Source organism: Tympanuchus pallidicinctus, unplaced genomic scaffold (assembly GCF_026119805.1).
Source record: "Tympanuchus pallidicinctus isolate F22 unplaced genomic scaffold, pur_lepc_1.0 scaffold16, whole genome shotgun sequence".
Classification (NCBI taxonomy): domain Eukaryota; kingdom Metazoa; phylum Chordata; class Aves; order Galliformes; family Phasianidae; genus Tympanuchus; species Tympanuchus pallidicinctus.
Window position 1 is genome coordinate 25575539 of NW_026294679.1, and position 72089 is coordinate 25647627.

The 72089-nt window shown below is 37.2% G+C and overlaps 1 long non-coding RNA gene across 1 annotated transcript; it reads right to left on the reverse strand.

The window, feature by feature from the left end:
- Positions 1 to 32957: 32957 nt before the first annotated feature.
- On the reverse strand, positions 32958 to 54736 carry LOC128078130 (uncharacterized). The gene is made up of 3 exons (XR_008205306.1): positions 54594 to 54736; positions 38785 to 38845; positions 32958 to 34974 (listed from the first exon to the last, which is right to left on the reverse strand). It is a non-coding gene; the product is annotated as an uncharacterized LOC128078130 (long non-coding RNA).
- Positions 54737 to 72089: the final 17353 nt, after the last annotated feature.

Consider the following 72089-nt stretch of genomic DNA (forward strand, 5'->3'; position numbering starts at 1 on the left):
TATATATACATATTGTTATCACTACATTTATGTTTCCATTTCATTTCCTGTCTTAGCAAACAGTTTTTATCTCAATCCACAATTTCTTCATTTCCAGTTCATTTCCACTCTCCCTCATCCCACCTCGGGGGAGTGAGTGAATGTCTGTGTGGTGCTGAGCTACTTGCTGGGTTAAACTACAACCTTGTTCTAAGATTTATTTTTTCAAATTAAAAAATAAATAAATCCGTAAGGAGCCTATGTTGACTTAAAATGTAGCTTCACCATCTGTGGAGTCTTAAATCCTTTCTTCATTATAACATACCTGTGGATAAAAAACTTCCAAACCAAACATCTGCTTTCTTCCAAGCACATCTATCAAGAAAACCAGACTTGTATTTTCAGGGATTATATCTTTATATCTAATTGCCTAGTTAATGCACCCACAACATTTGCATTTGAGTAGGCTTTCATAGAGCAATGTAACACTAGAAACATTAGCCTCTGCAAAATGTAAATCAGTTCTTGAGTATGTCGGAAAATCTTGTACATATTATGGTGCATGGTTTACTGCCAAGAATTTCATCTGCTTCTAAAGAATACATGAGCAGGGGGAAGGATGGGGAATATTGTTGAAAACTTGGTAGAAGGTTCTTGGTTGTTGCAGATCATTTCTGTGTTCTTCTCTTTGAATACATTTCACTGAATATTAAAATTCCAATGCCCAGAATTATTATAGCCTGGAAGTTTCAAAAAAGCTCCAACCATCCTGGAGCTCTACCAAAAAGCAGCACAGGGTCTCTCCTCTAACATGATGTGATGACAAATCACATGCTAGGACAGAGAAATCTGACATTGGCTCTGTCTTTACACAGGACAACTAAGAAAAATCAAATATTAACCGCAGTTTGGGTAATCTGTTTTCAACCAGCAAAGCCTTTCTGTCCTCATCAGTTCAGGGTTGCAGCAGACATAAAGTAATGAGGTCTCTTCCTCTTTAAAGCACTCCATAATTTCTTCATGAACACAAGAATACCCTCTTATCCTCTCTTCCCTCGTCTCTATCATTTAATATAATTAAAACAAGGAACGTTGCCTTTTCATTTTACATCTTATTTGCTCCTTTTTGTAACTTGCTGTGCACTCTGTTTCTATTTGTTCGAGCAAAATTGCTTTCCTTTGTTGCTTGCTTCTAAAGCAACCATAGCCCCTTCAGAATCACTTCAGAATTTCTCCGCATCTTTTTGGAAAGGGAAAAGGGATAAGTAAATTTACCCAAGGGTTCCTCTATTAATGTCCAGTAAAAACCGACCAAAAAAATAAGTCATCAGGAACATGGGGGAATACTATTTGGAGAGCTACTCTGAGAGACAATAGTCTTTTTAAAGATTTCCCTTTCTTCCTCTTGACTTTCCTCTTTATTTTTAAAATATTAGGTTAAACACAGCAACCTCATCAGAGCAACGTGTAGTGAGCAGCTGCCCTTCCTACTGTTAGGTTTTTGATGAATTTCCCTGTTGTTGAGAGATGTTTTTCAAGTGGAAACCAGTCACCTGGCTAAGATATTCACCTGTGAGTTCCTCAAAAATCACAGCCTGATTGATCTCCTCTGTGATGTACTCAAAGGCATTGGCATACAAGTCTGAAATGCTTTGAAGGCATTAGGATCTGTGAAAAGAGAATGCTGACTAAAGGTATAGTTCTACTTCACAACTAGCTGGAAATTGTTGTCTTCTCCCTGACAATACCTTGGAAAGAAAGAAAAGCTACTAAACATAGTGTTCCATCTAACCTTTAAATAGTGAATTCAATCTCTGGTTACATATCCAAATCAACAAAGATTACAAATATAATAAGCAACTATGACCAGGCTCCTTTTCACTGTTAATTTCTGTCACATTGTAACAGTACGAAAGTAGTAACACCTCTATACATCTTTTTACTAAGAGGCAGTACAGCTTCTCTGCAAATCATGACTTTCTATGCAGGAAGGCCCTACAGAAAAATCTGGATAGGCTGGGCTGCTGGGCTGAAGCTAGCAGGATGAAGTCCAACAAGACCAAGTGCTGGGTCCTGAACTTTGGTCAAAACAACTCCAGGCAATGCTACAGGCCTGGGGCTGAGTAGCTAGAAGACTGTGGAAGAAATGAACCTGGCATTACAGGTCAATGCTCACCTGAACATGAGCCAGCAGTGTGCCCACGTGGCCAAGAAGGCCAATGGCATCAAGGCTTGCATCAGGAATACTGTTGCCAGCAGAAGCAGGGAGGTGATCATCCCTCTATACTCAGCTGTGGTGAGGCTGTGCCTCAAGTACTGTGCTCTGTTTTGGGCCCCTCACTACAAGAAAGAGCCCAGAAAGCATCCAGACAAGGGCAACAAAGCTGGGGAGGGATCTGCAGCACAAGTCTTAAGAGAAGCAGCTGAGGGAACTGGGATTGTTCAGCCTGGAGAAGAGGAGGCTTAAGGAGACCTTACTGTTCTCTACAAGAACCTGATAGAAAGTTGTGGTGGGGTGGCAGCTGCTCTCTTCTCCCAGGAAGCAGTAACAGAACAAGAGGGAATGGCCTCAGGTTGTACCTGGCTGGTTCAGATTGGACACAAGGAAAAGCTTCTGCTCTGAAAGTATGGTCAGGCCCTGGAAAGGGCCCTTCTAGTCAGGAGTAGTACTGCACCCCTCCTACTTCCTTTCCATCTATCTCTAAACTCATTCAGCTGCAGTACTCTGATAACAACTGTGAACTTCTGTCTATTAAGGAACTCCAATCTTTCTGTCCAAATTGAAGTTCCACTGCATGTCTGAGATCTACCTGAGAAATCTGGATGTCCAGATTTTGTTCAAAGTGGGGAAAATACAGCTCTGCCTCTCCCCAAGCAAGGCTGTTCTGCTATTTCTTTAACATGTCTGAAATCATGATCAGCTTTCCTGTCCTTCCACTGGCAAAAGCTCTGGTAGGTTATGTAACCACAAATACAAACACTGTTGTAGAGGTGTCACTGTTATTTCCCGACAAATAAAGCTTTTCAACATCAACAAGGATGTTTCTGTATTACATGTAGATATAACCATTTTTCTTGAAGACAGTCATCTAATTTTATCTTTTGTTTTCTATGATAGCAATTTTAGACTATCTGGCATTTCAGCAACCGTATCAGTTCACAGCAGTGCCTGATTCATTAATGGGTTCATCTCAATCTTAAAATTCTAGGGCAATTAAATAAGAATTGGTGTGTCTCCAGAGAAGCTTCTCCATCTAAAAATAAAATAGAAGTTAGACAGTGACTGGCATTATTTATTACAACAGTTCTACTGGAATAATAATACTGCAGCTTTCACATGCAAATATACATACATTTAAATGATTAAAATAAGGCGCTTTATACATTTCGTTGCTTGTGCTCAATCTTTTCATTCACTTAAGAATCTTATAAAAAATGCCTCTCAAAGCAATTCTTTAGGAGTGTGAAGAAATGTCAGCATACCACATGGAGAATATTTTTGTCTCTGAAAGAAGAGATGCCACGTAGGAAAGAAATAGCAAGCCAAGAATATTTAAATAGCTCCCTATAAGTCAGGATTCAATAATACACAGTCTAAAGAGGTAACAAATACATATGTTTAGAAATATACATATCACTGAAATACTAAAACTTTCAACAGGAAACAGGGTCATAGGTGTAAGATTTATCATGTTAAGGTTCCCTTCAAAATAGTTTTAATAACTGTGCCTTTTAGCACCCTTAAAACAAAGTTCCAGTATAATACTCTGGATCCAACTCCTGCTTACCTCTCCAGATGCAATAATAATACATAATATCTATATAAATAATAATAAATAAATAATAAAGTTCCTTTCCAGGGTCAAGCAATAATAAGATCACGTATGGAAACTTACATTTGTGTTTTCAACGCAGTATTTTCTCATGTCAGGACTGTTTACAAGCTTACAGTCTACACTGTTTAGTAACTGCAGCACAAAGTGGCAGGGTAAATCTGAACTGCAGATGTTGTTCCACTCTCTTCCAACATAGAAAGGAAGAAACATTCCAAGGAAGACCAACCTACAGGAAACTGTTAGCCAAGGAGTGGTTCCTCAAAATCTGACTGTGCTGTTTTATAGTCACAGCTGCTTCTCTGCTACAATAGCACATTTACGTTCAAAACCACGAGGCTGATATGATGCACTATTACAAACAGAGAGTATGCAAGGTAGTAGGAAAAAAGAGGTCTTCCTAATCCCTGAAAATGCTATGAAGAACAATGGATGGAGCAGCTACATAATTACCAAATATATCCTACTTTAACTATTATGTACCAGGGCACAACAACCAGCAAACGTTACTAAACTAAACACTCCATTTCTCTAGCTCTCTGGAAAAAAAAAAGTATTATCTCTTGACCCTCAAACAGACTAATTTTAAAATGTGGAGGCAAGAGTCATAATCCACATCTATTCCTTGAAAGGCAACATAAGTAGGAGAGAATTCAGTGTGTGTCATTTCTGCATGAAAAATATAATGCTATACATTAGATATATTAGCATCACTCTTTCCCTTTTTCTCTCTTCACTCCTACAAAAAAATTTTATAGGTTAGAATTCCCCTTTCTTGCTGTGAATATTTTCTGCAAATTCTGAAACTTGTTACAATTAAGCATTAGGTTCTTGAGGGAACACTGTTCAGTATCCTAACTACATAGGATACTCCAAAAGTAATGCCTCCTATTTACTTCCATGGAAAATACAACAGATACAAAGAGCATAGTAACACTATTTGATAGAGGAAATTCTCTATAAAACACTATTTCTCAATTCCTATTCATTCAATGCAATCCAGGCAAACCAAAAGGTCAGAAACTTGTGGGCTAGGTGATCCAAATGCACCTGATCCTTGAAACCCCTGAACAAAGAGTTTAAACACTTATCAAACAAAGGCCTCAACTACAAGTGAATTTGCTTTCTGAAAGCTCTCTGGCAATATCCTGACTATACTATTACCAGCAGATTACACAGATTTTATTTATGGTTTATTAATATATTTATTAAAAATATTAAATTAAAAACTTAATATATTTATTAAAACAGAGCATCATGATTTTTCTGCTCTGCTGACAATCAAGACACGAGATCTGTCTTGATTCCAAGTGTTTATCAATACTGAGTCAAGTAGAACAGCATGTCGGAGTGCCTCCAAACCAAAAGTCATAAGCTATTGTTCTTTCTGATTATTCAGAGTATTCCATTTCATATCCTTATTAAAAAATTTGCAGAGCCCATCAAAATCAAAACCTCATGCAGAGATACAGGCACATGAAATATGGCTGAAAGGCTGCCCAGCAGCAAAGGATCTGCAGAAGTGATTGTCTGTCTGTACTCTGCACTGGTGAGTCTGCACCTCAAACACTGTGTTTATTTTGAGCCCCTAAGTACAAGAACAATGTCGAGTTGCCGGACTGTAACCAAAGAAGAGTAATGAAACTAGTGAAAGGATGAGAAAACAACTGAGGAAACAGAGGTTGTTTAGTCTGGAGAAAAAGCTGAATGAAGACCTCATCAATCCCTACAGCTACCTGTAGGAAGGTTGCAGCTAGGAAGTGTTGCTCTCTTTTCTCGGGTGACAATTGATAAGACGCAAAGGAACAGTCTCAAGATGTGCTGGGGAGGTTTAGATTGAGTATCAGGAAGAATCTCTTCATGAAGAAGATGGTTTAGGCATTAGAATTTGCTTCCCAGGGAAGTTGTGGAGCTATTTATGAGACGTATGGATGTGGCATTAAGGGAAACAATTTAGTAATAGGACTGGCAAATCAGATGGGCAGTTGGGCTTGGTGACTCAGAGGTCTTCCCCAGCCTAGATAATTCTATGATTCTGCTATTTGTCCAAAAATGAAAACACAGTGTATAAGAAGTAAAAAAAAAAAAAAGTCAGATTTTTGCAAGTCAATATTTAAATAAAGGTTTATTTCAACTAGCCAATTTATTTTAAGAGCACCTTATTCCAGGTGCTATAAAATTTAAATAATCTCAAAAGGTTTTTAAGAGTGCAAGTGAAGATTTCATGTACCTTAGATAACATTTTTGAGTGGGTATAACTGAATCATAGACACTGTCCTCTATATCTAGGAAAACTCTAATTTTACAGCAATGTTCAGCATTATTTTGACTTTCCTTCAGAGAAACTTCCTAGCACAAAAAGCTGATGAAGTCCAATTAATTTTGAAAAATAGATGTAGCATATTACAATTATACATGATGACAGTCTGTCAGAACATAAGGACACAAAGATACTATATGATGATGCAATAATTGACGCAAAAACAAATGCTTTCATGCATCACAATTTGCCTGCTTTATCCTGAAGGACAAAAAGATGAATTCCACTATTCCTTGCTTTACCAAGATTTCTGCCTAATGTCTGAAGGTTCTTGCAGTTTCATAAATTCTTTTTGGAAGGTCACATGACATCCTAAATTTTACAAAGAAAAATTGTTCAAGGAGGCAAACTCCCAATACTTCTACCACAATAACTTCTAAAGCATTGAGTACGTTAAGCCATATAGAGACATGAGTCCTAACATAAATAGTTGATATAACTGTGATAAGATCCCTATGTCATGTTGCTGAGGGAAAAAGATAGAAGTAAAAAGTCAGCAATTTCTGTAGCAGTCCACTTAATAGAGGGGCTTCACTTCCCCACACATAATAGAAAGCCATGCAACCAAGGGATGCAGAAGCCACGAGATTGAAGGCTGAGTGTTGCACTGCCTATATAAAAGATGCATGTAAGGGACGTCAAATGCATGAAATAGGAAGAATAGGTGAGCAACAAAATCCACTTCTTAATGTGCATTAAATTCAAAACTTATTTTCTGATATATACTTAATGTCATCCTGTTGATTCAAAATTAACAATTAAAGATACAATACTGCTTTGTCTGAGGACCCAGTAAGCACAATACTGATGAGTCCATGCAAAGTCATACATGCTGTGTATAATCAATAGATATTAAGATGTACAATCAGTGGATATTAAGATGTTATAATCACAAAAGAACAAGAGAGTGAGGCAAAGTAGACTAAGATAATAAGGAGAATAAATGGAAGGCTTACCCGTAGGCTAGGCTCACCTACAGAAAGCAACAGAAGAAGGAATCTCCACATGAGATCCTTCCCCGCTGGTAGCCAGCTCTTAAATAGATCTAGGAGGGGTGGAGCCTGGCTCCACCAGTCAATATTCACTCTAAGTTGTTAGGGTTTGGGTTTTTTTGTTTTTTTGTTTTGTTTTGTTTTTTTGTTTTTACTTTTGCTTGATCATAAAACCTAAAAAGCAATTATTTAGACACAAGGTCCCAGTTCTGACATGACAGAGAAAGTTATTCTACACACCAGGTGCTAATATACCCATGGAGCTCAGGAGTAAGCCAGCAGCAGAGCTTGCAGCAGCACAGCCAGGCTGGCACCTTGGTTTGCAAATACAGACAGTTTTCACACTATGTCTCAATGGTCTTAGCAACTTGTGTCAGCTCTAGTCAAAGAAATCCTGCGTGCCAGCTCTCTGCTCAGCCTAGATATAGCCAGTTCATCACTTCATGTTCACATTTCATTATGTTTACCCAGATCAACACTTCACACTAAATGACTCTCCCAATTACAAAACCTAAAGCTACTTCTGCCAGCAGCGTCCTCTGCTTGGGATTTCTGTACATTCATTTTTTTCCTGCAATATTTTCTGAATTACTCTTCAAGTGCAACTATTTGTAGAATGCATCTGAAATGTGCTCACGGTGAATCTCTGAATCTTCCCCTAACAAAACTGAGCTTTTAAGAGGATTCCCTTTCCTTACTGAGGTAATGATAAAACATTCCTATCCTCTTTACACAGAACAGACTTCCCTAGCTCACTTTATTTTCCAGAATGGCAATGGAAAAGGCACGAATTTCTAATACAAATTTTTGAATCCGTATCCTATTATTTACATTTTAAAGAAAAAAAAAATCAGTAAACAGCAATGAAAAAAAACAAAAGCACATTCCAGATTAAGGGACATCAGGTTTGTGTACCATTTGACCCTTGAACAGGCAAAGTTAACACTTAACTGGAAAGTTGCAGAGCACGCCAGCATTTCTCTTTCTTTAGCTACAGTCTATCCTCAACCTAATAAACTTTTATTTACCAGTTGCGTCAAAAATAGCTAATCCTTGACAAAATGCATCTTTTCCAAGACTATTTTTAAAATAAAAATTGCCAGAAAATAGGCCAGCAGCTCTACATAATTAAATAGACCTTTTTACTACAAAAGATGAAAGTGTTGCAAGTTCTTAAATATTTCACATTTTGTATTTGAATTAACAGAAATTTGATTTCCTATTTCCATTTGGCTGTAAATATGAATATATAAGGAAGTAATCAAATATTTTTGTTGAATAAAACAAGTTTTGCCTGTTTTCTTTTCCAGACAAAGCAATAAAAAAGCATAATTTTGTACAACTGCTTATGTTAGAAAAACTCAGGAAACTTAAGTAAAGAGATAAAACAGGTGACATTCATAGGTCCTTTTCAGACTGAATCATTATATTCAACATGAAAACACTTTTGAACAATTTATTCCACAACCAATCTTGACCACACTTTCTATCATTTAGACTAAATCCATGTATTGACTTAGAAACTGAAATATGTCCTGGTTTTAAATTCTAGTATATACACACATAAAGATCTCATATAACTGAGTTGGAAGGGACCTCTAGAGATTACCTTGTCCAATCCTCCTGCTAAAGCAAGGTCCCTACAGCAGGTTGCACAAACAGATGTCTAGGCTGATCTTGAATATCTGCAGAGGAGACTCCACAGCCTCCTTAGGCCGGCTGCTTCTGTGCTCCATCATCTGACTGTGAAGAAGTTATCCCTTGTATGGAACTTTCTGTGTTCTAGTTTCTGCCTGTTGTCTCCTGTTCTATTGTTGCTCACTACTGAAAATAGTCCTCTCTCACCAATTTGACTCCTCCACTTTAGACGTTTAAAAACTTTCAAAATCCCTCTCAGCCTTCTCCAGGCTAAACAATCCCAGGTCTCTCAGCCTTTCCTCATAGAGCAGATGCTCTGTGCCTTTAATCATTTTGGCACTCAGCTGGACTTTTTCTAGTGGATCCCTGCCTTTTTTGTACTGGGGAGCCCAGAACTGGATGTATTGCTCCAGATGTGGCCTCATCAGGGCAGAGCAGAGCGGGAGGATCACCTCCCTCGACCTGCTGGCCACCCTCTTTTTAATGCACCCCGGGATATCATTGGCCTTGTTGGCCACAAGTGCATAGTGCTGGCTCATAGCCAACCTGTTGTACACCAGACTTCAAAGCTTTTAACTAGCACCTTGAGTTTCCCAATGAAATTTCATCTTAAAGATACATTTTATGTAGTAATAGGATGACCTCAGCTTAACAAAATAGCAAATGAAATAATCTTTATGTACAACCTTACAGATTCATTGCATGGTTTGCTACCTAACAAATCACATGATTTGCACAGCTTAAACAACATATTGGACAGAAACACAAATTATGAGTTGTAAACTGCACAGTACTAGAAACTATCCAGTCCACCATCATTTTCAGGTATTTTTCTTAATTTTTAACTTACAAAAATACATGGGAAAATTGTTACTCTAATTACCATTCAGAAAAAATAGCAACAACCTGATGTATTTTGAACACTTTATGTTATATGCTGAAGGCCAAGACAATCAATAAACCAAACACAAATATGAGGTTGAAGTAGTCCTACACCAGAAAACACACACACACACACAAAACCCTCCAGAAGTCTCCTGAAATCACCTTTTGGTACAACACAAACAATACACAAGAAAAGCAAAATGACTCAAAGCAATACGCTCAGGGAAGGGCCAAACTTAACGGAAGACTGCATTTAATATAATGTGTGATTCCAGTACAGTGCTTCTTCCAGAGGAGTTATTCTTTATAATCATCAACTTGTTAAGCTTTCCTGAGTTGAGGCAAATCTTTCTATCTTTGCTTGTGCCAACAGTTCTGGCTCTTGGAAAGTACGCTTCCCATCCCTCAAAATGTAGATTTGGATCCAAATCTCAGTTACACATAGTTTCTTTGTTTTTTTCAGGCATCTGCCAGTCATGATGCATGCTTCATTTCAGCCTGTACACACCACCTTCCTTAATACACACATGCACAGAGGCTTCAAAACCCAGAATCCAAGATAAAGGTGCTCATCCGGTTAATCTTTCCTAGATGCTATAAAACACAGTACTCACATATTGTTCAGTGAGCCTACCACCTACTGCATGCATACCTCAGGTTTGATGCTAAGGATTGAAGTCAAGAACCTAAGGACACATTTTCCCATGATCACCTCAGCCAGGTACCTCTGTCTAGTGCCCTACATAGCCATGGCCTGCAGGCACTTGTCCAAATCCTTGCCTTGCATCCAATCTAAAAATCAGAGTGAATTGAACTGATGTTGTCAATAAAGCTGGGCAATGATGTTATCTAATTCAAACGCTTGAGTCACTAGGAACTGGCAGGAAGACCAAGCATAGGGTTACCACACATATTTGAGTAAGAGCTCTACATCAGTCTAGATGCAATGTGAAAACATATGTAGGGTCCCTATGTGATGCAAATAAATAAGCACTTCCAAATACTCCCTAAGTGCATTTCAGAAGGAAGTTTACAATGCCTAAAGATCTTTTTAGCTATTCAAAGCAACAGTGACAGGAGGAAACCCCCCCCAAGGGTGCAATTCATCTCATTTTTGTCAAATACACAGCCCTCAGAAAATGCCTTCATTGATGACAATTAGTTCAAAACTGATAATTAGCTCACATCTGAAGATAGGTCTGAGACTACTAGAAAGCACAAGAAATTCATGTAGGCACTCTAAAAATTTGTACAGAAGTCTCAAAATTCAAATGTTTAAAAGCAACATGAAAATCAGAGTTAGTCTTTAATATTCTGCTGTACTGCAAAAGCATTTATAAGGAATTGATTATATTAGCTTTGTAACACTTCCCGAAGTAAGGTTATAAATACAATATTGTTAAAACTACTAATATACCTGTCACAGCACTAGCTCTGAAATTTATTACTGATAATATAATTTTTTTATAGCCTGCCTAAACTACTTAAACTTTCAGTATATATGACATTCTCTGCAAGAGGGAGCTGATTCATTAAGACAAGATTCAACACTGATGTGTAAGCAGTTAGGAACTTTTCCAACCAAAGAACTGAGTTAACCATATGGGATTTTCTAATTGGAAACAGACAGCAGTATCTTTTCTGTTGGGGTAGGGGTTCTTTTCTCTTGCTTATTTGATCAATAAAGTTTCTCCTTAAAGCAAAAAGCTATTTCAAAGCTAAATTCCACTTCAATACTTGAAATACGAAAGAAGGCTCAGCAGGAACTTCAGCACAGTAGAAAAAAAAAAAAAATCTCTTCAAATTAGGATTTCTAAAACATTTAGGGACTAGAATATATGCAATTTCCATCACAAATGCCCAATACTAACATTTTTGGGGCAGCTGACTGGTAGTGTAGCTGAACTGCTTCTACACTAGACCAGAAGTGTTACCTCAAGCCAAAGAGGTAATAAAAGGGACTCATGGAAGAGACTGCATCTACAATACCACAAGCCAGGACCGCCCAAGCAACTTCCTACATCAGTTAACAGCCAGAAGCTGCTAGTACTGCCAGCTGAAACTTCACCAGCAGTACTATGTAGCAAAGTTTGAGAATTTATGCTTCAAAACTATAATTTAGCTTTGTTAAGCAACCCTACCTGTTTCAACATAAAAATATACTCTAGAAAATACCATGTTAAACATCAGTTGAAAGATAGAAAGGTAGTATATAATTAAAGTTTAACAGATACTGAAATGGTTCTTTGCAAGAGTATGAATAATCTGCATCCTATACGAAAACAAATTTTATTTCTGAATTTAAAAATTACACGGGTTTCATCTGAGAGAGAGAAGTGGGACCAGTTGCACTCTCTGCTGAATAATAATTAACTGTTATGTCTTGGATATGCAAAGCATTAGTAAGCAGTGCATTACTGGGCTATGTCCTCACCAGCACAGCAGCAGTTTACAGAAGCTCTTTGACAGAGCTAAGATATGGATGCCATGCCACAGGGCTACATATACAGCTATGCACTTTTCTCTCTTGCTAATGTTAGGGTTCAGCTCAGGAGAGTCTAACAGGCAGGTTCCTATGAACAAAGTTTATTGATGTCCTCTGACAACATGATAACTCTCTTCCACCCTGCCACAGGAAAAAGCTTTAAGTGATTACATTATAAATAAGCTATTTCCTTTAGAAACAACTTAAATGAGAAATCTAACAGCTGTTCTATTTGCTGCTCCATTCCAAGGATCAATGAACACTGGATGTGTCAGTTAGCGAGATGCAATCTATCAAGAACAAGCAAGAGGATGCTGCTGAAGACTGCAGCTTTTATGTTGTGTTTATAACACTGGCCACCTCTGCCATACCAAAATATAATATTTAATTCAAACAGCTTCAGAAATGTGCACGAATATATCTTTAATGACAATTATTAGAATAACAACTAATATATGTAATTAATAATTTCTTAAGGGCCAACTATAAGCAAAATATATCAACACATAAAACAGATAAAACTCTGGCTCCAGAAGAAGGTAAGCAGTAACTCTTTTTCATAGTGCTTATAAGTGTATACACAAACGTACATACCTTTGTATGTGCATACATGCCTGATAACTCTGGGTAACTGTCAAACATGCCTTGCAGTTTCCACCAGAAATACTCTTCGAGAGAATGTAATCCAGTTCATTTCAAATTTTTGGAAGCATATTTATTCATTATGTGATTAATCTGAGTGCTCAGAAAGGTGCAAGATCCATAAACCAGCATCTTCAAAGTGCAGCTATCCACATACTTGCTGTTTGTCCTTTGTCAAGGCAACTGTATGCTTCAGTAATCATTAAAAGATGCAAATGAGCAGTCACTGGCAGCTGCTTCTGTTGATACCCCTTGTGAATGATTTTTTTTATTTTATACTTTAAAATGTCAGCTGAGAACCCTGAGTAGGGAATGAGAGATCTTCCTACAACAGGAGATTAACACTGAAATGTTTAACCACTCTATCACATCATTAGGGGAAATAATTAGGCACTTCACACAGACACGGCAACCTAAATTACAAAAGGCAGTTTATGAACTACTTCTAACACATTTTGCTTGAATGAAAAGAATGTACCAGCAGACAGACTGTAATCACATTTAATTTCCATCCTTCAGAAAAGTTTCGAAAGACTGAAGTAAGGCTTCATTAGGGGCCTACTCAGTTTTCACGAAAGGATTTATCACTGCTTAATCCAGTAAGAATCCACTAAATTTCACAGACAAATGGTGTTCTGGAAAGGCCAGAGGTTTCAACTAGTCACCATAATTCACTGCTTTGTAAGTAGATTATTTTTCAGCAACACAAATTTGTTCTAAAGTCAAGGAATGTTCACACAAAGATAAAATCTAACAAATCAAGTAATGAACAGAGAGAACAGCGATCACCGTATTAAAAAACTTTGTGAAGAAGATCAAGTCAAAGTTTTGACATTCTCAACTATAGCCTGAGATAGTACATGATCTTGCTAAATACACTGGTGCTATATTGAGGACAACAGTCTTCCTTCCCCATGCTTTACATATATCTGATATGCAAGTCCTATGTGCCAAACTAGGGATCAAACATGCTGAACAGAATTCCACAGAGAGGAAAGTCACAAAATAAGCAGCAGCACATTCTGATGGTGTGTTTTCATATATATATCAAGAGTTGGACAAATGTTCACATACATTATCCAGCAGAGGCACGCTTCAAAAACAAATTCTATAAATCCAATTCCAATTGCAAAAAAACAACTTCTTTTTCAGGGAATTGGTAGCAATTATTTCTTACCTGCCTTCAACAACAAAGTAAACATACTAGAACAATCTGAAGCTTGCAACATTCAAACATTTTTCTTAGTATTGGTAAGCAGTAGAAAGAGAATTGCAATACAATATATCCTTCCTAGTTACTCACCTGCTTACCTTGGAATCCTTGTCTTTTTGTTTTTTTAATTTTGTACACCAAAATCTTTTATCTTAGCTTCTAATAATGTAGTAGAATCATAATTCTATATTGCCACACATCCAGCACTATCATGCCTGGGATTGTACTAAGCTGTGACAACAACAACAACAACAACAAAAAAAGCTGTTTGCACAAAGTCATTCATTTTTATCCTTAAAATCATATTTGGTCGTCATCTCAAAAAATTTCTGTGCAACATTAAAGATAATGCAATATCACAGTAATAATGAAATTACTTTTCTTCTTAATGTCTCATTACTGATATTGCTAGTATTATATCTCTGCATCTGATACAAAAGGTATCTCAAGGGTAGTTTTAGGAACACAAATGATAAAGATTTCTGCCCTCATTCATATAAACAAGAAACACACACGTTTCAGTATTTATAAGCCATTACAAGCATTCCCATATGCTATCATATTAGACTGCCTTGTGATAACACGAGAAGTTCTAATTTTACACATGTCTAGATCATTCCATTATCAACAGCAGGTCAAGGTCTGTGAAAGGCAGATGATGTAACTTATATTTCATTACATGCATTAAACACTGCCCGTATTTAATACTTCCTAAATTAATAAGGGAAATACATACTTGGAAGCTGCACTGTAGTAGAAGCACTACAGTAATGGGAAGATTGAGATTTAATCTTTATTTTCATACCGCACTTTCCTGATTTGAGTATAAGATCTGATTCTTCTACCCTGTACACTACGTATCATCCTATCAAAAAAAACTTAAGGAGTGAAAAGAATTAGCTACGCTCACTTTATTCTGCTGCTTTCATGTCCTATGCCACTGAATGCTTAAAGATGACAGACACTTCACTCTGCTGGACAGCATAGCTGTGTCTGAATGCTTACACTGCATTGATACTGCGCTGCACAATGCTCTGGCACTGTCAAGACCACAATAATTATCCATCCCCTGTACATCATCTTACAGCTCCTAGCTGATCTCTTACAAAGCAGTCTGATTTGGAACTCCTTTAACAACAGTAAGAACGCTTTCTGATTTAAAAAAAAAATCATTAAATAAAATTTTAAAATATGTAAGATTGTGTAGCAATTGGACAGATCAATATGATGGGAAAGGCGTTACAACAGAGGTGTGAGGATGGAAGGACTGGCACAATAGAAAAGTACGACAAAGGTTGCTCACCCATATCAGAAGATTCTAGGTTCACAGGGGAAAGCTTCACCATCTAGAAAGAGATTGCATTACTTTTTCTGCTCCTGTATCAGAAGTCATTAGGTGACAATCACCTAAGAAGACCCAAACTTTCTGTGCCCCAAAAGGCACGCAAGACCAGAACAGAAAAACTATGACTAGTATTTCTTTTTATAAATTACAAAGTATTTTATTATTTAGAGTCATTAGTCTGTAAAGCTAAAAAAAAAAAAAAAAAGGCTAGCACATGTGGGGCTAAGAATTTATACTACAGTTTATAGAGGTATTTTATTGATTCATCAACTATTTAGAAGATCTGTATTATTAAAGTACAGGTGCTTTTCATTCAGTCTGTAAGGAAGACATTCATGGAAATATTGTCATACTCCCTTTATTCTGAAAACTGTAGGAAAGCAATATTAGGTAGCTACAGAGAGGATATGAGCAATATCTTCAAAAATAGGCATGCCAAAAATACTTGTTCCACTTTAATGCCTTTGCTTGCCTTTTTTACCAGATCAGCAAGGCCCTATCATGACTTACAGGTATATTTTTAGATAATTTGAACCTTAAACACTGCACGATAACAACAAGCTCTTTCATATACTTGAAACAAATTGCTTAATTTTGTCCTTTTTTGATACACATTACAATTGTCTTCCTCCCCATTCTTTAAACAGATGAACATACAGGAACTCAGAGAAGTCAAGTTGCTAACATATTCCATACTTCAATAGCTGTTCCTCAACACATTTAAGTCACATGCATTTTACTTCTAGATAATCTATTTCTAATTGCCTCCTAATGATGTTTGATGCACTTGAAATCTAAACCTTGTAAAGGCAGGAGAAAAGTCTTTCATATAAAAGGAGGGTAAAGGACCAATTTCATGGTTCTGTGATAGGGAAAAAACACCAGTGCTGTACAGTGCATGAACTGTATTTCAGTGCCCAGCATTCCCACTATGCTCCTAAAGATAAGCTTCTTGGAAAAACCACAGTGCAAGATACTGTGCATGCTGGATGCACAACACTCTAAGCAGACATGAACTTCAATACTTGTTACAACCATCCTTTTCACATCTTCCTTGCACCAAGTACTGACGGCTGCACACAAAGACTCTACAATAGGACCATCTACGGTAAACCTTTACCCTGAGGTAATGCTACCACCCCTCAGAAAGTGCATCACAACAGCACATGACAGAGAGCTATGATCATCACAACTAAAGCTCAACGAAATTGGGAATTTTTAGAATGAGACTTGTGTTAAAAGATCAACTGATCGGCTTCCTAATACAAAAAGAGGCAGCATCAGCTTTACAATGTTACATATTCCAATCAACAAGGCTATAAACACCTCCATGAAACACATTCTGTCAAACTGGCTTCCTCTGAAGTAATCACTATTCTGAAAACACTGCACTGGGATCCACCAGTGTGGAACTGCAGAGTGCTACTGAAGTGCATTTTATGCCTGAGCTTTGATGTACATTATGGAACCATCTGGATGTCTTTGGAGAGTGTGAAAAGAAATAGGTTAAGTGATTGGACAGAAGCATCAATGCAATATGCTGGAATGCTTTGCAGCTAGAAGCATTTGGTAACATAACCATTTGATATTCAAGATACTGAGCTTGCATACAGAAGGAATAAAGATAAACAAATGAATCACGCTGTTAGCTTTGAATCCGTTTCCCTTTAAGGTAGAACAGTACCAAATCTCTCCAACATCAAATGAAAACGTTTATCCTGAGCTATGTTATTTAATATTTCAATTCCTCATATTTACAAGCATTTTAACAATTATATTCTATCAGAGTCATGCAATGCCAGTTCATTTCTAGCAATGATTAAATCATATGGCCATGTGCTACCACAGGCACGCACTCAGAAATAGATGTATAAGAACCTAGAATACCCAATTCTCTTGACTGTTTGCAACTTAAAACAATTATTTAAATTAGTGTAACTCGATTGGCTTTGTATTTAATTTTTGTTGTTGTTCATGTACAACTCTGTTTCAGCTACAATATTGGCTCTTACTGCAAACTGTAAATTTTGGTCACTCAAAACACAACAGAAAGCTGGTTCTCAAAATCATGCATAAAGGAAAAGATGGAAGGTTAATCAGAACAGCTTGAAAACTCTTTCTTCTATGCACTAAAACGATTTCTAATATACTTACAGTACATTTTCATTGGATTATTCAAAGCATTTTAAAATCCTGAATAAATACTAATTGCTATCTTCCATTCCACTAAATGCCCCCATTTTCATCTGTTGAGAATTACTCACTGAGATTGTTGGCTAATTTTTTTAGTAGAGTATTGATCAACTTAGATGGTTAACAGAAACAAAGTGATTTTCACAGAAATACCAATGTGGAAGTCCTTGTTGAAGGCAGTGTACTCACAGGCTTGTAATGTTCAATAAACACAGGGATGCTTTCACTTTTTAATCTCTAATCTCCCTCCCTACCTCTTACCTTACTTTTCTTAACAAACCAATCAAACAAAAAACCCCACAAAGATGAGAACACATCAACAACAAAATCAGATGGGATATGAAACAACATGAAGAGCTATGTCCTCATGTTTCTTACTTGTTTAGAAATCCTGAATGCAATTTTTCTATTGAAAATCTTACAAACATTTAAGATAGAGTGTTGTACAAGATGTAATACATTGTCAGGATATGAAAAGGAAATAATGTTTTTGAAGGCTGTTAAAAACACACTATCACTATGTTTGAATTTCTCATCACAGTGTTTGTGATTTTCCACAGGTGTCTTCTTAAACTATCATAGCAGTATTAAACACTAATCTCAATTGAATGGATATGTTTGTCTATTGAGATCCCTAGTAAACTCTTTTTTTTGAGGGAGAGCATCATTATAATTCTTCTAAATCCGTTCTCACCTATGAACATCTGGCTAAGGCTCAAGTTAACCCCACAGTCTTTCTCAAATCATACAACAGATAGAATTAGCAATTGCAGTTATCCTTCTTCTTAAAAAGGCCTGAAGATGAACAGATATAAAACGTTTACCCACGCTTTCTCTGTTCACAGTTTCCACAGCAACTGTTCTCTTACCCATCAGACAAAATCGGGTAGGAGGAAATATTACGTGTGTGGGTGGAGTGATAGATTTAAGCTAGCTTATTTTCTGACCTCCAAGTAACTACCTTAAGACTAGGCTCATTTTGCTGCTACAGAGATACAGTTTTCCAAAACTCTGGACCACCAGATTCCATGTGCTTTTACTGAGTAGATTCAGCTAAATCTTCTCCCCATTGTCCTGTGACATCCTGCAACCAGGCAACCCTGTCAAAATCTACGTAACATTTTTTGTAGCGCGAGCAAAGCTTTCTCACATACCTATAGATTGAATTATTTTTTTTCCCCCCTGAGGTAAAGTATTGACTGCAGTTGTCTCTTCTTCTCAGGATGCCAGAGACGGTCACAAGCTTGTCACGTTGCTGTGTGGCCTTCTCTCACACTGCCATTACCAACATTGCTCAAATATTTCCTAGACAGCAGCTCACACAGAACTACACAATTTCCTTTATCTTACATCACACCTAACTGCCAACTAATAAAACTTATATTCATACAGTAAACTATGACAATGCCTCAATTTCTTGAATCATGAAAATAGTTCTATGAGTATTTTAAGATCTTCTACTGAGCAGGGCATACAATAAAAGCATATACATATACGGAATAGATTGCAAAAAGGATGGTGGGTCTTGTAAACAATACAGAAACTGAAACATACATGTAAACATAAATTTTGAGATTGAAGAGGGTAGATTTAGTTTGGATACAAGGAAAAAATTTTTACGGTGTGGGTTGTGAAGCACTGGAACAGGCTCCCCAGAGATATGGTTGATACCCCAACCCTGGAGACTTTCAAGGCAAGGCTGGATCAGGCCCTGGGCAACCTGATCTAGCTGTGCCATCCCTGTGTATTGCATGGGAGTTGGACTAGATGGCCTTAAAGGTCCCTTCCAATTCTAAGGATCCTACGATTCTGTAATTCGGGAGTATGAGTGCTGGAGCATAAGCGCTCTATGCTGTAGTATTATCCAAAGGTGACTGTACTACATGAGAGCAATAAGTCTTGAACATTCACATGACAAATACACTAAGATCTCCAATAAACTGTGTGCTGTTTGATTTTAATATTGAACATGGCAAGGACTACTACCACTTGGATCCCAAGTTAATTCTCTATGGAAACTGGAATCTTAGGGGAAAAAGAGATGTTCAGTTAATAACAATTCCACAGACAAGCAACAGAAATGTTACTGTCACAATTCTTTGTCAACTTGGACCAGGCAGAGAATGAGCTTCTATTTCTCCAGTATGAATCATCTATACATGTGTACATCACAAGACTGCAAAGGTAGTGCTTAATAGCTGGCATATGTAAAGTGCTTATTGACTCAATAGTCATCTTCTCCACAGTGCTCATTGTCCTAAACAAGTATCACACACAGTGGAAGGTGGCTGGTAAACTGTTATTTTACCCATATGATATCAGACCCGTGGATACTGGGAAAAAAAAAATTGTTCCTGCCAATGCTATTAATGATCAATGCAAAGGGACATCAGAGAACAGTTATGAGAGAGCAAGAAGATACAGGCTACTGCCCCAGAAGAAGGAAATCCCCAAAACATCCAAGCCAGTTCCAAACTATGCTCTCCTTGCAGTGCTGTTCACAATAAAACAAACTGTTCAGGTTTGGATTTCTGTGCATCTCCACTGATCAATTTAAACACTGTTGACAGTTGAAAAGTAGCATTTTGCTTGCAGCAAGATCACTTGTCCTTAGCCACCCAGGGCTTAACACAAGCTTCTGGACTGGTTGTTTCCCCACTTCACTGACCAAGAATCCTTTCTTTTTTTTCCCCTAAATATTTGCAATGTTCCTGTAATCAGAAAGTAAGGGATATCACAAAAGAGGAAGAAAACAGTATCAACTACTAATCAAAGGTAAAGCTGGACCTGTGAATAAAAATAAAATAAAACTTCCTGTTTTGTTTTTAAGCCTTTTTGATATAATGAAAAAAATCCTTTTTCAGATGAGAGATGTTGAATTTGTATGGTTGATTCTTAAAACAACAATTCCTGAATTGGCACTTACACTCAAATGACTCACAGATACTTAGCTACACAATGACATTATCAGCTCCAATGCTGTTTTCAAAAATCCACAAAAAAGTTCTATTTACTTTGATATGAATAGGACAGCAAATATATGAAGATGCATCGAAATCCTAACAAGGATAATTTAACCCTGGGTAGCTCTGAAGAGAGTAAGTCTGGAGATGGCAAATCCCAGTTGAAGGCATCAGAATGTATTTGCCTTGTGTGCTAGCAGCTTCCTTCTTCTGGAAGAAGCACTATGAACTGGTAAAACAATATTTGCATCCAATTTTTAGGTTTGGTTGTGTTTTTTAAGCAGATTTCAGAGTTACCATATTCAGAAATATCTTGTTGATTCCACAAACAGTCGGGAGTCCTGATCACAGCCTGCATTGACTGGAACCTGCAAGTTACCTGAACGCCTCTCCATTCCCTGTCTGGCAGGGAATGTTCTGTCTGAACTTTACTTGCTAGCAGGAGAACTGCCACAAGTAACCTGAGGACTGCAAGGACAGGAAACAAACACACCATGGCAGGGAGGAGAAATATTCACTGTTTTAGCATCAATTATATCAGGCATACATAAATAAATCCAAAGGTCACATCATTAAGCTGTACAAGAGAGTATATTTAATAAGCTGTACTAGAGATTACGTCTTGTGTATTAAGGAAGTGTTCTATTAATTCAAAGCAGTAACAGCACTAATTTGGAAAGTCTCTAAACTTCCAACTGATAACTGTCATTATGTTTCCAATTCACTCTGCCACATTTTAATTAAATTATCTCATGGTAAATATCCTATAACCTCCATTACTTTATGGTGTTTCCTTTTTAACTTTCAGCTTCTGAGACTCAATCACAAAAGATTGAAAGGTAAGCTTGGAAAACAGTGCCATCTAATGCTAAAGAGCTGAAAAATGGGAGGTTGAAACATTACAAGTTATTACAGTAAATCTTACATCATTTTTCCACAAAATACCACAACCTAAGGAAACAGCTTAAATGAAGTTTAAAAAACATCTGTCAAATGACAGACTTGGAAAATCACATTACTCGTTCAAAAATATTTTATAGACATAAAAAAATCTAGTTTATGTGACTGAGAAATGCTTGCATTTGAACAGCAAATTCCCATGCTACTAGGTTACCTTCCTGTTGTTAGAGAGCACTAGGGAAGAACATCTGGATCTTTTCCCTCTTAGACCTATTCCTAACCAGTTAATGAAAGATGACAATTAACATGAACTGCAAATCATGACACTGAATGGTTCTAAAGAAGATGTAAAAATAATGTTCTCATATACCTATTTACAAAGAAGACAATCTGCAGTACAATCATGAAGATAATTTCATAGTGATTCTCAGTCAGGTTTTCAGAGTATGTGCTTCAAGTGTCTTTTTGCTAATAAATGAGCAGAATGAGCAAGATCCTAGTCAGAATGGAAAGAAACAGAAAGAACTATGTATTACTAGGAGAACTCTGAACTCAGCTTCACACTGTCTGAAGTACTTTCTTCTCGATACACTTTTCTTAATAGCCTCTTGAAGTTTCTTCATACAAAGCAATGATGTATGAACTGTTTGTTTTCCACCATCTAGAATGATTTAGGTATTATGAACTCATATATAAATCTTATACTGAATGAAGGCATACACACACACACAGTAAAGTATTGATAAAACTGGAGAGCTCTTTGCAAGCTGTACAAATATGAAAGTATAAAGGTGTAATGGTATAATGGGATGGAAAGTACCACAGTAATAGTGGGGGTGGCAAAGTTATAGGCTACAGAAAGTGAGAAAGAGCCCAAACACAGCAGTCACAAAGAAATGAAAGAAACCACCTTTGGAAAGGCTCAAGTGAGCAGGGATCTCCACCAAGTGATGCCCTCGCCTGCACTGCCATCCCTTTAGTGAGGTCTGAGAAGGGATGCATGCACCTGAGCTCCCCTAGGTTGGCTCTGCCTTCCCCCCAAGTGCTTATCACTGGTTCAGGCTGTGACTTAGCATTTCCAGTACAAAAGGAAGAGCTTTCCTCCAAGTATTTCACCAGCAGAAAGTATTACTGAAGTTCAGTGAACTGGATTAATGTAATTTAATTAACTTGGTAAAGTATTAATTCAAGTTACATGGACAACGGAGCACTTGTATGAAATTTCAGCAATTGAATTTTTATCTCATTCCATTTCAGACAGTGAGAAAGAACTAATTTCACTTTAAAAAAACAAGCTTCAAAAATATGTTCAAATAGTGGACCCATAATAGATGAGTTTCCTGTCAAGTCATTCAAGGCCTTCCAGAGACACCATAAACTTCTGTTTACAATCCTTTGATTAATTACTGTATGCAACAGCACTCTTCTCCAAGTTCTCCAAGACCTGCTGTGAGATTTCATCTATACGTATCTTTCATTTAACTCCTCAAATGTCCATAATATTCTTTCCAGCATTTATTACAGGACTGTACAACAATAATCCAAACAATAACAAATAGAGGTCTTGCCATGACTTATAGCCAGTCTTCAGTAAGTTACATGGTCAATGCTTTTACACTGAAATGCTAATAGCTTCAGAAAGCATTATCTAATTCTTATTTGAAAATCAGTCCCATTAACTGCAGCAGGTCTGCCAAATAAATGTGGACCAAGAAATCTAGTTCTTCATTTCAACTATTATCTCATGAAATGTTACATTAATTTATGGCGACTGGTTTAAATGAAGATTTTCTTACTGAGCAAATTCCAATTCAGATTTTACCTTTTAAGTTACTTTTCTTCTTCATTAATAATATTCTATGTATCACTAAAGTGTCACTATAACAAAATCAAAGCTTTTGATTTTCATTTTAACTTTATTTTAATTAAGCTTTACACATAAAACCACAAAGTGGTTTGCCATCAAAACAAAACAAGTGTGAGAAAGATTAAACAGAAAGCAGACATGGTTAAACATGGCTAAGAAGCGGAAAGATGTTCTTCAGAAAGCTGGAGGCTTCACCACAGAAAATAGGAAGGATTGTTAAGTTCTGGAAGGCTCCATAGAGGAACACAAGCCAAATAAGGACACAAAGACTTCTAGGAACAACTTGCAAGACTCATAAAAACTAATAATATATCTCTTTCTGATATATCAGGAACTATACTAATATGTAGAAGCCATTACTGTTCAAGGTATAAAGGGAATGCTCAGAAAAGATAAGATTATCGCATTAAAAAAGTATTTTTTTTAAACAAATTCATTTTTACGATAGAGCTACTTCCAGTAAGATTCCCTTATTGAATCCTCTAATAATAAGTTGTGTATCAAAAGATTTTTCTCTAGTGTAGCTGCATGATACTATAAGTAAAAAAACACTACACACATTTAACAAGTCAACATACTCAGGGAGTACATTCATCCCTGAGCTCCAGAAGAAATCAACAGTGAAAGTGCTGAGCAGTTGCCTGTGTTGTGTAACCTCTTTCTTAGAAGAGCCTGATCACAAGGAGTCTAAAAGGTCACGTAGCTGGTATCATTTTTTATGAACCTGTTCAGGTACGGAAAGACCAGTATATCTGAAATCAGTAATCAAGTGGTAGAAAGTGATAGAATATATAAATAGTAGAAACTATAATAAAGGTAATTTGTGAACAAATATGCATATGGTATACAGGGAAAGGATCAACATGGCTGTTGTAAAGGGAAGTCATTCTTTAACATACAGGATTCCTCTGAAGGAGTCAGAAAATGCACAGCAAGGAAGAGTCAGCTGACAATCTTCACGGGACTTTACAAGAAAATAAGCAGCCATAGGAGAAAGGAAAAATAGAAGTACTTACAACTAAGTAACCAGCTACCATTTGGAAATAACTTCAAGTAAATAACCACAGTAAGTTAAAATAGAAGTAAACTGAATGTATCTTTCCTCCTTTTTTTCTCCCCAAGTTTTAGTTAACCCAGTTCTTTACCAATGATTCTACACAGGGCTCACATCATTCCAAAACCACTTGTGCTACCAACAGTCTTTTCACTAAGACCGCAGAATCCACAGATACAGAGTGAACTTCTTTTGCTGTTTTCTAGGTCCCTAATCCCCTGCATCTCTCTTTGCAATTTCTAAGGATTTAATCCTCAAATATACACAGTCCTAATGCTCTAACATTTCAAAGCAACTGTACCAAAGCTAACATAGGCAAAAGAGCTTCCTTCATCTGTGGGAAAAGACCTGCCTTCCCCCAGACAGTTCCAAACAAAACTGCCAAAATACAAGAGATAGAGTTCATACTCTATTTTCCAGAAAGTAACTCGTACCAGAAACAGTTACAGAAGACGCAATTCCCTTTTAGGTGTCCTCACAAGCCTGTTTGCTTAGATGGATTCAGGAATGCCTGCCTCTGACTTGGCAGAATGCACCCAGCATTGCAAGATAATTAAATGGACACAGGACAGGGAACTTCAGCAAATAATGTCACCACAGAGAAATTCTCCACAGAATAGAGGGAACAGGGAAACCTTTTATTTCTCTTAAGTGTTCTGTGTTGGCATGACTTGACAAATTAATAATGGTGTTAATCAAAGTCTGTCTATTATCTGAACAGCAAATAACACTAGACATAATGTTTGGTTTCGTTCACGTGCAGTATTACCTAAGGGAATGAGATTAAATGGCTTTAGCAAGTCTGCAGCAAAGGCAGCTTTATACTGCTCACTGCTTGCACAACATGGTCTTAACTATACATACTCTGCAATATAAAATGCACATAAAGTTGTCCTTAGCAGAAATATATCTGTCCTCTACATAGAAAAAAACTAGTATATTATATTGTAGGAGCACATGAAAATTCAAAATGGATTACCTGATATATCATGTTCCATTTATGAATCATTCGAGTAAGAGTGTTCTGATAACATATGTCAGAATTTATAGGCTCTCTGATGAGGCAGATAATAAGCTGATATAATGCACTCCAGGGATTTAGTAGAAAAAGCACTTTGTTCTTTTGAAACAAATATACCTAGCCATATTCTATGGTCAACTCATCCCTGCTGACCTCAGAATTTATAAAACCCCATACCCAACATTACCACAGTGGCAGGAAAGGATAAGGAACAAATCCAGCAAATACATAAGTAGCTTGCTTGTTTTCCTTGCACCTTTCCACATGTCTAGCCACATGAATAATAAGAATAGCATCAATCCTCATTGTTCAATAATGGTATGATTGTTCTACCTCAGTGTGCATACAATAAGACATAAGTGGTACTTTCCCAAACTTACCAAACCACTAAAAAAAGCACCAAGAAATTAAAATATTATACTGGAAACTGAATCAAAATATATCATAAAGTCTGTTATCTACTAGCCTCTCTAACCATTCCTTTGTGGCTTACTCTGAAGAGATAAACTCCAGAAACTGGGAAAAAGGGGAAAGGTGTAAGAGATGGAATTTCAGCCTCTGCTGTTTTCCCACTTAAAGGAAATAAAACCCTTGAATTTTACTGCAGTATAATTTTATTTCAAGAGAATTTCTCACTCTGATAAGTATTCAAATAAAAAGCACTGTGTGTAAGTGTAATTTATATCACTCTCTACAGTCAAAAGCAAGACTGCTCATCAGAACACACAGCTCTGTAAACAACTTGAGCACCCAATTCAGCTCTAACAATGTCATGTGAGATGGTCACTTCAGGATATTCATTCACTTATACTGAATTCTTTGCATTGGATGAGGACTTCGCTGAGCCATTTGAGAGTCTCCTTGGAGAGATTACAATGCTTGTTTCAGACAAAGATGGCTGTCCCACACCTGTTCCAGATTGAGTTTTTATGTGTATCACATTATCATTCCTGATGGCTTTACAGCATCAAAAAGATGCTTCACATTTTTAAAGCAGAAACTCCCAACTATACTGCTAATACCATTACTGCGAAAAAGTAAAATCAAATACAGACCAGAAGTGAAAGGCAGTAGGGATTAGGGTCATTACCCCTATCTCCCACCGTCCCTCAGCAGTACCTCATGTAGTCCCAAAGACTGCTTTACTCCAGTTTCAATGGATAGGATGCAGATGTTAGACTTGCACATCTAGTCCCAGAGCAGAGAAGCTGAAGCAGTGTCTGCAGCTGAGAAATGCACACCTCTCCTCAGTACCACAGAGCTATAGATCTGCCATTATCACATTAGCCTCCATGAGTGCAGATGAAGGGATATGGCTAGGCAGCCTCCACCCCTTTATGTCACAGCAGTCTCTATCTCTGAGTATTTCTCAAAGCCATCACATTCATTTTGACAATTACATGAAAAAAAGCAGTAGTAAAACCCTTCATGAATCACATTTTACTTCACAGTGGATTTGCTCATTCTGCTTGCATGAAGGTAGCTCTGAGCAGCCAGCTGAGGCATGAATACCGACACACTGCAAACCAGGGAGCATTAAAGAGATTCTTCTTTTTTATTTAACGTGTCAAACTTGTGTTATTAAGCAAGGGTAATACACGGCTGACTTCTAAACACCTAAGTACATTGTTCATCACGATCTGATGCAATTATTAGTAAAAGCTTAAAAACAGTCGTTGTCAACTAGTCATGGAGAAACTAACCACTCAGAAATTGATGTCTTACTGATTTCATGCCCACAGTACCCTGCTTTCTCAGAGGCTACTTCTATCTTCGGTCTTGACAAGATTACTTTGTCCTAAAGAACTGTAATGAAAAGCAGTTCTTGTGCTGTTCCTTTGTGTTCAGAAGCAGTAAGAGAGCAGTGCAGCTGAAACAGAAAACCTCATCTTTCACTTTCAGTCTACACAAAAAAGTACTTATGACTACCTGGTATATCAGGCATCTAAGGAGAAGAAACAAAAAAGCAGTAAGAATAGGCAAATGACAGCATAAAACTCTGGGATTACAGTGCCTGCTATTTTACTGCAGTAAAACCAGCTCCACATCATCTTTTCTCTTTCATTTCAGGTGAACTGAACAGAGAATAATACACTACAGAAATGCACAAAAATGCACAAAAAGCCCCTATAACAGCAGACACTAATACTAAACTGACATTAAAATGTTTAACTTTTTCATATTAATTACAACCACTAATCCAGAATCCAGTTATCCAGACTGTACTATGAGTGTTCACCATTTCTTTTGATTTAAACTCACCACTTTCTTCTGCTCCTTTTTCCCTTTTTTTGTGAAGAAATTGCTACTGCATTTATTAAGCCTCATATCCTCAACCAAAGCAGGCATCACTTTATGCAAATTTTCACAGCAAATGATTCCTAGGATCAACATGTGATCTTAAAACAACCACAGAGCAGAAAATAAAATGTAAGAAAATAAAATGTATTCTTGGTAGTTTTACAAACTGCAGAAGCGATTAGATTCTATCTCGGCACATTACAAGTGATGATTCAGTTCCAGTCAAAAGCAGTAAATTCAGCTTAGTGGCAAGTGAAAAGTTTAAACCTGGTCTCAAACTTTTCATCCTTTCAGTCTCACACTTGTGTCTCAGCATTTAAGGCTTGACGGGTCTCATACAGAAACACAGTCTGCCTTACATGATCACCTTTCATATTGAAAGATTCACTAGAATCCATATAACGTGAGTTGAACTGTGAATTAGATTTGTTTCATGACAGCAGATCAATAAATAACTTTAAATAAAACTTTGGATTTTATGTTAATGCTCTCTCCACCACAATCCCAAGAGAATATACCACTCATTTTGAGCTTGACAACTACCAGCATCAGTTCCTTTTTCAAAAGAAGCACTTATTTCTCCAATGCGTTGCAATCAAAATTCATCAGACAGTCTGTTAGCTATTTTAAGATAAGAACTGCACTCAGCCACAGTTTTATCTTGTCACGCTTCTTTCAGAGTTTTTCTCTTTTTTAGACTCCTTACAGATCTCTATGCTCTAGCAGAGCTCCTTGCATCTCCTTACTGAAAGAAAAGACCATTCACAGTTACTGTTCTCCACCACTGTCATCTAGAGAATAAACTCACAACAGTGCAATTCTTCCCTACTCTTGAACTGACTCAGGGTATCACAAAATCACAGAATGGCCTGGGCTGGAAGGGATCTCAAGGATCATCAAGCTCCAAACCCACTGCCACATGCAGGACTGCCAACCTCCACATTTAATACTAGACCAGGCTGCCCACAGGCCCTTCCAATCTGACCCTGAACACCTCCAGGGGAGAGGCATTCACAACCTTTCTGGGCAACTCAGGGTACTGCTATCATTCATCAGACACATACACAAATGTATGTGAACTTTCACAAGCAAGGGAGGACAACAACTCACAGCAGAAACACTTCACCAGCCTTCTATTTCATCACAGTAAGAACAAACATCTACTCAGTTTAATGGTCTAGTTCTGCAGACTGGGAAGCTACCCTTGCCATTTTCAGGGCACCTTCTACAAGAAACCATTATTTATTCGATTGAACAAAGGCCTCCCCACATTTAGGTGACTCTCAGAAGCAATGGGATTAAGCTGTCCTGAAGAAGCACAGCCAGGACCAGTGACAAGCAGCAGGTAACAAAATTGAAACATACTCTTTCAGTAAGAAGAGCTGGCAATAAATCATACCTCAGATATACCCTTCTGCTACTGGATGTTCCATAAGTGCAGCTGGTTCCACTGCTTCAGGAGCTCAAGTGAGAAGAGGCAAAAATGAATCTGCATTTCTGGCAAGTGCTGGTGGCACATTCTTGGCATCCGATATCCTTTTAAACAATGAGTTTGCATAGCTGCTTTTGGGACACAGGATTGTGGGGTACTATAGCTTGTGGTGGCCTATCTAGAGTTAAGTGCAGATTGGAAATATTGTCTGTATTAATATCCCCTCAATTCCACTTATCTAGATCTCTGAATTTGAAACAAAAAAATAGCAGATACTTTCTGGAACTTGAGAAGTCAAGCTCAATTTTGCAGCCAACTCATGGATACTGCATGGGGCTGTAACAACTCAGAAAGACAGACCCTTATGTAACACTAACTCGAGACATTATCCTCTTCGTTTCACTAGTATCACCACCTAGAGAGATTTACTCCATCTCCAGATCTTCTTCCAAAACATTGTTAGCCTTAGGCTAAAAATCACATTTGTTGTCTCTTCTGCTTTTGCTGTATACAACGCCACACAGCTAAGCTAGCTAATAAAGGTTAAGGTAACAACAAAATCCAACCCTGCTGTTATTTTGGAAATACCCACTACAAAAGTCATTTCCTACATTTCTTTCAAAGATACAGCCTGCTTCACTTCAGGGACATAAAAAAACAAAATGTCAGATGGATATGAGGAAAGAGACCGGTAAGATGATGTCAGGAAACTTTCAGTGGTTCAAGTTGGCACTCAATAGATGAACGTGGTTCAAAAACCTTTCATCAATGAGATCATTAAACTTAACACAGATTCATTCAAGTATCCTCAAATAGGGTTCACGCAATCCCATTGCAGAAGATTTTTAACAAAACAAAGTTTTATTGAAGGATTACTAACCAATTGTGTGGCAAGTTTGTAAAGTGACTCTAACAGCAACGGCATCAAAAAATTTACTGTATGTGCAGTATGTTTTACTGTAGCTGAGTACAGGGAAAGGCAGACAAAGAGTCTTCTGCAGAATTTCTTTCACTTGGACTACTGCTACGCCTGGAAAAGCCGGGAAAAGTCCCTTCTTCATATGAGATATAAAAAGTACAGTTTCAAGGATAAACATGAATTTAGAAGAAGAATATAAATATGAGCTTAGATCAGACATTACATATGTCTCAAGTAGACCATCTTTTAAAGAAAGGAAGATTTTAAAAAATTCTAGCAGAAGTATTTTTTAAAAACATTGAAAAATTAAGTTCAGACTTAAGATACATAGAATCTTTCTTCACATAGAATATTTCCTACAAAGAAAAAATCTAAAAAAAAAAAATTAAAAAGCCCCAAAACCTAATCCAATTCAGATATAACAAACAACCAGGTTACCTTGGTCTTCAGTGCAGAATGTAAGAAGAAAAAATTGTTCTCAGTACCAAACACATTACATTCCTTTTCACCTGGGAAATTCAGTATAACTAAAACCCTTCCAAAATTCTGCCTAAACATTGTCCTTGCAAATCATTGTGGCTACAGGTAAAGTGCACCCGTTCTAATTTGGCCAAATCAGAATTTACATTTTCATCTACTACAGAAAGAGAAACATACCCATCTATTATTTTACCACTGCAACATTGCTGGTTAGTGAGTTGTACCTCAGAGGACATAATGTGCCTTCAATTCCTTTGGTTTTCTTCTCACCTATGTAAACTGTAGTCAACCTATGGCACTTCACAAACAAATGAACATCATTTTACAAAGGAATCAATGAGCTTGATACACTGAGAAGATGCACTGAAAGTTAGCAACTACTACTTCATTTAAAGCTACCTTGACAAAGCACAGTAAGGTCCATGTGGATTTTCATTCCATTCTGTAATGAGAATGACTACTCTTACAGCAGTTTGGATGCATTAGATATCTATCAACACCTTTCTATCTTTTTCTTCAATCTTTTATTTTATCACTTTAATATTGCAGAGTCAGTTGAAGTTAATGGCATTAACCAATTAAGGCAGGCAGCAAATTAATTAAGACTTCCCAGTCTTGCAAATCAAAGAAAACCTTTGTGGAAGTTTAATTGCTGTCTGTTGCATCTCTCTGCCAAGTGCACTGCCCTACAGCATGTGCTTCTCCTTGCACGCCGTGGTAGAGAGAGACATGCAACATGGCAGCCATGGTTCTGCAGCGACTTCTCTGGTTAGACATACTATATGATATGATGTACCACTGCCTCCATGTGAGCATAAATCCACCAATCTGGACACTATGACATGCAGAACAAATGCTATATGCATACTCTTTTTGGCTGATTTATATTTATGTATATTTTAGCAAGAGAGAGTTGAACTGTTCAGAAAGACAAAGTAAACAGCAGAGTAAATTCAGAAGGTCAAAACGAGCAGAAATCTTACATGACAAACCTTGTGAAGTTGCACCATCTGATCAGTCTCCGTAATGACTGTTTTTAACAGAGACATATCCAATTTCAAGGAATTTTCAAGGAGTTCTAACTTTCGTTACCAAATGTTTACAATCTGGGATGATCTGCAATAAAGTGCTTTCTCACTTCAACCTGCGCTTTTTTTCCCTGATGGGCACTGCAATGAAATACATTCTGATTGCCCTAATAATAAGGTACATATTTGACTTTAAATTATAAAAGGCAATACTTTTTTTGCTGTTGTACTTTTAGTAACACAAATCAGGACAGCTGGAAGTGTTATTTCTACCCTGGAGTGTCTTGTGCAACATTTTAAATTGTAAAAGGAAATAAGTAATTCTAACTTTTATGATAACACAATTTATAGTGACTTCTGGTATTATTTGTCTGGGAATTGCTGAACATTGCAGAGTAACGTAAACTTCTATGAGCATCTTGAGGAAAACGTGCATTTAAAAGTTTATTTAGGCAAGGTAGAAGATTACATTGAGAAAAAGATATTAGCATATGCTAAGGAGAATAGAGCCAGCTCTCCACCATGGCTTTGTTTTTCTCAGGCTTACGTGAAAGACTGACTGTAAAATGCCTAATTCCAAATGAATGCTGTTTTAACCTTTATATTTCCATCAAGTCCAATACACTGGAACATATGCCACATAAGAGTGAATGCAGACGTTTCTTTCATTGACATGGGTTCCATTTGGTAGGTCCTTATCAACACACCCCTAACAGCTGTTTGAAAATATCAGAAAATTCTTACGAGTGTTCACCTTATTGATCCATTCTCAGACACTTCTTTACCTGAGCTTCCTGAACTAGTTATGTGATCAATTTGAAAAGAAATGAGTTAGAGAAAACATTTTGGTCACAGTGCTTAAACTTACGTGGCTGGTGAGCAACTTTCCAAAGCTGAACAGATTGACCATGAAAAAGTGTACCACTACAGTGCTCAAAGTACTGGAAATACCACCACAGCATGACACAGCACCTCTACAGGAGCATTTTCAGTTGGGTCTGTTATACCACACCCTCTGCAAGGCATACTGGAGATTGCTTCTGTTACGCACTCCAACTGCTTACGTATACAGAACTTTTCAAGTTTTCATACATCAGAAACATAAGTAGCCTCCCACAACATACACTCTCTGTTCTAAAATCCCACTTCTTCCTGTGTGAAAACTGCATTTAACTTAGCCCAGAGCATAGCACATGCTGATGCCACTAGGATTCGAGTGTAGGGAGAGAGAAATTTGCTAAAATTCTTCCAGAACTTATGAATTTATCAGTGAAAGTGATGAACAGGAATTTACAACTAAAGGGTGCTGTGGGTAGCTAACTCTTATTACAGTATCAAATCTTTTTGCAAGAGCTTCTGTATGTCGTATACAAACTTTACTTAACCTGAATCTGAACTTTTATCAGAAAGTTGCAATCTGGCAAACATATTTCAGAATAACTAAGTGCTCAATAAATAAAGACAGTTCTTCCTGAGCAACATGAGCTTGAATGACAACTTCAACTACTATTTATTAAAAAATTATAAATAAAGTTCAACAATATTCAGCCTGGAAAAAAATATATAAACTATAACTTTAATTGAGAAGGAGTATGTGTCACAAGGACTTTTACATCTTCATTCAACATTAGTTCATTTTAGTTACTGTAATATATGCTACAAATATAGGATAAGCAACTACATGGAAATCTGACAAGCCTGAAAGAAAAATGCATATTCTTGTATTTCACACAATATTATTTCATTCTGAGTAGTCTCTGTAATGCCAGCAGTCCCATTCCAGTTTAAGTGAGAACTCTTCTCTCCCCTCCACACTTTCTGTTTGCAGGAGTTACCAAATACAGTTCACTCCCACACAGATTTAGAAATATCTGCCCCACCACTCTGATATAGTGAACAGTTTCTAAAAAAGACAAATTCCCTTCCTGTTATTACACTTAAAAAAACATTCTGTAAATAGTATCAGAAGGGAATATTCCACAGGTAGAAAGAATTCAAATGTTTTTTTGACAATACGTTAGATTTCTAACAGATTCTGATACTCTTTCAGTCCCACATAAAGACAGATATGTTAAAAAGCATAATTTGAAAAGACATCATTAAAGAAATGAAATTTACATTTAGCTGCATCTCATTATACCAGTTACACAAGTTGCCCTTTCTCCATTAACTCTTCTATTCCTCAGTTAGATTTTCCAAAGAGTGTAAAATAGTATGATGACAGCACAGACAGACTGTTAGAAGTCTCTCTTCCAACTCAGCTTGCAGGCAGCAACTGAATAAGATTTCATCTTGTAGGAACTGGTATCCAGGGCATATGAAGGAATTGCATCAATAAACTTTCTTCACACAAAAAGCACTGTCCTAGCAGTTCTGCAGAAATGGTGGGGAACTGGTGTATAATAAACTATCTCCTCTGGTGGGTACATAAGCAAAGTGGACCACTGCACTGTTCAAAGAGAAATGGAAAAAGAACCTGAACCCTAAGGGTGCTTAGTATATAAGGTGCTTATACACTAGGAGTAGAGGTTAAAATACCACAGACAGGCAGACATGTTAGGGAATTTATATTTGTGCTCTTTAAAAAAATGTTATACAGATTGTAATAATTAGTTGCTTCTTAACAACTCTTACCAAAAGGAAAAAGCCCCTATTTTGAAAGAGCATTTTTTTTTTAATAGCTTTCAAATTTTAATTTTAATAGCTTTCATTGAGCAGAAGCCTAAAGTTGTAAATACAATAAATTTTACTCCCATGCGTTTAACAGCCACATTCCTGTCAGACATTGGATTATGAACAAGCTAACAGATTAGTTTAGGAGAATTGTTCTGTGCAGCGCATTAAACGGGGAAGAAGCAAACATCTCTGAGTGGGAGGTGGGCAAGCTCAAATTATTACCATGACAAATGTGATGTGCAAGACCAAGATATGAAAGAAAAGGAGATAGCAGAAAGGATGGTGCAAACCCAGTCAGCAAGAAGCTTGGAAACAGTAACCTGTCGTTACTCCGTTCTGTCTTTCTGCAGTTGAATTTCTTAATTTATTCTAGTTTGACACTTTTGCAGCTTCAGTCTTCAAGATGCAATCCAGCCTACGGCTCAGGATGAGGATCAAACATTGTTAGAGCTAAATGGTGGTTTGTCAGATTGCCAGAATGACTCCTTAAAAGACATATATTATTACAATTTTAGCAAGTCCATTAATGTCATAGTCTAAGCAAGTACAATGGGCATTAATTTTCCTGTGTCATTCTAGCTATATGCACTCCCAGGATAAATGATAAGCTACCACCGCAACTGTTTTATTTTTTTTCATCTTACAAATCTTCCTCCCACAAATGCACACAAATTATGCCAATTCTTCATGTTTTGCAGTAATACACAGAAACCTCAACTGAGATTAGGGCCCCAGTGTGCTCCATATGAACAGCACAATACAATCCTTGCTTCAAGCAGCTCACAGGTTAAGGAGCCAAGAGGAACATCTGATAGGAGAGATAGTAGAGAAAGCTGGTGAGTTACTTGCTCAAGGTCACTGAGCAGGCCAGGAACAGAGACCCCTCTCTTTTTCCCTTCCTAACAGGCCATATGTCCTCTCACCTTTGGCTGAACTTTTATCTCTATCTCTTCTTGGTTAGTTATGAATAATTCATGAAAATGAATTATTAGCTCTAAGGTGAAGATTACTGTTCACATGTAATAGCATTAAGCAGATAAGAAAACTTATGGTATCATATTAAAAAAAACTAAAAAGCACACAAGATGAAAACCTAAACTGATACTACTGTGATTCCTTTCTCCAAACACATCTGGAATGTTGTTAACAGTGTAATTTATTTTGTCTCTTGCCCATTGCATGGTCTATGAATTTCTGCAATTCATAACATGAGACAAAAACAAATTCTGTTTTCAGCTTAACTGTCCCAAAACTATTTTCAATTTGTAGGTTTTACTGCAAACAAGTAAAAGATGTAGTGGCATAGAGAATTGTGAATTCACACTGCTAAATAATGAGTTTAGCATTTCTTCAGCACTTTTACATACAAGACTGAATCACTCAATCACTCACCAAAATTTTTTGTTTATTTAGAATCTTTCAGGCTTCAAGTGATTTGCACTAGACTAAAAAAAGAAAAAGAAAAAAAACTGTTGACTTGACATAAACTAGCCTAAATTACTGCACTGAGTAAAGTCCATTGACCCTGATTTCTGGAAGCAATTGATACTGCTGCTATTGACCCAAACCACATTCATAAATTGACATTTTTAGCAAAGGTTGTCTGCCGCTCAATTACCTTAAATCAGTTAGTCAAAGAGTGCTCTCTTGCTACCTTCTCTTAATTACATTATAACATCCCAGTTGTAAATAACATGCCCTAAGCCTTTAATAGGAATGCTGAACACTCTTTCAACTCCCAGTGTGAAATCTGTGCTTTTCTTAGTTAAAGGGATACAGAACACACACTGCATAGGACACTGCTATAAACTTTTAAACTCATCCATTAAAAAAGGAGACTGTGCAATAATTACTGCAGAGATAAGAAAGCTACATAAAGTATGGCAAACAAATCAGTATCAATAGGAGATTTCTTTCAGTAGTTCAAATTGCTGGCTCTCATAACAGAACCATACTCCTTAAACTAAATAGGACAGGGGTCCCTTCAACCTAGTCATCAGCAGCCAGCTTCCAGCTCTCCTCAAAGACGATACGTATGGTCTGAATAAAGAAGGCAATATGCAACTAACCTCTGTCTAGCCCTTCGCACATACATTACATGATCTAAGCATTGTTTGGTACACCTTGGAATATACCACATCACGTATTTTCCAGTAGCGTACTATACATAATAAAATTTGGATACAGCATAAAATTACAGACTAGTAAAGAACAAGCAGACAAACTGATACAGAAAGCACATAAAAAACTTCCAACTGAACCTAAAACAAGGGGGACTGTACATCAGGGACACCTCTCAGGACAGTTTTGAATGTGGGGGCTCTTTGCAATTCCCCAACCTAGTCAAGAGTCATCATCAATTTTAGTACTCCAGAAGTGATGAAAGAAGAGACAAACAGGAAGTACAGCATGAGGGTACCCTGCTTAGTATAGCAGATGAGACTGCACAACTATTAGGCTATTATTAATTATCGTGAGCTGGATAATAAATTCATGACTTCTTAATAATGGGCAGGTTCCCGTGTCTAAACCCTAATTACTCTTCCCAAGTCCCAAGTGATCTTACTTGCAACAAAGCCAGTGTCAAAAAATGAAAAGAAACACAGAACCAAACAGGGCCACTAAATCACAGTCTTTATCTTTAAAGCTGAATAGTGACTTCACTGAGCAATGTGTTCTAAGCTTGCTTCCATCTGCATGCAGCGATGGACACAAGGGCTTCTAGAGATCCCTTACAACTTTCCACTGCTCTACGTAAGCTGTGAAAAGCTTACCCTGCCCTCACAAGGGATCACACAAATCTTTTCTTGAATTGAAAAGAAATGGGAAGGGATTTTAAAGGCAGAAAACTTGCACCATTTTAATCAGGTTTAAATGAAATGAATAGGAAATAGAATTAGCTTTTTAAAATGTTTTTTTTTTAAAAAAAAAAAAAACAAAAAACCTATCAGTAGATAAAATCCTGTTATCTCTTCTGGAATATTTCAGAAAGTGGCAGTGGCTGTTCCCATTACAAGCAAACGTATCTGACCAAGATGTCAATATTAAAAGCACTGAAGAGAGGGCAATCTTACACTGGAGGGAGCAGAGAAATATGCAGTTAATTAATTCTAATACATACTGCAGTTTCAGAATTTAAAAAACTCCACGAAGAGTTAATTACATAATCTTAATCTAAAAGCCCCACACATTCTACAATTTTCACCTAATTCAAAACACTTATTTTTGCAAGTTTTTCTTGCTTCTTTTTTCACTGTCTTCTGAAATCCAATCACAGTGCAGTAAATTAGTTCAGTCATTACAAAGACAGGCTGAAGCATGGGCTAGCAATAAAATCAAGATGTAGAATCATATTAAAATAATAGAATTATTTGAGCTGTATAAAATTATATATTACTGAACTGCTACTACCAGTTTAAGCATATACAACCTCACGTGCCTCATGTTAACACATCAGGAATTAAACAATAAAGAACAGATGCTACATGTGACTTTCAATCTCGAGGCAGATAAAAGTAGGGTAAAAACCTCCCCCTAAGATGCAATTCAGTGTTATGTACTCTACTGCAGCTTCTCCCTCAGCATTTTTAGCACAGTGCTACCACAGGATGTGTGACAGGATGAACAGCAGCCCTTTGCTGCAAGCTATTTTTCAGTCTTCAGTGAAGTTTAACAGAAATATCCTAAGTGAAATAGATCTTCTCCAGCCAGAGGGAGAAGAGAGATTTCAGAGTACAGGCATGAGCATGAGGAGTCAAACATTTCAGAAAAATTCAGAAAATACTTTTCTTCCATGTGTTGCAAAGGGAAAGGAGAATAACAAATAACATCAAAAGGGGAGAATAGCATCCACAAGAAGCATCATGGAAGTATGACCAAAGTCTACAGTTCCTACTGAAAGTGAGATGTCCACATTACTTTTCTGGCAAAATGGTATTCATGCAGCTACAATGAACATGATTTCACTTTCTATTTTAGTTAATGCAAATGCCCAATAATGGGCTATCTAACTTACCATTTAGGAGGGCACTAACGTTTGATTTAGGAGCCTTCAGAACAAAACATTTCCTGAAAGCATGTTAAAAAAAGCTTGCAGACTCTTTCCATTAATTTCATTTATAGGAAGCAAGAAAACACAAGACTTTAGATGCCTAAATATCATCAAAATCTGCACACTGCTTTAAGTATTCAATTACTTTCTTTCCTCTGGCTTTCAATTAGTTTTTCATTCAAGTAGTGCTTATAAGAAGAAAATCACCATAGTTTTGACAGATTGCTTCATGTGAAAAGTTATGTTCTAATACCGTAGACATACATTAAATAATTTCTTACTTGTTTCATGGCACATAAGTCTCAAACAGACTTTTCTCTGGAAAAAAAACACCCAGATTTTGGATAACCAGAAACCAGAGTTTTGATTTGAATTTATTCAATGCTATAAACAAGGATTGATTCCAAGCAATGAAGTTTATCCACTTCAAAGTTCCTGTCAAAGAACTCCATAAAATAGGTAAAACACTCTGAAGTTAGCACTACTATCATTAAACCAGGCAGCAATTGTTGCCATAACAAATATTTTGTGTCCAGAGTTACAAAACAGAAAAGACAAGCCTTTCACCTTTAGAGTTGGAGCCACTTCTGATCATAGCCTGAATCTTCTGTGAATATTCTTCTATAACCTGTAAGAAATACAAAGAATTCCGCCAAGGCAGGGAGAGACAGATGTTCCTCTAATTAGTAGACACGTGCCTATTGCCAATCCTACTCAAAACTAAGTACTCCATTCAAAGCAAAAGAGCATTTCTAACGTTTAAAAACATTACAGCATCTTCTGACATGAATCAAACATCCAAAAGAAATAAACAAAACAAACAACAAGTAATTTGAATCATTATGAAACCAGAATGAAAAACTATCTACAGCGAAGGGTTGTTGCTTGTTGTTGCTTTTTGTTGTTGTTTTTTCCTTTTTTTTTTTTTTAGTATTTCTCCAGTCTGTGTAGTAATTTACACAAATTATAAGCCAGTTATATTTTCATAAACAAAGAATTAAAGGATGTTAATGTAATTAATGCCAGCCTGGGTACGTTTATCAAAAATGCATCTTGACTAACTTGATGAGATTAAAAGTTTGTCTCAAAGATAACAGCTTGATGAAGTTAGAATTTTAAGTGAGTAAATTAAACTTGGTGCTTCCTGATATGTTGACTGAGAACCTAGAACAAAACAAAGTCAATATGTCATGTATTAATCAAATTAAAAGTTGATTAACTGACAAATCTCAGCTGAAAGTCTAAACAAAAATTCCTCAACAGGAGGAAGTTTTTAAATAGGCTCCTGCAGGCTCTAAAGGCTTTCATTTATTTATTTTTTAACAATTAGCCACCTGAAGGGAGAAAATAACTTGTGAAGATGAGGAGACTTGGAAAATTTTCAGTGGGAAGCAAGATGCAAAAAAGTCAAACACCAGTGGAACCCAAAGCAATGTCTACTTTACCAGCACTAAATGCAAACAAAGACAAACATTTTGGCACACAGGGTACAAAATTCATGATGCTTCCTGAATCTCTGCTTCCAGAGAAGTGGGAGATCTGAGGTTTGAAGCTTGTTTGCTGTATTTTGCTTTCTCACAGAAAATCAAATTTCTTTAGCACATTTCATTTTAAATGGTTCCCATACAGGTGCATACCAATGTGTACATGTAAATAGAAATGGATGTTTTCCCTGTGGATCACTAACAACACACAATGCCTTCATTTCATCAACTATATCCCTGGGAGCTAGAAAATTGCATTTCTGGTGACTCCACCTCCTCCTTGGACAGGGCATCCCAGTGTCTGACCACTCTTTGAACCGTAAGGGTTGGAAAGAACCTGTGGAGATAATTCATCCAACGCTCTGCTAAAGCAGATACCCAAAAGTAGGTCACACAGGAAAGCAGCCAGGCAGGTTTTGAATATCTCCAGAGGAGACTTTACAGCCTCTCTGGGCAGCCCAGTCCACTGCTCTGTAACACTCAAAGTAAATAATTTTTTTCCTCATATTTAGATGAAACTTCCTGCATTCCAGTTTGTGCCCACTGCCCTTGTTCTATCACTGGTAATCATCAAAATGAACCTGGCCCCATCTACTTGACACCCACTCTTTAGTTATTTATAAGCATTGGTAAGATCCTCTCAGTCTTCTCCAGACTGAACAGTCCCAGGTCTCTCAGCCTTCCCTCATAAGGGCCCCTAACCTATGGTCCTCCATTGGACTTCCTCCAGCAGTTGCCTGTTTTTTTGTGAACTAAGAAGACCAGAACTGGACACAGTATTCTAAATGTGGCACCACCAGGGCACAGTAGAGGGAATGACCACATCCATTGACCTGCTGACCACAGGTCAACGGATTTTTAACGCTCCCCAGGATATCTTTGTCTTTGTTGGCCACTAGGGCACATTGCTTGCTCACGGCCAACCTGCTTCCTGTCTAGTTCACCTGTTGTCTACCATCACACCCCAAGCCTTCTCTGTGCAGATCCTCTCCAGCAGATCAGCCCCTCATTTGTACAGATGCACAAGGTTATATCTCCCCAGATGCCTTTGGCTCTGCCCTTGCTGAATCTCATTAGGTTCCTTTCTACCCAACTATCCAAACTTTACAGGTCTCAATGAATGGTAGCACATCCTTCTGGTGTCTTTGCATATCAAATATCCACAAGGTTCAAACAAATAATGAGATTCAAATATGCCTTTAATATGAATACAGCTGTAGTCCTGATGACTAAAATTCCAGCAGCTCCTGTGGTAAATTATTCCCTAAGAGCAACTGAGAAGTAATTATTACAAAGTTATTGGGTTATCAAACTTCTAATGATGTTATAATCGCTTTCATTATATAATTGATTTGTCACAAATGCTCTTATTACAATTATTATTGACCTCCTGCCACTGCTAAAATGTAATTAAAGGTTCAGTTCTGTTTAACACACTGTCCTTATGTATTGTTGAAAAATCAGACAAGCTCCAAAATATACACAGTCTCACTTTTTGGTTCCACAATATGAGACCTAGGACAGTTATTTTGCCACCTCTTCTCTGAAATCTTACATTCCCTATATTTTTTTTTTGTTTTTAATGCCCTACTCCGTGTATTTAGTGAAGCCTTATTTATCCAACAGCATCATGTTTCTAACCAAGCACAAAACATTTTGCTGCTGTTCTGCAGTTTTGTTATGTATGCTCACTACATTTGTGCCAAACCAAAATCAGTTTCTTCTTTTCTTTGCCTGGCATTTTTTCTCTCAATGTAATAACACTGCAAATAAGTCACTCCCACATTTTTATTTTTTTTTTAACAAGTTGTGCTTAACAATTTTTCCTATTCATTTCCCTGGAGATTTTACCAAGTCCAATAGTTCAGAATAAAAGAATAACAGGAAGAGCAAGTACACCATTGGTCCTAACTCAGCAGCCCTCCCAGCCAACTTAAGCTAGGTAGACTTAGTACCGTGTTACATTCAACAAGCTGTTACTTTCAAATGATGTTAGAGATGTGCAAGAAAACTTCTGAAAATCTAAAATATAAAATCCTGTGTTTTTGATCTGTTTATTCATGAAATTTGGTACTTCCATGTAAATCTACTGAAGACCCATCTTCTCGTTATCTTCCCTCATCTCAGATTGCTTTGTAATGTAACTGATGGAAGTTGAAGTGCTTACTAGCAACAGGAGGCTAATGTACTTTAACAGCTTCAAAGAATTTCAGAAGTCAAAGACATGAACAATTCCTCTGCCTAAAATAACACTGTGTGTGCAGAGAGGACCACAGTTTTGGAGCTTCAGACAATTAGGGAACTGGGAAGAATAATAAGGATGAAAAAAATAAGGACGAAAAAAATATATTAAAAAAAGAAATATTTCTGTAGTGTGATAGTTCATGTATACATTTAATAAAAATAAATGAAACAGTAAGAAATAATGCCAAAAAAATAGAAAATCAAAATTTTCTGTCAAAAAGTAACAGTAAGTAATATTTCAGAGTTCGAGGCATTCAAATTAGTGCATTACCGAACAAGGAGGGAGGGAAAAAAAAGAATTTATATAAAATAAGTATAGACTGAAGGAAGGATAAATGAATCGTGATCTAAAACACCCAGGGAGTTTTCAAAGTTGCCTTTATATTTAAACACAACTCTTACCTGTGAAGGCATCTGGCAAACAGAACATATGTGATACTGAATAAAGACTCCAAGAAAGGGTTAATGGGACCCAACCTGCATTGCTGTTACACTGGTATAGATCAGCAGCGACTTCAGTGAAGTCAAGAGAAGAAGAAGTCTGGCCCATCACCCAGCAGCCATATTCATAAATAATCCACTGGCTGACAGGCAACAAGATGACAAAGTTGTAAATATGCAGGTGAAATTCTAAAGGCAGATTACAGAATTCACGTTGATCTCTAATACCTTGCACCTTATCTCACTATTTAAATTCTACCAAGGATCTCCATAAATATTTAATTCAGAACAAACCATGAGCTACATGGCAGTTTAAACTATTAGATCAGATTTGAAAACAAATGAATCAAGTGTTTCATTTATCCTGTGGGCCACTGTCACTTAGGTGACAAAAATGACAGACAAAATAGAAGGAACACTCTCCTGTGAAGCAGGTATTACAATTTTAAACATAGAACTCAATGAGTTAAGATAACTGTATCATCAAAATAGTGTCAACTGGCTGAGGAGAATGCAGGCCAGAAGATAAATAGCCTCTCCAAGTCGTACCAACCTGGAGAGAACAGAAAGCACTTTATATAGCACAAGGCTTTTGTTTAATACTTTTAAAATAGAGCTATGTGCTATGCAAAAATCAGTTACAAAATCTGGAACAAATCCATAGAATTACAGAATGGTTTGGGTTGCAATGGACCTCCCACACTCACGTATCAACTTACTTTACCACACACAATACTTGTTCAACTCTGTGAGACACCAGAAAACCACTCACACCTCCTCTTGTATTAATTCTCTACAGGCTTAGTGAGCTGAATCAATTCTTTGCAAGATCAGATGAACAGAACTGAAGCCATATAGGCAGAATTGTGGAAGGACATCACATCTTTTTGGTGCCAAAAGCTCTTAGGTCACTAGAGCGCATCTAACTTCAACAACTAAGAATGACTAGAAATTCAATTTCATTTTTCATTCTTAGAAAAAACTGTTTTTGTCACAATAATGTAGCAGAAAGATAATAGGGCTAGGCTCCCAATGTTTAAGAGCTCTTCAATGGAAATTCACTACACAGAAGAATGTTCTAACTCTTTAGAAATGATCTCCAGCAGGCTGATGAGGCTGGCAGAGAGGTGGAAGAGTTCACTCAGAGCTAAAGAAACCCAGCAAGGATATCTTTTTCTTCCCACTTTGGAAGCAGAATTTTAACAAAAGAACCTCCTTCTTTCCATATGCTCCCTGGTATATGAGTGTTCTGCTCAGGACTGTACAAATACATTTAAGTACCATTTCTGAGGCATTAAATCTCTCATCAGTGCGCTCTGTTTGCAAGCACTGTAGGAACACTAGGTTGAAATAAGATGCCAAAAGGAAATTCAAACAGCAGGACTGAAGATAATCAGAACTAATGTAAAAATATCCAGGGAAAGCTTCTTTCAAGGGCTTTATCTTACACTCAGGCACAGTTTGACAATGCAAACATCCACTGCTATTACTCTGAGAAAACACAAAGCACAATACTTATTAAAATTATGTTATTATTTATCATTCTTAGAATCCTGAAATAGTATTTCTAGCTGTAGAAAGACAAATGTAAAATCTAAAAACACAAAATTTGAGCAGAGGAAATTTGATTGGTTTCCTCCCCCACCTCCCAAAGACGACTGAAGCTAAGTATCATTACCTTCCTCTATGAATTATTAGTCAAAAATCTGTTAGATGTCTGATGATCCATTCTATATCAAGAAATTACAAAGATATAAATTATGGTATTGCTGTTATTTTCTTGCTATTCTGAGTTTAAACTTACTGAATTTCTCCTGGGAATCTTGCTCTTTCTTGGAGAATTAAGCCACATTCACACATCCTTTCCTGTTTCCACACATAATACCATAAAATATTGAGGGCTCTGTAGATTAATAACTCCAAAAAGAATGTATACAGAAACTGGCAGAGGATTATTGATTCCTATCAGATGTAATTTATCACTCTGCCAAGAACTTTTTCTTACTCCTGTGCTAAATTCAAATTCAATTGGCAATCATCAGTCTTGACAAAACTGACATCAAACTCTTTGCATGTGCCAATGGGTCATTCATCACAAGAGATACCACGTTAATATACAGACGTATTACAAATTTTGTGTTTAAATAAGTCTTACAAGAACTTCTCCTAATGTATGTAGAGAACAGTGAAGTTAATTGCAACAAAGACAGCAGAAATTGCCACTTACCGGGTATGCAGATGACATCTTACAACACATTCCATGAAGTACAAAGGCTCACCATCACTTTCAGTATCTCCAAAGGCAGACTTGTTAGACAGCTATCAACAGAGTCCAAGATCCAAAGACCTCAGCAAAGCCCACAGTCATAACTACTACATTTCTTTCACCCCACCAAGAAGAGCAACAAAGTTCCTGTATGCAACAGTGGCAAACAGAAGACACTTGCAGGAAGAAGCATGCTACTTGTTAGTGTTAAAAACACAGACTTGATAGGAATTGAGGACAGCAGACATCTTAAGTCACGTATCTGAGAGGTCAACATGTTTGAGCAAGAAAAATTGTTATTGATCATTTAGGAAAATTTTACGTTCTATTTTCCCCTCTTTCATGTGAATGAACTACATTAAGGCAGATCAAAGCCCCAGTCCACCAATGGAAAAAATAAAATCCATTAAATCATTCACTCACAGCTGTTGACAGAGCAGCAGTATGCTGGCAGAGATGGCACAGTCTCTAAGACTTGCAATACTAAGTACTGTTTTATCTAGACGCAAGCTCTGTTTATTAAGTCCCAATACTTGACAGTATGAGTTTTAAAAAAATATATATAAAGAAATTTTAAAAGTATGGTATATTAGCAGAATTGTAACATACAACAAAAAGACACAGCAAGAATTCTCAAGACCCAGAGGGAACCAAGCCTGCACATTCTAAAGATGAAATATGGAAGCAGGGAAATACTACCACTGGCTCAGTTAAAGAGCACTTATCCAGTCCATGTACCAGAGAAATCTAAGAAAGTTCCTATTGAAACTGCATCAGTCAAGGTGACCCCAAGGCAGTTTCCCTGGGCACTCATACTGCATCCTACTTATACTGCACAGAAGTATAATTAGCTCCAGGTAGAGAAACACTTAAAGGCCCACACAGGGCTTCACAGCCTTTGAAATGTGCAGAAATTTGCTAAAGATAATTGAGTTTTGTTATGAAGATTTTCGTACATCAGTTTGCTTCTGTATACAACAATGAAAGCATTTACCAAAACAGCCGGCTTTTAACGCAGTTTTCAAATTCAAAGTTTAAAAGCTCAGAAGCACTGGCAAAAGAGAAACAAGTTCACAGTCCTGGATTTATGTGGTAATTTTCAAGTGGACCTGAAAATAATTTTAAGAACAAGGAAGAAAAATCCAGTATATAAAGCAGAAAAAAAAGTTCTTTGAAAGACCGCTGATCTGTAAAAGATGAACTCCTTATTCCTCCCAACCCCAAATACACTCATATCTGAGCAAAGTCTGTTCTATGTCTCCCCTTTCCCCCATATAACATTCAGGAAAAAAAGCTCTCACTCGAGGACACTGCAGGTATCAAGGAAGCTCTGCCAACCTAGTTAAAGGACAGGAAGGAACAGGAAATATAGTTTCAATGAAGCCAAGCACTGGGCTGCTGTCTTGAAATATTATGTTTGATTTCAAATATAGAAAAATTAGTATTTTCTATACATGGGTTTATTTTATAACATCTTTTGTGTCTGAAAGTTTCAGAAGATACGTTGTAAGGCAATCTGAGATAAAAGGTATGTAGTTTCTTCACTACAGACAAACACATTTATGGGGACGAACCACACGAAAAACATGTTCCTCATACAAGATTTTCACTTCAAATTCCAAATGCTTCTACAGGTGAAAACCTCAAGTTTTCTGAAGTGCACTGGTAGATTTTCACTCTGTTTTCCCACTTTATATATGTGTTTCTCTTTGTAAGCCCTGGGAAAGGACCTCAGAACTCTTACACAGAGCCCTCCTGACTTTCTCACTCCATCCAGGATTAAGCCTCTTCAAATACACTGAAGAAACACACATTGCTGCCTTTCTATTTCATAACTGTCACTTTTTGCCCAGACTACTGCATCAATTTAAGATAACTTTAAAAGATAGTTTAAGTGCTTCCAAATACTTAGTGTACACTACCAAAAAACACAAACCAAACAACAGCAACAAGAAAAAAAAAACAAATGTAATTTCCTGATGATGTAACTCGTTTTTGGCAGCCTCCCTCCCAGAAAATCCACATTGTCAAAAAAGATGAAAGCCATGCTAGCCCCAGGGCAGAAGGGCAAGTCACCTGCACCCTGTGAAACTCAGCTGTCAATGGAGATTCATAAGGACCACCAATCTCACCCCACTCAACGCACAACATCTGTTACTATGGTAGAGCTTCTTCAAAACTGCTGTACCATAAAGCAGCTGGAAGAAAAAAAAAAAAAGTAAATCCTAAAACCGTTCTGGAAAGAAAAAAAGCAAGCCAGAATGCATGTGCATACATTTTGATCCATTTACTGTCAGTGCAACTAATTTTAGTCTCTCTATGCTTTGGCTTTAGACAAGGATTTCAACTACTACAGGCAGAATTACACCAACTTCAATCGCTCTTCAAAATACATATTCTAACTGTCCAGATTTAATGTTTTGAATATATATTTTTAATTACATGTAAATACATGTGGCATATCACATTTTACCTGGGAAGGGATGAGTGACTGTAGCTGCCCCTAAACAAAACTGCTCTTTTTCTTAATTCTTGACAACTACCGCATTTGTGGAACTCCTTTTGCTGTTTTGTGACTAATGCTGCTGCAAAAAGAGACTGTCATTACACTTCCTTTATATTTTGCAGTTACATTCTGGGTATTTTAATACCATTCTTTAACTCCTGTTTTCTTAGCAATTAGTTGCTTAATATAATGTTGACTGCAGTACACAGACAACATATCTAGGCTTTGCATTTTATCAAAGCCAGTGAAAGGTTTAAGCCATTGAAAATTACTCTGGCATTTACACAAGGTCAGTAGAATCTACTGGCACCCATTTTAGATACAGCAAATCATCACATCTCACCTTTCTGGCTGGCTTCAGACACTTCAAAGAGAACAGTAATTTAACTATTGAAGAGACAGTAGTTCAATAAATACTTCATACTCATTAATACTTAACAAAAAAAAAAAACCAAAAAAAAAAAAACAATAAACAAGGAACTAACAGAGATGTAAAATGATAGAAAATAGGTAAATTAAATACCTACTTAAATACCCAGTCTAAATTAAGGATTAGTCACTAAGGTCCGGACAGCACATCCTTACAACTTCTGACACATTTCTCAACAAGACTGACATGGTGCTGAAGCTACTGAGTTTTTTCAGCTCTATAAAGAAAAAAATAGTAAGCCTAAGAAACACGTAATGCACCCAGTTTGTTGAAACATTGAACCTAATGCCTAACAATGGTTCCATACCCTTTTTGGTTACACTGAAAGCCAGCATGTCTTCCTTTCCTAAGGAGGACAATTTGGTTTATTAGCATGTATTTGTTTATGGTGAGTTAAACAATGAAAGTTTGAGTAAAGCACATTTAAAGCTAATATCCAAGGAGAAATGATATCCTATCAAGAAGGCTTTCTTGTTGCCAAATTAATCTTTGAAGTATTTATATATTTATGATATCACAAATATACAAAAAAGGTGCCTGAAAAATGCTTAGAAGAATGAGACTCTTTCTAGTTTGTCCCTGCACTTGAAACACCCTGTACTGCCTGCTGACTTTCAGGAAAGCTTCTTTTAGGAAGAAACCAGTTTCTGCTGAAGTGAATGTGTGGTTTTCCCTAACAACTTTATGGTGACATTTCAGAAATAAACTCAGCGAAAGACAATTAGGCTCTCTGGTCTTTGTATAATCTGACTTGTACTCAGGAATTATCCATTTTTCATACAGTGTATTGCAGATTCAAAAAAAGTCAGTGTCTGTTTGACTGCCTCCTTTGATGTTGGAATCATGCACCATCTCTCCAGACTGATTGTTACAACCTATCACAGAATTCAACTGGAAAAAACTAAATTCATTTCATTTCAAAATGACATCTCTTGGGTGAAGGCAATGAAGAGGGACAGAAGTAAAATATTTGTGACAGAAAAACATTTTAAGAGGAAGATAAAATATAAAACTAACGCTTCCAAACATTTCAAACTGAAGTTTGAGCTATAAACTCATGGCAGTATGAAACTTAAACTGCTAGACCAAAAGAGAATGAAGTGCTGTGTCATTCAGTATGTAATTCAATGTGATGCAATGCGGTACTGGAAACACGTAGTAAAAAAGACAGACTGTTTAGTCCATGAAAAGAGTTCTGTAGAAAGTACAACTGGCCTGAGTGCCTGGTCAGAACTCTGTATAACTGCAGCCTTCCATTTTCATGCACAAGAACTTCCCAAGCAGTTATATTTAGTGAGTTAAAAACAGCTAAAGTATTTCTGGCACAGAAGACAGGTCCCTATATTCACAGATGTTGTTTGGCAAAAAGTATTTTGATGAAGAAAGCACTAGGTTAATGAGCTCATTAATGAGAAATGAACAGTACAACAGTTCATGCTTTGCTTTTGCAAAAAATATTATCAACACCATAAGCAAACATGAATATTTCACTAGTCAGCATTTATATGAAACCTGTTTGATGCAGTGCTATCGCTTCTAGGTGCCCAAACTGCTGAGATGTCCAGTGGCAACTGGTGGTTTCCTGAGCTTTAACAAATGCACTCATTTTGTTTCTTTCTTCCTTCTTTCCCCACTGTGAGCTTTTTTTTCTTTTCTTTTCTTCCATGGAAGGAATTCCATCACTTATTACTTCCAGGACTATAGGTGGCAAAATAAAGCACAAAAACACTACTTGTCATTGTTACATATATATATATCATATATATATATTATATATATATATATACTTGTTATATATATATATTTTTTTGCATTCCAAATTGTAAGATCAACTACTACTTAACGAAATTAATTGATGTGTAGTTATATTAAAGAAATAATACACTTCTAAAATCAATATTTAAAGTAGACTGTCATGCTAATCTTGCTATAATCAAAGCTTTTAATTTATCTATTAAATTATTAAAGAGGGAATACTTGCTTTGCTTGATCAATTCTAGAAGGTTGTATGCTTATGACCTAAAGCCAACCGAAGTGAAATGGGAAGCTTTCTACTCATTTCTTTTATTCTCAGATTAATCATATCATTTTCTGCATAGATTACTGAATTACATATACAAGAAATTCAATGAAGAAGGCAAAAATGGATGGACTATTGGAAGAGCTTAAAAGCCCATGGAGAAGCTCCTTCAAAAAACAAAACAGCTCCTCCCTCTACGTGGAAGCAGAATATCTTGGCAGTAAATGCTGGAAGATGGGAGCTATTCTATTTCAAGGCCAGGTTGCAACGAGGAGGAGCTACTATAAAACAGGAACTCCAAGGTGTCTACCTTACTTTACACCACTCATCCCATTGAGACATAATTGAGTTATACCTCATGACAGTTAGCATTCATTTACTCAGTTGAATTTCATGCAAACAAAGACAGTACTCATACGATATGCAATCACATTCTGCCTGTGACCTGCATGGGGTGGAAGGTAAGGAAGGCGTTTTGAGTACTTCATGTTGCAGTTCCAATGCACAAGATAATTAGTTAAAATGTACCAGAATGCATGAACTACACTCTCTCACTAATGGAACCATTAAATTCCATGTAATTACAATGCTAAGTTTTGCATAGGAACGGAGAGCACTACAACTGCTGAGTGATTTTACTGACATCACTGTTACAGGCGTGAAGTTCAGCACACAGAAGAAGAACAGTCTACTTCTAAAAGAAATGTACCCATTGCATGACTATTTGAAAACAAACAACAAAATAACCTGTAATTATTGTCTTTCACAGTAGCTCTTAGAAACTGACTAATGCTGTAGGCCTCAAATTACCATAGTTTCACAAAGCACTTTCCACACTCCTGCTGACAGTAAAGGGCTTCACTCTGACCAGAGCCACACTGTGCAAAAGGTGAAAGGGCAAAGGGTTCCAAAGACTGACTTAGCAGAATTTTGATGGGTAATCACAGATGAGTTGCTTGCATGCACAGATTTTGCGCCTACTTCTCAATTCTTTCCTTTGGAGTGGTAGCAGAACATTGAGAAGAGGATTCTGCAGATTTCTGACTGGTGAGGTAGGTTGGATTTAATATCCCTTAATAGTTTACCATCACTCACTGCTGGGAAAACAAAACAAAAGAAGCCTTTTGCACTGACCACTCAAAAGTCATCATCTAAGGTATAATAAACTGATACTCAAACATGCTTTGCTTTGAAGTCAATTTTATTGATGGTGGCTGCTAAAATAGACTACATCTAAGATCACACACTATCAACAATAAAATAGTGAGGAAATCAAGATATTTATCAATTAGAACTATTTTCCCTAACAATTAAAGCAATTTAATCTCTTATGTAAGACTAATTAAATTGTTAGAGTACACTATTAGTAACAACACTGAGTCAATGAGAATGTCTTCCTACTTAAAAGTAAGCTGGAAAAGTAACGTGGGAAGTCCTCTCTGTATCTGTCACAAACAGTATTTTCTGTAATGCCAGATGAAAGAAAAGAACACAAAAGAAGTCAGTGTGTCCAGTAACTTTAAGTCTCATCAACCAAACAAGTCTCAATAGCCTGCCAAGCAAAGCTGGGTGGAAAGGCAATTTCACCAGACCACCCATTCCCTTAACAGTCCCACCATTTCTTATTTCTATCTTTTCTAATGCATCAGCCATTATCACAGAAAAGGAAGTGCTCAAATCTGTGCAGCATCTCCATTACAAAAATTGGAATCATATCTATCAGATAGCACAAAACCAAACACCTCCCTACTACTCAAAACATCTCCAGCACAAGTAGCAGCAAAATCTAGAGGAGGGAAAAAGATGGCATGGGATGTCAGCTCCTTCACAGGGAAATACATAGGTAATCTATCCTCCACAGAAGCTGTGCTAGGGCCCCTGATTTTCCTAGTGAATCTGTTGCTTTTTCTCCCAGGTTAAGACAAGGCATTCGGAGCAAGTGTTAAGAACACCGCTAACAGCATGGAAGACTGTCACTACAAAAGGCTGACAACAAGTATATACTACACAATTCTGCAAGTGATGAGAAACAATAGAGGGCTGCTCTCAAAACTGTTGCGCAAGAGACTGCAGTGTCAGTAAGGAATGGCGCTTTGCATTTCTGCTGTTGCAAAACGCGTGGTGGAGAAACATTTGTGAGGATGAATGACTGAAGAATTGCAATGACAGGGAACAGTTCCAACACCAGCAATGGAATGCAGCCAGTACTATCCTTGATGCTTGTAAATGGTTCCAGCAATAATGACAAAAGCCAGCTGATGCTGCTCAGCCACATGGAAAATCAAATTTGCAGTGTTTGCTGACAGCGATCCACAGCCAGAGATGACTGCTTTGGTAATGTCACTTACCTCACAGTACCCCTTGGTGACCCCAGATGCTGCGAGAACTTGATAACAAGGTACAGCACAGTTTGGAGAAAACTAAGGGGACAATGCTTTTATAATTTGCTACCAGAATATTTGCACTACAAGTTTCTAGGGCTGCTGAAAATGAGATCAAGCAGTTAAAAGTGGGCATATATAACAACGGTTTTCTTCTCTCATGGCCAGGACATTATAGCCTGATGACAGTACAACCATCCCAAGTACACAATCAAAAGGAAGACTTGAGCCAAAGTAGGTGGATAGCAAACAGCACAAAACGATTTGCATACTGTTGGAGAACAGAACATGAAGTCAAGTGGTGTTTCAGATGATAAAGGAATTGAAAGGGCTCCATCCAAATCACAGATGTACTTGCATTAGGGAGAAAGAAGGAACAAATCACACAAGGGAGAAACAAACAAAAAAACTTCATAGTAATTAACACAAATACACACATCATTAGAATGAGTATGTGACACAAAGAAAAGTCTCATTCTTTAGAACAGCATACAGACACCATAAATTGATTCGCCACTCCAAAGTAACAATGCTACAGCCCCCCAGTTAACGGATGTGGACTGCTGCTGAGATGCATCATTTAGATATATTTTGGAGCCGTGCTACATTGGGTAATGCTATGGCATAATTGCACACAACTGTTCAGCTTAAGTCCTCTGTTACTGGAATGCAAAAGTTCAGAAAAATTAAGAAAAAAAACTCCAGTACATACTTTGAAATACATCTAAAAGGTACTTTAGCTTCCACTCCAATGAGCATATTTTTGCCTTCTATAAATTTATGCTACCCAGCACTTCAGCTTTATGTATGTGACAGCCAGTCTTCACTGAAAAAAAAAAAAAAAAAAAAAAAAAAACAATCTTCACATTATTATACAACAAGATTAGATTTTGGCTGCTTAAGTCTCAAAGAATTTTAGCTGTTTAAAGTCAGTAAATGTTTCACACATTTATTTTTAATAGCTTACAACTGCCTACACAGTTTCAACTTGTGAACTATTTCTGAAGTTTAAATGAGTCTGGCAGCTGGTTCTGTTCTTGTGAGGGATGGTTCCTGTGCACAGACACCTTACAAGAACATGTTCTAAACACACATGCAGTAGCACTCAATTGCTGAAGCAGAATTAACTTAATTAACTACAGGAAGGATGTACATGTTAAGATTGTAAAGAAGAAAGAGCAGACAATTACTTGCCAATGGACCATATTTAACCAGCTGTACTTAGCTAGCCAACAGTAAGGATATCATACCCAGACAGCAGCACTGCAGTCCCATCACTCTAGTGCCTGGTTCTGTTCTCTCTCCTATTTCTGAACTCCTGTTTCAGAAAGCCAAATACTCAGCGTACTATGGAAGCTGACAAAAATTGGAGAACCTGTTCTCTGTGATAGTTATGTGTTGCACAAACTCCAACTACTGTTTCGCTGCTGATATTTTCTTTGCAATCAGACACTGAACCATCACACCTGTTAGCTGGAGTCAACCCTGCCCCTCTTACCTGTCCCTAGGATTTTCAGATCATAGAAGATTCCCAAAGCTAAACTACACGTAACAGTACTGAGAAAGCAATTTCTGATGTGCATACAATTAATTATTCCACAAAACGGTAAGCAAACTGGTGCTTTCTGTGACAATACACTCACTCTTTTGTGCCTGTTCAGTAGAAACAAAGATGGTATCTCACTTTCAGAACCTCCTCACTGCATTTAACCTCAATAGCACATCTGTGCATTTTTTTTTTTTTTTTTTTTTTTAATAATTCTAATGCATTATGCAGCCACTTTATCACCTTCTACCAACTGGAAATAACACCAGATCACCACCTGATATTACAACAGACATCAAAACGTATCTGGAAAGGCAAGAGATGAGTAACACATAACAAGAAAAACAGCTGGTTAATTTTTACAGATTATGGGGTAATTTCAAAAAAATGACTGTTTCCAGAACTATGTTCCCACTAATTCCAGGCTGCATTTTGTTTTTTTCCTTATTTGCTGGGAATTCAATTCTTGCTGAGGTAACACATGCACTACAAATAAGACGACGCCGTGAGATTGTCCCATGTGACACTGGTATCCAAACAGAAAGCACTGCAGTACACACAGTCCTCTATTTGTACCACAGTCCTTGTTGTTTCCTAGTAGCTGGAATTAAATGTAAAGATACTCGTGATTTTTGCTGCAGAGGCTTTCGGGGCTTTTTTTCCCCTCTCCAAAAATCACACTGCATCATCTAAGTTTACACTGGAATAGCGGGCAGCTACTTCTGTAATTAAAGCAGCTGACTAGTTTCTAAGATATGGGTGCTGTTACATCTAATTCAAAAACTCTGCACAGAGTTTCCACAGCACAGGTATAACTAAATTATACCCAGATCAGAGGTAGTTCATTATGCTATTTATTCTTCATATACGTTCAGAGGTGATCACAAACGAGACAACCTGCACTTAAAAATCAAGAAAGTAAAGCCGATTACCTCGGAGTTAATTGAGTGGCAATAAAAACACAGCTAGATACAACAACGAAGCTGCTAGCCAGCTGCAGCACAGCACCAACACTGAAAACACACTTCGGATCACAATTCAGGAGAAATCCTTCTCACCTGTGATGCACGGACACATGCATTACTCATACTATGCATTTTCCATCGGACATTCGTTCTGCTTGAGGAAAAAGGGAAGAACATAACAGAGCACGCTCTGCTACAGCAAGCAGCGCTCCCCCGCCCCTCAGCGCGGCTTTGAGGGTAAAGCTGAAGCAGAAGCACACGAACCCCCCCCCACGCGCAGCACGAGCGCGCACGTGGCGCCCCCTAGCGGCGGCCCCAGGCACGACCTCCCTACAGGGCCCAGAGCTCTGGAACCTTCCTGCTGCTGGCAGGCTTCCCGCCCACCTGCAGCGCGTGCCCAGCCGCCCCCCCCCCCCCCCGGGTAACAGTCTCTCCATTGGCGTTCTGAAGCACAAGATAAAATAAATAAAAATTTTAAAAGGGTTGGGGACAAGCAGAAGGAAAAAAACAACACGTACGAAAACAAACAAAAAACATCCGAGAGTTTGTAAGCAATATATCTTCCAGGCAAACTTTTCCTGCAAGCTCAGAGGCAGGAATGTTCACCCTGCTGCCGCGAGGGCTCCCTGCACGTGGCAGTGCGCTGCGAGCTCCACCTGTGTCCCACCAATGGGTCCCGCTCCACCTGCGCAGCAGAGGCGCTCACCTGACCCCGCGCTGAACAACCAGGGCTCTTAACTCACAACACTCTTTCAAGCAACAGAAAGAGATTCCAATACAACTGTTGATGGAAAAAATAAGTGCAATCATCTCAAGCTTTGCACAGTCACCATACAGCATTTATCCTCTTCCAGGATCTCTCGCTCTCTCTATAAAACAAGATTTACCTTTTGGCACAAATTTACATTAAAATTAAAAAATTAAAAAAATTAAAAAAAAAAAATTAAAAAGAACTTTGTTAATTTTACACATATAAAATAAATTTATGTAACCAATTTTAATGCATGAATCAGGAATCTTCAAAAACAGATTTTTCTACCTTAAGATTTCTCCCTCTAAGATAATGTATCAGTAATGTCAGCTGAAAAGTATACAGGAGAATTTTTCAGCGGGCTTTCTTGGCCCAATTATTTGCAATGATTAATCATGTGCTAATGAAAATCAATAGATATAGCAGAACTTTTGCTACACTGCATCACTGGCAATTAAAAATAACGTGATGCAAATAAAAACCTCATTCAATTTTACTGTTTTACAGAACTAAGTATGCTATTTCTGTTTGTTGCGCTTGTTGTTTATGCTGTTCCTATTCACTGGAACAGGTTGTCCAAGGAGGTTATGGATGCCCCTCTAGGGCATTCAAGGCCAGGCTGGATGTGTCTCTGGGCATCCTGGTCTGGTAGTTGGTGATCCTGCACACAGCAGGCAGGTTGAAACTAGATGATCATTGTGGCCCTTTTCAACCCAGGCCATTCTATGATTCTATTTTTCAGAAACTAAGTAAAAATATTTGTTTGATGTGTGAAATTCAGCAAAGCAGTGCAAACCACTTCCATCCATCAAATGATATCTGAAACCCATGTTAAATATCAATTTGTTACCCTTCATCTTCAGAAACTCTTGGAAGCCAAACATTAAAGCTTCAGTAAAAAATAACAGTGAAAACAAGCAAGGTCATAAGAGGGAACAGAGCTCTTGTCTTTGCTAGCAATTAGATCTCCTGGATTCTTTTATGCTTTGCCTCAGTAAATTGCAGGTCATTTCCATCCCTTTCATTTGCTTTTTATTTCTTAGAGAAAACATTTCTTTCTGCCTATTTGCAAACAGTAATTCCCATAGTTACAGTTTTCTGTACACATAATAGCTAAAAATCAATACCCACTACAGTTCTTTTAAGTGTTTGATAAAGTTCAATGCAATGAAAACTAGTTAAAGTTCCCTAGTTGCAAAGACTCAAACACATGAAAAAATCTACACAAAATAATAATTATTAGAGGGTCAAAGCAATTTGATTATGAATGAAGAAAAGTTTTTTTCCTGGAAGAATTAACAACTACATGTATTTATTACTTTTTTTTTTTTTTTTCTACCTCCCCTCTCCCTCCCCCTCCTTTTTTAAAGTTAAAGTTGTTAACTTTTTCACATTTTACTAGGCTCATAATATCCACTGCTCACATCCATCCCTATCCTGAAGAATGCCTCATATAAAATGTATAGTGCTTTTAATTCAGTATTCCGGCATTAGCATGGGTTTCATCTCTCTAGATTCACTAAGGAGCCTCCAGAGTCCCATTATGTTGTAGGAATGCAATATGCATGCGTTACCCAGAAACAAAATATTAAGCTAAATAAAATAATCATACTTACCCCTAAATCTGTATTTTTAAAAAATTGCCTTTCTGCTACCACCTGTGAACAAGAAGCACAAGATACTTATTTCTGCAGCACGGTTTTCTAAGCTGATATTATTCTGTTTGGCTTCGAAGAAAATCTTCCTCACATACTCTACAGAATCTCTGAGGAAAACGAACATCCAGCATATGCTAACAAATAGCTTGCGTCTGTTACAGATACACTGACCAGCTTCAGAATGGAATTGGCAACACTAATCAAGCTCTGCTCTGCAGCCCAGGAGATCAAGTGCTTCTCTGCAGCCCAGGAGGCCACAGAGAAACTGAGAACTGTGTCAGCCATCTCTGCAGAAAACACCAGGCAGCTCTACTCAATGAGTCTGTGCATGCCACCTTTCTTCCTGGTGACATTTTCTTTTTGCATAACCACCAATTAAATTATGGTTTTGTGGGAGATCTAAAATGACGGCACAGTTTTCATAACAATGCTACAGACTTTCAAAATCAGTGGAAGCCTTACGCCAAACTTTGTATATCCTACAGCTGGCTAGGAACTGAGTTCTTTAAAAACCTCTTTAAAGCAGTAAACTTGCTGTAACCAGTTTTGTACAACATCCTTTTTCGTAGTTTTCATCTCACTAGCAGATGTCAAGGTGTACTTTTTATGCTCAATAAAATAAATTGATTTTAAACACCTTCTCATACTCTGAGTTTATAGCTACTGCATTTAATTTCATATTTTACTTTCTATTCCCTTTCTTTCATGATTCACTAGGACAAATGAAGTGGGAAACATTGCACATTTCTCCTTGTAAGAATATGGCATATTTAAACATCCTCGTTTCCCTTTGTTGTCCATTAAACTAAGACACAGTCATCACCTAAAGGTGCTCATAGGTCCAGTTGAGTTCAGGTGGTTGATTCAAACTTTCAGACCTTCACAAGATTCCACAAAAGAAGAAATATTTCATCTGGAAGAGGAAAACATCCAGAGTTACAGGTTGTTTTTTTTTCTATTATCTACCTGTGGAAGAGAGATAAACTCTCACATTCTAGGTTGTAAGGCAGCTTCAGTTCAACTTGAGTCAAGATGAAAGTTCTTCGCTGCAAAGGTTTTCCATCATTCTCCTTTTCATGACTGTTCCTTTCCTTCTGAAGGTGAACTCTTCCCACAGAACAAATCAAACCTCTAGTACCACTGGTCCAAGTTCTGGCAGCCTGTCTACTCACATAGTATTCAACTTTTAGCAAACAAGAAAAGAATAAACAGACCAACTGTCAGGTGGGATTGTTTTTCTTCCCCCTCCAGCATGGCAGTGCTAATTAAAGTTTTCCCTAAATAGACTGGGTTGATGTGAAGCCAGGTTGCCAGGTTATATAACCTAATGGAAATTATGTGCAAAAGAAAGCCATATAAACCACTGAATAAGGCTTTTGAGTAAAGGGAGTATTATATGAAGGCTGAGTAAATAAAGTACTTCACAAAAATCCTGATCCTTTCTTACCGCTTTGTAGTTGTATATAATCAATATACCACTATCACAAGGATGAAGAATGCAACCGTAAATGTTTTATTGCTGTCATATACCATCCTGCAAGTGCTGTTACAGGTCTCAGTATTTACAGTGCCTCAATGTTGTTAGACAGTTATTCCTCATTAAATGTATTGAAGAATATAATACACAAAGAGCTTTAAAGTTAAAATTTCTCACCAAAGACTAAAAGCCTTTCTAAGTTTGGGAAGAGAAAAAAAAAATACAAAGAGGCAATTATAGGGCCAAAGTTTTTTTCAAAAAGAAAAAAAAAAAGGCAACAAATCTTTAATAATCACGACTCTATTTCTTGCTAAAACTTGCACTCTAAATAACTTGCCAATTCTGAAAAGGGAGCTTAGGATTGTAATTGCCATAACAAGAACTCAATCAACTGATAAACCAACTTATTTGTACTGCCAGGTACAACTTCATACTATTCCCCTCAACACTGGGTGAAGGTCTGAAAATTCTCTGAATTTTTATCAAAAGGCAGTTATTTCTTCTTTGCCATGGTAAAAGCAGGCTAAAATACGTTTCTCCCTCTTCTCTCCCCTCTTTTAGTATTTTATGAAGTCTACTTGTAGGAGCAAAAACATCAATTAAAAAACTGTATGAGTTACCATGGAAGCCATAGACAGTGCCTAATGCTCAGTTTTGGACTACTGCTATAATGTGTCAGAAGCCATTACAAATAGCAGAAAGTTCCCTCTTACTATCACAACAGTAAAAATCTCTTCTTACAGATGATTGAAGGGAGTACTGGAGAGAAAGAATGAACTTAAGACAAAACTGAAGAAAAACTTCTAGTATGATATATAGGGACTGTCACTGACTAGAACTCATCCATTGCTTTATGCTGTGGCAATTTACCTTATATCCATTTGAAAGTACTCAAAGTCAGCCTTTGACAGATTTTTCTCTGAAAATTATTTCTTATAATAATCTAGTTTACTTTTCATTTTCCTAGATGCAATCCAAGGTGATTTAGAAATTCAACAGAAGCTATTGGGTGTAATAAGGTGATTTCCTTATATTTAACTTTGCTATACATTCTGACATTCAGTCAGAAAGAGCAAACTATGGAATTTACACAGTTTTTACATTATGCATTCTCTTACAGAAAATGGCTCCCCAGTATACATGTCAATTTAACTGCCAAGAAATACAGTTCTTACTTTGTCTTTTATCAGATGCCTATTCTACAGCCTAACAGAACACCTGAGTGTTCTGTTGAGTCTCTGTGTCTTCTCTGTGCAGAAGCCTGAAGGTTACAGTTTAACAGTTCCCCATCAGAACTCTTGCACAGGAAAAGCCATGGCTCTCCTGGAAAGAGCACTTGGACTTTCACCCATCTCCTCAGTCACTTCGACTTGTGTGCTGGGTGAGATTATAGGAGAAGCAAAACGCCATCAGCTTCCTATTGTACAAGACAAGGCTAATGAAAGCAGTGTTTAAAGCAACTTGCCTGAATTTGAATGTGCATTCAGTTTCAGAAAGCTGAAGTGCTTTTGGTGGTAGAGTTGTAACCATATGACACTGTCTCCTTAATTTCTCATATCTCTACCTGAAAGTATTGGTTACTTTAGAAATCTTAAATTCTGCCTAATAATTTTTAGTTTTCATGTTCATCAATACTGTCACGCCAGAGACACCAAAAATGAAACAGTGAAATGTTCAAGAGATATACTTAGCTGTATCATAATCCAATGACTTAAATAGTGTCATCAAGATAAACATAAAACAATCTTACTTTTCGATACCATGTTTATTAGGAGTTTAGTATATAATCTTCATTACTATGATGCCCAGACTGTCACACGTAGAACAACGGTTGCAGTATTTAACTGCAAGATTCAACAGTTTTTGTGTACTATTGAATGCATCTTCCAAGTCCAGCTGTATTAAAAAACAGAGTTCTGCATACGCATCTGTAAGCATAGTGCATTAGGTGACAGTGCAATCCATTTTTCATGTGGCTAGAATGACATAACACAAAAGTTTGGGGTGAAAATGCTTAAAGATATTTAATGTGTTCAAAGCAACTCTGTTAATACATTGATGTCAGCTTCAAATACACCAGAGAGGTGTCAGACTGACTCAAGCTGCTACAATCCAGAAAAGCAGAGATTACAATATTTGAAAAGCTAAAAATAAATTTTAGTCCAGGATAAAAGATTTAAATAATTTGGAAGTGTGATTTAAATACACTGGCACAACATTTGACTTTAAGGAAATAAAGAAGCTTTGAGAACTTTCAAGTTGTACTAACTTTCTTTTCAGGTCGACTTTCTTCAGTGAGGTGGCCTCAGCTTCGTAAACTTAAAGTAATTGCTGTATTTTTTTCATTGTTTTTCATGTGCATCATAGAGTGGCTTTGCTTACAGGACTGGCCATTATTAACCACGTGTACTCCTTGGCACAGAAGCACAGCAGTTCGTCATGCACTAAATCATTTCAAAAGCTCTGCGCTAGCTTTGATAAATCAACAATCTTTTAACCCTTAAACCTCAAATTTATAGCTACTGTTCACACTTCTGGAAGCTACAATGTTTTGGTTTGACTTCCATCTCATCAGAAGAAACCTCTCCTATGTTTTCACTGAAGAAGTGGAATAAGAGTAGTACAAAGTAGCTGAGAACACTGCTAAGCAATAAGAATGTAGCACTCAAAATGTCTGGGCAACTGAGTTATCGCAACAGCAACAATTCATTTTGAATGCAATCCTGCTTTGAAATCTGGGCTACATTAACCAATATGTGAAAAAGCTACGATACATAAAGGTTTACATGCCACTCACAACTAAGTACCTCTTTAGTGAACCTCTTCTGTTAAATCATTTTGCTTTTATACTACTTCCATCATGTTTAAATCTGGCTCAGCTGCTTTTGAAAGCAGTTATGTGTATTGCTTGCAGCAGGAATTAATACAGGTATTTTCATAAAGATAGTTTACTTGATCTTCAAAGTAGGAAATATCATAAAACAATGGAGTATGAAAAAATAAAATAAAATAAAAATAAAACAAGCTCCAGGAGTTTACATTCACAGACCAGACCAGATGAAAAAAATGAAGCCTCTTGTCCTAGTTTCCTCCACTTTAATAAAGACATAAGACCATCCAAGGAATTGACTGTAGGTACCATGGGGAAAATTGGAAAGGAAAATGCACACCATTTTAAGCATATGAAAAATGCACTGACATTTTATTTAAAGCTCTGTCAAAAAGCCTTCTGAAGCCACCAACTATGTGGGGAATATGAACAAAATGCAAGGCTTTCAGTTGCAAGGCTCCACATGGGAGCTTTTGTACTGAACCTGGATTAACATCCATTTGAAAACACAATGAGGGTGTAGTTATACAGTGCTGCACCAAGGTCCAGCCCTGTTTACCTTTCTCTCTTGCACACTGCAGCACAGGTGAATTGCCTTCACTGTGCTCCTGTGGCTGAGTCATGGCTCGCCTCAGGTGATCAATCAGAGGTTCAGGCTGTGACTGAGCAGTTCCCATACACCTATCTTCTCCAAACTCATCATGTGAAAAAAACTTTGGAGTAAAATAAGTTGCCCCTATCAGCTTCATGATATACAAGCTGCCTCATGAAAATTCTAATTGTAGCAGTCACTAAATAGCAAAATACATCTTGATGTTACACCTTTGTTTTTCTGATACAATTCCTTAATTTTCTTCTGGAAACATACATTTTTATTAATACTGACTATACTGAAGCACCTGTTATCAACATTGCATTTCCCTGTAAATAGAGGCAATATTCCTGTTTCTTTTTCAAGGCTATAATCAAGCTGCACTGCAATTTCATATTTCTGCTGCAAGATATTCACATATCCAGATATACTCCCGCCATACAAATCTAACAAGGTAATACCACATGTGGTAATCTAGAATAGCATCCTTAGATATGCTAACAGGAGTCAACTAACATTTCTGGTTCTGGAATGAAAATCCAGGCTTGAGAAATAGTTACAAAAATAGTGAAACATGCACTACTTTAACACATTTCTTAAAATTTCTTTTCAAACACTATTAAAACAACAGCAAGTATTTCTGTGATACCTAAATTGCCTTTGATATCCAATCCAAATATGCATTATTACTGGATTTCTAAACTGTTCTGCTTGTTGGTGATATCTCAGAATGATGTTGAAATGCTGGAAAATGTATATAAACCAACAGAGAATGCAGCCACACCCTTTCTCACACATTTAACAAATCAAAATTAGGATATATATAATGAAATATCTGTTTGCTTACTTGCTGTCTTGGATTTGGCCTTTCTGATGACGAATGAGTTTCTGCTTAAATCATAAGTTTCCCATGGTGAGTAACAGAATGTTTTCACCCTTGTCCTCCTGATGCTGCTGTGCAGTGCACAAAATGATACAAAGATATAGATAATTTTGGACACATTCTGTTTGCAAGAAAGAAACATTTCTGTATTCCGAACAAACATTTTACCACACTTCTTCAAGTATATCTGTCAATGTAATCACAGCATCCTCCCACTGTCATGTTCTTCAATATCAGGGTACAGTATATTGTAACAGTGCAAGAAGGTTGAGCTTTTGAAGTAAGAGTGTATTAATGCATTATCACTTTAAAAATAATGGTATTTCTGGAGAACAAAACATCTTCCTGTCCTAACAGGCAAGTCATCATCAGGCTACTAGCAATTGGCCCAGGTCCACTTGGAAACTGAAGAGCACCTCTTTCCATCCTCCCTGTAGATGCTGTCTGAGAGCCTGTAGTTGATCCTTGAAAAAGTTTGGGAATTTCAGATTCTCAGTATAAAAGCACACAGCCTTGGCTTGCCCCAAACGAAGAGTGGTCAGGCACTGGAATGGACTGCCAAGGGAGCTGGTGGAGTCACCGCCCATGGAGGTGTTCAAGAAACATGTAGATAGTGGTACTAAGGAATTTGGTTTAGTGGGTAATACTGGTGGATGGTATACAGTTGGGCTGGATGATCTTAGAAGTGTTTTTCAACCTTAATGATTCTATGAGTCTATAAATCAGACAATCCATAGACTGTTGTCTCACAAAGCTGCTGGACTATACTGAAAACCAGTGCCTGCAGTTTTTGCACTACTCAGTTAAATAGCCCAGCAGCAAGGAACCTGGACACAACCCTTTAGCCATACAATCTTACACCAGTGACCAGCCAGTCTTGTCACCTTGCTGTCACCTCCAAAACCAGATTCTCACTGAGTCATGAGAGTCAAGAGCAGAACCCGATCCAGAAACACTTTAAGAAAAGCCTCCCACATCAGCGAGGACAGAACAGGCACATGCCTTCAGTGTTAAGATGAACTATTCTTTTGCCATAAATATCCTGAACTGATGTTTTAGTCTCTTATCCTAACCACATAATGAGATAAAATAAGGTTGATTCTCAAGGGTCTACAAATGAAATATATGTGCACATTGCTGATCCCTCCACGGAAAATAGGGACAAAAAAAAAAAAACATCACCCAGCACACAATTTTTTGCCTGCCAAAAAAACACCGAAATTCATTCTGAATGGCTAAAGAGCCCTTATGCCACTCAGTACATGTCCTCACGCTCCCTCAGATACCGTAAGCACTCCATGACAATGTAGGGAACAGTGAGATGGAAAAAGAGCTCTCAGAATAGCATATATTTGCAATGGTAACATGAGGCATCATCAAATCCCCAGCATGGCAACTTAAGACATTGCCAAAGCACCAGTGAAGTCCATAAGCAGGCAGGATGATACCCCTTATGATTATAGTTGTTTCAAAGGCATAGCTTCTTAACAAGGTTATCATGCCACTCAAAAAATGGTTAAGCAATATAATCCAATCCTAAAAAATTCAATTTCCAAATAGCAAGTCTCTAACCATTGTCTTTATTTAGTGTATTAGTGATGCCTGATTTTGTTACTATATTTCTTTTTTTTTTTCCCTCTAAAATAGAGAACAGTAAATTCTCCAACAAATTAAAACAATAAAAAATTTAAGTGTGCACTAAGTCAACAATTTGGTGATACAATCGTATATTTTCAATTAGATATTCATAGTGTGCAAGTGAATTTATTTAAGCCAATGTGTATCAGCATCATCAACAAAAATATTCATCATCATTATCACTTTCATCTGGCAGAAATTAGTAACAGATGTTATGGAACTTTTCCATGTTTATATTCATAGATGCTTGACATTCTCCCATTGAGTTCAAAACAAGAAAACACAAGGAACAATAATTCCACATTCACAGAGCATTATTTTAATCCATAGTCTGCACGTAGTTTCAAGTCACATCTCAGACTGCAGTAGCCATTGTTTTTCAGACTCAGGCTTCAGCAAGACAACTTGCTCAGAATAAAACACACGAAACACAGAAATAGAATATTGGCTTGCAATTTAATTCTTGCCCAGTCACCATCAGTATTCCTTGAAAAGTCTATCTGCATAAACAGCATACACTTCACACCACAGCACAGTATTACATGCCAGTCCTGTTACTCTGTAGACCACTGGTAGCTTACAGCACAAGATTTACTCATATACTATGAGAGATCTTTAAATTATGTATGACAGCAAGCCTCTCTTAAAATGATTATTTTCTTAGTCCAACCACATTTTGAATTACAAGTATTTGTTCAGTAATGATAAAAATCATAAAGTGAACAAAAACCACTGAGACAATTCCAAAACCCAGTACGCAATAATCATGATCCCATTGGCTCTTAGAGTCAAATAATGCCTGTTCTTTCTGCTAATTACTAATCACATAAAACACATTACTGACAAAGTTTGGGAAGAGCACAGAGACAATTTCCTGCTTGAACATGAGAAACAGGGAAATAGTGTTTTCCATAGTCAGATTCAAATATGTAACACACTTCCCCAGAAAATCAGGTCACACGTGTGCTTGTGCTTTGTTAAAACATAGAGACAAAGAGGCAATGTTTGCATTATCTGTTTCAATAGACCTTAATTTATGCTTCTTAACACATAATCAAACTCCTTTTGCTTTCATATGATCACACTATTGACCAAAAACTAAGTCTACTGAACACTAACTTTTTTCTTCCAAATGCTTCTTTAATAAATCTATTTTCAGCATGGGAACAAGAACATGAGTGCCAATACAAAGAGAATAGCAGGGACTCCAAACAAGGAGCACAGGCAACTGCATTTGCTGTAGACCCCATTCATTTATCAGGCTAAAGTAACTACTGCCATGCCTCCTAGGAAACAGCAACCAGGAACTGAAATGCAAAGGACCCACACCATTGAAACATAACAGGAAAGGACAGATTTATTTCCACATTTTAAGTATACCTTGCTCTTCCAAAGCACCCTAATTCATGAAGTTTACGTTATGCTTTCGTAGTGTGCAATCTTGCAGTCTGCTTCAGCACACACTGAGCACTGTGAAAACCTCCAACACACCCACAGAAGACACAATACACATTATAATTTTGAATTAATGATGCAGAAGAACATCTTTAGATTAATGTAAACTGTTACATACACATGCAGTTATTCAACCAATCTTGAAATCTAAGAGTAAATTTAACAAAGAAGTCAAAGAGGTAACTAAGTGCAGTATGGTTTAACGATATCGCAGTAGCTTTGAACACACCAGCTGGTTACTGATGAGAGTGAGAACTGCAACAGCACCAAACTTAACATGAATTACCTTCCCAGCCATCATTTCTATAACTGCACTGTGATATATTCTAATTCTCCTTATTCTATAGAATAAAGTAGTTCATACTTACACCGCATTTCAGAGGACAGCCTCATTACAGTATTTACTTGTTCGGATTTACTGATTTTTTTAGACACATATAGAAAAATATGATATTTTCTGCAATAAAAGACTGAGAAAGAACAAGAAGATACTGATAAGTGCTGTAAGAATGTGGAACATTACCAGATTGTTAGCAGATACATTTTTTGAAACACTGACATTTAATGCAGTAATAGAATCTGATTACCTCTCGTCTGATTTTTGTTTGCTGTGTAGAGAAAAGAATATTTGGCACATACTCACTGGGCTTTGAGCTTCACTGTTTGTATAATATTCCTAACCCCAACTCCCTTTTTTTCTTTTTTTCTTTTTTTTTTTTTGGTTCTCTGTTTGTTTATTTTTCTGTTGGTTTGGTTAATTTTGTAGTCAAGTATTCTTTCTTTCTGCCAAGAGAAATTTTGTCTAAGCAGAGATCATGTACATAATGCCTCACACTTCAGACTAACACTGTCAGCCACACATTCTCACATATTTAAAAAGAGATTGCATGCAGACTAAATATGAAATGTAAAGTTAGGCAAAGCCTGTTGAATACAGCTTGGTAGAGACCTTTTCCCACCAAGAACAGAGCAATTGCACTGTCTAGTTTTGAACTATCAGCAGAAGGTACATTAATCCCACAGATAAGTTATCCTTAATTAAGTGGCACAGAACTATCTGTGATGAGCTGGTTGACAAACCACAGAGTAAATAACAGCTGCATCAGTAGAAGTACCCTTTAAAACTGTTGAATGGGATCAGCATTAAGAGAGAGAGGAGAGTATCTTGCACATGGTAGATGAAAAAGAGTATTACTCATTTTTTGCAGCTCTTCAGGAACACTGTAAAAATGAGCGTAACATAAGATTAAACCTCTGAGGAAGATTCCACAGCCAACAAGGAAAGCAGCTTTAGTATGGCCATGCAAATTGATGTTCTGAGTCCAAATCAGACTGAGCCACTGAAAATGAACTATGTTGAGTGTTCACATGGCAGGTGAGATGATCTAAAACTTGGGTTGTTTATAAAAACAATGTGCAAACATTCAGCAGACCTAGAATGAGTCATTTATGTGACTTCAGTAAACAAGGTTACATTTTAGACTGCCTTACTTTTTAAAAGTAATGAGAATTTAGTACATTTTTGAAGCTCTAGAGATGTGTAGGAGTTTCAAACTAAAGATCAAGTGATTCAGACATCTTTATTTTTGAAAGGAACATCTATGCAACTACAGAAGAGTTTGGTTTGTGATGCAACTTCACAGTCATCATTCATACCTACAGTAAAAAATGATCAGTTTTTTGCAGATCTGAGGTGGACATCTAAGGCCTTTGCCTATAAAAATTGCTGATGCTGGATTCAAAATCAAGATGCATTATATGTCTGGCGTTAAGATAAAACTGAACTTGTTTTGTACAGCTTGATTTAAATTATTTTAAATAAAACAGCAGCAAAACACAAAAGGGAGTGGATACTTGGTGAAAATGAACACACAGAGATTATTAGTAGACTGTAGTTATTCCTTTCTTCTGAAGAAAGAGGATGAGGAACTCACACTGCTTTTAATGCAGAAACCAAATGTCACCACGGAGCTACTATCAGCCCTGTTCTTAATGGTTACCTACTTGTTTAAATCAATACAAAGATGTTGATTTGTAGGAGCTGATGACCTGGTATTGACCTTGTAATAGAAAAGCACAAACAAGACAGGACCTATTGTGATCCCCACATCAGGTTTATAATTACTCAGTTTTGTTAAGAAGCTGACATGAATACACAGACAGTGCATTCAAGCTGATGTTTAAATAAGGACACTTGATGCGTTTTACTTTGCTGGAAGTTAAATATATCTTTGTGATTGCAGACATAAGCACACTTGCTCCAGATCAGATAAATGGTATGGTGGTTCTCCAAATCAACTGGGACAAGTCAGGTGACAAATGATTTCCATTAGCTTCAGCAGAATAGAAACAAAACAGATCAATACAAATGATTTGCAGCAAGTTCGGATCATAAATTTCCTTCTCCCCACTACCATCATTTTAAAATAGAAGCATTTTCTCCCCACACAGTATGAAAGAGGCAGTAGGATCCAGGGATTTGATACAGTTAGAACATGCTGCTCATGATTTCAACTTGGATTGCTTTTTAATCAAGCGTTAATTTTATTCAGACACTTCATATCATTTAAAAGTTAGCAAGAAAACAAAAAAAAAAAAAACATCAGATTTTTTGGAAATGAATTTGATTCTACTGCTACATAATAGCCCTAGCAGTTCTAAATTCTTCTTTTATCATACTAAAATTAACAGTTATTTTGCTTGCTCCATTCTTCATTTGTCTGAGTTTCTAAATTGTGTTGTAGAGGTTATTTTGGAGTCACCAGTGATTACAAATTTGAGATTAAAAAAAACTAAAACACCAACAACAGCAACTTCTGATACATTCTTGTTCTCCTATTCAACAAAGTTAACTTCTATTTAACAAACTATAGTCCAAAACAGAATAATCTACTGCATATTGAGGAGGGTCATGCAGCGATTTATGAACCTACTCTAATGATGATATCATCTGTACTAATTGAAAAAGATGTTCATAAGCAAATGCAATGGAAAACTGTGAATTCCTTCAGAGAAGGATCTCAGTACCCTCTATAGGGGGTACAATACGCTTCCGCAGGAGCACATTTTGGGGCAATTCTTTTGTAATGTTACTTAATGTACTGGTAAACTAATATGTTGAAATACTAAGATACAGATGTTTGACATTTGCAGTTCTTCTCTCTCTAAATACAGATTTATCAACATTAATGATGCCTTCTTCACTGGCTGATTCTCGGCTCACTATCATGTAGTAACTACTTTCACTAATTAACTTTTAATATTAAAAAAAAATAGAAAGCTTCCTATAAGTTTCAGTGTCTTTTCTCTTTGTCTCATCACTAAAAAATAAACAATAAAGAACAAATCAATTGTTTTCCATATTGATACATCAATAGTATCTCTTCAAAAAAATATCTCCTTACAGAATATGGGAAGGTGTAGGCTGTGAATTCCCCTCAGCACTGCTGGAGGACACCCTGCATGAAGGCATTCCCCTGTCTACTTGGCCTCCCACTTGTCCCTGCCTTCACCAGTTGTTATTCAGCAAAAACAGGTCAATGGTACAAAGCACACCTCACCCCAGTACACAACAGCCCTACCTTTTTATTTTTGTGCTTGACAATACAAACCAACTGCTACACATCACAGAATAATTCAGTTAGGAGTTGGGAACCTATTTCTAGAAGCAACATTCAAGAAAGGCAGTGAATCAAATCAAAACAGCGTCAAGGATTACAAGATAAAGCAGGTACCATAGTCTATTTGTATACATCAAATTTTCTCTAGAGAAATAAGTAACTTAATTTATGAAGAAAAAATATCACCAGAACATGTTTTTAGTGTTTGCTTAAATAAAACAGAGCTGTCTGGGAGCTAATTAGGATGAAATAGCCTCTGTTAGAAAGCTGGAATAAAAAGCCTTAAGGAAATATGTGATTTACTTCACTCAGGATAGGACAGAAATTCAGTAACAGTGCAAGATTATCAGTGCTGCAAATTACTCGAAGCACTGAGCAGCATTTTCTCCATAAACACACAAAAAAACAAAATTCACAGATACAGCATCTGATAAATATTAAGCAGCTGTTGCTCATAAAATGATGTGAAATACATTAGCATGATTTTATTTCATTTGAAGAAGTACAGTACAATCTGATTTTAACACAAGTCCTTGGTGTAATTATGAGACTGTCTCGCTCCAATTTATAGGAGGGAGAGGAGGTTCTTTTATTATCTATATACCCAGCGTGAGATTAAGAAGCAACGGTTCAAATGTTGGTCTGACCAGTTTATTACAAATCTTAATTAGGGAAATGGGGAAGGGGAGGACGGACACTATTATGAATTAGGGTAATGGGGAAGGGAAGGAGGGTGATAGAAAAGATAGAAAAGAAGAAGCAAGGGGTCTTTATAGGCAGCAAGAGGGAGATAGTCACCACCATGGATCCAGTGTGGTCCGTAGTTCAGTCTTTGATCTTCAGTAGCGGTGGGTCGTCAGGCAGAGTTGTCCTGTTGACAACGACGACCACGAAACATGATGACCATGGCGATGATGGCCCCTTTTCAATGCTTTCAGAGTGGTCGAGTCAGCTGTCTTTGGACTGACAGCTCAAATCCAAAGTGGTTGAGTCAGCTCTCCTTTGAGTGGCAGCTTCTGGCTCTGGGATCTCAGCAGAAACTCCTTTGTTCCCATCTTCCGGGCCTTGCCAGCAGATAAGAGGGAGCAGGGGTGCCCATCTGCATCCTGTTTCTCACAGAACACGATGGTATCGTTCCCCAGTTTTCCCACACCTAGCTGGAGCTGTTTAGTCACAGGCCAGATCTTCTGCCAGTGAACACTCCTGAGCACTCTCATCCGCTCTTCTACAGAGCAAGCAGCTCTGGGGGAAGGGGCTTTCAAATGTTCCCAAAGCGATACCCATTGTCACACGGTTAGCACCCATCAGTTGCCTCCTCAACAAATCACTCAGAGTCTTATCACAAGAAATACCTCAGGAAGCAAGCTTTGAGCCAAAAAACAAAGAAGGATTCTCACAGAGACTTACCATTAAACTTGGATTTTACCTCTCTCCAGCATACGTATGTACGCACACATGTGCATGATTTCCCTTCCCAAAGGTTTCATTTCAAATCCAAGCTTTTTTGCATATATATATAGTTTTTCCAATGGAAGTACCAAATACAAATGCAAGCTGAGTAAATCATATGCTCAGAAACAAGCTTAAATGAATACACAGATACACACCAAACAAGTCTGGGAAATTTAAAATTAAATTTCAGAATTTTTATGCACAGATCTCTCTGCCACAGCCTGCCAAACTATCACAGTCACGTCACTGACTCTGTGTCTTCATTATTGTAATGATAAACCCTATAGCAGCTCTGACCTGCACTGCAGAACATCTTAAGGTCATTTGCTGAGAGGCTCCATATAACAGCCACATTGCGAGTAACACCCTGTTCAACATCTGCAAACATAATGCAATGCAGTCAAATAGATTTAAGTTTGGTTTTTCAATCTGTCATAAAATGTGAACTACACCTGGAGGATTGGAAGCCATTATCTGTTGTCCATCACTATTATATTCATTCTTCCCTTCCCGAATTCATTACTTAGTTCAACTCATTTTACACCACTGTTCCAGGTGCTGACACAGGCTGCCCTGGAGGTGTTCAAGACCAGTTTGGATGGGGTCTTGGGGACCTGCTCTAGCACCATATCTGGAGGTTGGTGGCCCTACCTGTGTCAGAGGGTTGGAGTTTGATGGTCCTTGGGTCCCTTCCAACCCATGACATTCTACGATTTTATGATTCTGCTTTAAGGAAAAGCTCCAATCTTTCATTCATAGAGATCTAGATAACAGAAGCTTACTATTTTAATCCTCCTTAGCAGATATATATAGAAAAATGCAAATTAATCCATTTTAAATTTACAGTTTACTTCATTAGTCAGTTTAACATCTAGAAACAGGAACTTGTAATCATTTTTTGAAATGCAGTTCACTGTAATGCATCAAATCAGGAAGACTGAGCAAAATCCAGACAGAACAGTGTTTGAGAGGTAGGGAGTGCATTTACTCAAAACTTAAAAGATTAGGAACAGAATAATTAATTGTATTTTGTATTTTTATATCTATGAGAAAATAAATGCAACATGTGGACAAACATGGAGTTAGTTATGAAGTTTCACAGTGGAACGGTGGCATTTCTCTGCTTTAAAAAACAAACCAAAACAAAGTAATAAAAAAAAAACGTTCACTGGCAAGGTATCAATAGAAAAGACTGTAAGTTGCTGTCTGTCAGCTTTTCTAAAAGGCTCCAGG